Here is a 72,089-nt window from a genome sequence, read left to right as displayed (position 1 = left end):
TAGGGGCTGGTTCTTTATCTTTAATCTGTTGGAGTGGGGCATACCTGTTCACAGTTGTGATATCGTTATATCTGTAACCTTCTTTTGATCCCTTAGACCGTATGTCGTATCCCATGTTATTGGGATGATCATACGGCATCTGTTGGTCGTACTTGTGATCATTCCCATATCGATTTCGTGTTTGAAAATTGTACTTATTACCATTGTGATACCTTTGATAATTATGATTGTGTCTACCATAGTATTCTTGTTCTTGATGTTTATATCGATAGTTAGGATTCCTATAGTAATTCCTACGGTCATTGTTTTCAATTGGTCTATAGTGAGTATTCGTATTTTTTGTTCTATATTGATTTCTCCCCGTGTTGTCTTCACTTTCATGTTCCTGACTATTAGGGGTACCCCGTATATTCATCATAGTGGGGTTCTGGTACTGTTTTATCTGACTATCTTTTCCCAACTTTTTTTGCCACTTATAGACTAAATTGTTCTCATAATATTTTTTCACTTTGAGGTATATTTGCTGTTTTTTAAAATGGACTTTGCTTTCTACTTTCTTTACGACCTTCTGGCACTGGCTGGAAAGTTCTAAATAATCGTCTAAATTTTTGAATGGTTCTAGTTTCAGACCCTGTGTCACTATAAGTGGTTATAACTTCGGAATGCTTTAACATATCCAAGTGATTTTAAAATTGTTTTAAAATTTGGAAAAATTCTTGATTTTCGAACTTCAAAATGTTCTACTTTTTCCATGCATAGTCATAACCGCAAAAAAACATAATAACTAACATTCACTAAATGTCATGGTAACCTGCTGTATGGTCACATGCCAGGGCATCGAAGGGAAGCTGTGCCATTCAGAGCAGATTATGCATTGTCACTTTTTATTGGCTATACAATCTTTATTTTTTTGGCAATTTGGACATAAAAGGGCTTATTTTTTGCGACATGAGATGCACTTTACAAATACTTCATTTTAGTGGGTCATTAGCTTATTGATGAGATTTTATTAACTCTTGAATGTATGGGTGAAAAGAAAACTGTCAATTTTGGTTTACTTTCTTTTCGTATTTTTTGGGGGTCGTACACCGTACACTAAAAATACTATATTATCTTTATTCTATAGGTCACTACGATTACGGTGATACCTCATTTATATAGTTTTTATTTATTTTTACAATTTTACTGGATAAAAACTAATATAGAGGAAATCTCATTTGTTTTTGCATTGCCATCTTTTCGGAGACGTAACTTTAATATTTTTTGCAGAGCTAGTTTAGCGCTTATTTTTTACGTGTTGAGTTGTTCTTTTCAGTGGTACAATTTTTGCGCACATAACTTTTTTTGATCACTTTTTAGAACATTTTTGTGTAGAGATTTTATGATAAATGTACATTTTTGGCGTGTTTTTCGGGTTTTGTTTTTACGGCGTTCACCGAGCGGGTCCAATAATGTTTCTGAGTTATTGTACGGATTGTTACGGACGCGGCGATACCAAATATGTGGGGGGTTTTAGCGATTTTGTGGTTTTTTCACTTTATTGCATGTGTATAGGGAATATTTGTGTTTAGGGGACTTTAACTTTATTTAATTAATTATTTTTATTAAAAAAATATTTTATGTAATGTTTTTAAAAATTTTTATTAACTTTTACAGGTTAGCTTGAACAAGTGATCCACTTCACATTACACAGTGTAATACAGATGTATGCTGTGCATGCTCAGTGTGTTACAGCCAGGTCCTGTCAGAAGGCAGGGACCCGGCACACAGAGGAGGATCGCGCAGCCCTGGGCACCGGCAGTCCCGGGGCTGCGATCGGAGCAGCGGACCCCCCCGGTAAGCTCCGCGGGGGGGGTTCGATTCTTCTAAAATGCCCCTTGCATGCCGCGGTCAGGGGTTAACACCCGCAATCGGAGAAATCTCCGATCGCGGGTGTTAGAGGCAGGTGTCAGCTATAATATATAGCTGACACCTGCAGCTTCTGGCGCCGGCTCCGTTCAGGAGCCGGTGCCAGAAGCATGACGTAATAGTACTGCATTTTGCGGGAACGCACCTCCCGCGATGCAGTACTATTACGCCAAATGTAGGGAAGGGGTTAATTGAATCATTTAATAACCTCAGTTTTTTCATCCGGATGTCTATAATAAATTCCATTATTTATTTTCCCATAGCTTCTGGTCATGTGGGTTGTTGTCTCCATTAAAGGGTAGGTTCCACCTAAGACCCTCAGGGATCATTTTTTCTACCACATATTTTTATAAGGATGCAACATTCCACATGAGTGTAATGTCTTTAGTCAGTAATAATTGCATTTGTTTAAAAATCGTCTCCGAATCATCTGTTTGTTGTATTTCTACGGGGTCATCTAATTTATTCATTTCTTATATCATCTCTTTCTTTGTGTGATCCCTAAATGAGAAAATATCCATTTTGTCTCAATTCTAAAAATAACCAAAAACAGAAAGGCAGTTTTTCCAAAAGAGACCTCTACAGAAAATAAATACCGTAATATCCAATATTCCTTTTGGTCAAATACAGAAGGATTTTGCTAAGTGCCACAATAAGAACCCTAGAGGTACCTCTTTCCTCATTTTAGAACAAATATCTCCAAATTGGAGAGGAGAGGACATAGGTAAAAAGCTCAATCAGCGAGAATCCTTCTGGATCTTCCAATTAAAAACATTACTCCCATTTGGTCTGAATGTTTTAATTTTAAAATATATGTAATTTGGAGAGGTGGCATTAAATTAAAGGGGATTTTATTATGTATAGGTAATTGGAGATGCCTTGTATAGTTGTCTACATTATTATCTTCACCTAAAGTAGTTTTTATGCATGGTGAATTATTGATTATCATTGTTTATATCTTTGATGTATTGAATAATTACTTACTGTATGAAGCTATAAAAAGTAACAGTGTTTGCACGTCGGCCAGCCCCGGAAGAAGCCGCCAGAGGCGAAAGTCAAGTCGGGCAAGCAACGCCGAACGTGCATAAGTGTAATCATTAAAGAAAGTTTTTTAACAGTAAGAAAACTGTGCTGCACTATTTCTTGAGTTTTTTCCATATCGGAACCTTGTGGAGCAAAGCGGAACGAAAGTGGAGCAGTGGAGATCTGCACAGCCACACGCCGTCAGCCGCAAGCCAGGACTTATCCAGGACAACGCTACACCGAGGGATTACGCAGAGAGTTCCCCCTAGTTCTATCTCGTTATGGGAACTATGAAATAGAAAGGTACTGTTCCCATTAACTACCCTATGCATTCGTAAGTGTTTTAAAGGACGTGGATGCGGATGAAAACTCTTTTAGACTCTTTTATCACCCTGTTTTCTTGGTACGCTATTGAATTTCTTATCGCTATTGCCACTCCCCTGCATTTGGTGTGGTAATGTAAGTGGTATATATATGGAAATTTAAGGTTGCGAAATCTATGGCCGTCTTTTTCTTCCAGGTGAGTCTCCTGAACAAACAAAATATCACAACTCTGTTTACTCGTGTCCTGTCATATTTGGGATCTTTTTGGGTTGTTTAGCCCCTTCGCATTCATTGAAAGAATTTTCACTACCATGGTTTGTTAGTGTTTCCTGCTAATCCTAAAACCCTGTGTGGGTAATACCTGTAAACCTTGTAGAATGTGATCGTCTCGTGTCGGGAGTTAATGGTGTAATCGTGCGTGCAGTTAGAGCCTGTTGGAACAAAGAACTTAAACAAACAATTTGGGCTCCAAATTTGTATGCCCATAAACAGTTCTTGCAGCATAATGCTGCTCAATAGGGGAGTGTAAATAACAGTTCAGTTATATAGTTACCAGTCCCGAGATGGTAAAAACGGACTACTCAGGTGTGTTCCGCACCAAGTTTTCATCTGTACTTCTTTGACTGGAACCAAACTATGTGCCAATCTTCTGTGATGGTCGACAGTGTATTTCTCTCACGGGTGAAGGTGTCCAGGATGGAAATGTTCCACTTCTTCAGCAAGGCTGAACCTTCATCCATCGATCTAATTACGGAAGTAATCCCGTTGCGGGAGATCAGAAGCTTTGTAGGAAAACCCCATTTATATGGGATCTGGTGTTTCCTAAGTGTAGAAGTGATCGGTAAGAGTTGTATTCTTAGTAGGAGTGTCGCGGCAGATAAGTCGATGTAGATTGTTATATCTTGGAATGGGTTGGGGAGAGTTCCTTTCTTCCTGGTTTCAGCCATTAGTCGGTCTTTAGTTGTAAAATAATGGACTTGCGCCAGAACATCCCTTGGTATTTCTTCACTTAGGTGTTGCGGCCATGGGAGACTATGTGCACCATCAATTTTCATATCTTGTTCTTTGCAATCAGGAAGCATCGCTTTGATCAATCTTTGTAATATAGGGGGTTAGTTCTGGTTGCATAACAATTTCTGGCATACCCTGGAATTTCACGTTACTCCGGCGAGACCGGTCTTCTAGGTCTGCCAGTTTATCTTGTATTTGTCGGACTTCTTCATCCACCATGTAGTGATCATCTATTAATTGATTATGTGACTTAATCACCTCTCCCATTTTCTCCTCCACATGGTGAATTCTGCCTCCAAGAGTCTGGACCTCTTCCTTAATGGGTGTCAGCATTTTGTTGATATCTGCTTGAAATGCCTGTCTCTATGCACTAAGCATGTTTTGCATGTATGACTCAGTGAGTGTTTTGTTAAAGGCAGGGAGCCTGTCAAAGGCATAACAGGCAACGCTGGAGGCACACTCTGGAGATGAACCCTCGTCGCCGGATCTCCCATGGTCAGAGGACAGCGTAGGCCTCTGCTTCTATGGGCTGCGTTCTGTTGGAGAGTGAAGCGGCGGCCATATTGTCTCATTGGAGAGACTCAGCGCTACAGTCGCCATTCCCGCTTCTGTTTCATCAGACTCTGCATTTTGCTGAGCGGTCGCGGAAGCGGGAGCGGAGCATGATCGCCAACTGTCACTTTCTCCCGGTAAGTGCCGGAGCTTCAGTGATCTCGGGCACGGGCGCGCGGCGCCATCTTGATTTTGTTCCGTCTCGACAGTAAGATAAAAGTCCATTATTTTCTGGGGTTTTCGAGGGGTTCCCCCTCTTCTTGGTTGTGTTCTAGGACTTAGGAGCACTATTCATGCTGTTGTTGTTGGGTCTCTGCTGAGATAAGTCGCTGGTGTTTCACCTTGGTGCCGGAGCTAACACCTCATGCTTCCATGCAGACAGGAAGCCAAACCATGACCCCGAGTGTCTGATTTTGACACAGACCACCAGGATAGTGGATAAATAGGTTGGGTGTCAGGGATTTTGACAAGCATTTAGGACAGGCTTGAAATCATTAAGGGGGGCCTTCTTATAAGACTCTTCGAAGTCTTGGAATAAATTATGCTGCAGTCTCAGAAGAGAAAGAACATCCTCCTGCAGGGAGCTACTGACACGCTAGTGATAGTTCAAGGAAGGGAAAGATGCACAGACAGAAGCTTGCCTTCATGTAAGTGGACAGTTGGTTGTTTGAAGGTTTTGGGATATGTCGGATGATTTCTTAAATGTATAAGTGAGAAAACTTGGTCAGATTTGACGGACGGACCAGGACAGAGTGACAGGAATCCTTCAAAGTGCCCATTAAAGAAATAGACAGGCGATAAGGGACATTTCAAAATTTTTGATGTGGAGAAAATTTTAGAAAAAAGAGATTTTATTATATTTTCCTCCCTGGCGTCTAGGATCCAGACCAGCAACCTGTTAGACTCCACCCCTGTATCTGGTGGTTAAAGAAGATGACACGCCCTACCAATCTTCAGTGGCGGCCATTTTAGAACAGTTTAAGTCCCTGAAGTTAATTGCCCATGACTCTACTCTGTTGGCAGCCATAAAGGCTGGTTCAGGATAATAGTTGTAGAAAATAACTGGTTTTTGTTGCAGTTTGGCAGCTGAGCACCCTTGGAGATTCTTGACAGATGTCTGGAATAAAGGCCGGCTAAGACGATATTTCACTCATTCCAGATTTCTGCTAAGAAACATAGTCAAGGATCGGTACTTTCACAGACCACTGCCAGACTGAGACTGACAACAGTTCCGGAAGTACCAGCCGATAGACCCAAGTGGGCGTGCCTTGACTGCGGGGAGGAGAGACATTACCAAAGTGACTGAAGTGAGTGGCCACATTCTAGGAAACGGAGACACCCCCAACAAGGCGGGACTAGGGGGGTGATAACGGACAAGAACGTCAGTGAGCACTCCCTTCCCAAGACAGAGTTAGCTGCTTTTATTGTAGAATTGATGTGGGACTCCTCCCCTGATAGCACAGTGAAGATTAACCCGTTCCCGGTCAAGAAAAAGACCCAGAAAGAACAGTCGGATACATGTAGGATGGTCCATGACCTCCAAGCTGCCAATTACTGTACTGAAGCCCAGTGGTTCCTAACCCTCACGCCTAACTGGCAACCATCCCCAAAAGTGCCTCATTCTTCACTGTTATAGATTTGGCAAATGTTTTCCTCTCTGTGCCTTTACATGGAGTTTGCAAATACCTATTTGCCTTTACCAGTTTAGTGTTCCAGTATATCTGGTGCAGATTCCCACAAGAGGGGGATGGCCCTACATGGAATAGACTAGCAGACTAGCCCCTTAATGAATAATGTTCTTTTACAGTATGGGGATGACCTACTGTTTCTGTGCCTCTATATTTCAGGATTGCCAGGAAGCATCTATTGACCTTATCTGTTTTATGTTCCACAAGAGTTGCAGAGCTTCCGGAGACAAACTTCAGTACTGCCAGGAGAAAGTGGTCCAGCTAGGCCACTGATTCTGACAGAGGAAAGAAAGCTGGCAGTCCAGAATATGCCCCTGTCCTGAGGCCCCACGCCTCTTCACATGTTTCTAGGACTGACCAGCTCCTTTTCAGATCCAGATAGAGACCTCAGGACGCATAACCTGAAGCCTGGAGACTATGTGCTGGTAAAGAGACACACCAGAGAGAGAGTAGTGCTCCCGATATCCTGCATTTGTCGCTCCCCGCTCAGGTCCGCCGGATTTCACCATCTTCTTCCCGGTTAATTTAAATGCTTGGCTTGCGACACAAATTTAAATGTTAAGTCCCACGCTTAGTCCAAATCCGACGGATCATCCGATGGGTCGCCCCTTGATTTATGTCGCGTGAAAGCCAGAGCCAATGCGCCAAAATCCAATCATGTGCAACACACCCCAGCTCAATCCTCGAAAAGTTGTGAAACCTGACTAAAATGCGGCTGCGGGACCCTTAGTAAATAAGCTCCATAGTTTATGCTAATTGTCCTTGTGTTAGCTCTGTATAAGTCACAACATGGCCTTAATACAGAGAAGCTAGAGAAGATAAGATAGCTATAATGAAGACACAGAAATTTCTAAACAGTTTCACACAAAATGAAGTTTGAATCCTGACATCACTGTACAGAGGTCAACAGCACCCCTGGCTAAGACTAAAATGGCCGCTTGATCCAAGATGGATCTTGTAGAGGGATATATCTTTAACATACCCACACAGGCCTTTCCCATTTTTATCGGGGGCTTGCTTGGTTGCGGCGTCATGAGTTGAGCAGCGTGCGTGGTGCTGCTGCCGTACCTCCCCCCTCAGCCCGGACGCCCCCCAGCATGTCAGGCTTAGCGTTCCTCGGCAGCCCCCAATGTGTCCGATAGCCCTTTGATTATTTCCCCGCTCAGGGGTCGAGAACGGGAGGCTGTGCTGTGGCTCTTGCGGCTCTCATCAGGATTGCTGACAGATTAAGGAGCGGGGGAGAACTCCGGTCCCGGGACACCGAACAAGAGAGAAGACTGCATTGCAGTTCCAGCTGATTCCGTGACAAGTGGTAGAGGCGCGAGTACCCAGCTCGTTCTCTGGAAGGAGAGAGACCTGGGTGTGAAGTGAGCTTCATTTGCAGCTCCCTACGAGGTAGGTGGATTGTAAGGTGTCCGGTTTGATTAGTTATTGATGGTCCGGAAAAAGCCCCACAGGCTGTATGGAGGACTATTAAACTCTTTCCTGGTGGCACCCTTATAAAAGGAACATTGTCTCTTTGGACACAGGATCTCAACATTGGGAGTTAAGAAATCGTATAACTTACTAACCCTCCTGCATTAGGACTTACCTTTCTGCTTAAAGACTTCTGGCTTTCCTCATTAAGCAAACTAATTTTTTTCTCCCTCCTAACTTTTTTAAGTGTCTACTTCGCTTTGCAATCTGGAATCGAGAAAGTGAGAAAATAGGAAGTATATTCTCACCTGCCCATTTAAGTGAAATTAATAACTTGCAATATACCTTTAAGGATCTGCATCAGCATATGTGGAGTATAAAGTGAACATCGTCTTGTTACCATTTTGGATTTCAGTGAGCCAAAAAACAGTACAGCCTACAAACTCTCCTGCCGTAGGCTACACCCCTCCTCCTAAAGTAATTTGCCTTTTCCTTTTGACTAACTGCATTTCTTTCCCTCTAATGGCTCATTAACACAGGGGTTCAAGTGGTCTCGTATAAGGGAGAACTAACGCAACTGAATTTAACATTTGCTAAAATATCGCATACAACCACCATTCAGTCAGGCGCTAGAACTGTGAGACTGATATATCTAGATATGTCAACACTAAAGTTACTGGGTTTTGTAGCCTCTATCTCTGGACTGTGCCCTGGTGGTTTGTTTGCGTTTGTATATCTATCTGCTTACATTGCTGTGTTCAATCACTAAATGGGTTAGACTGCAACTCTTCATTGAATATTCCAGTATAATAACCTTTGTAGTTGGCTAGCACGGGGGCCACCAAGTTGTGGTTTACCTAGAATATCTCTGATATTGACCCTGTTTAAGTATACTCTATACCGGACGTAAGTGATAGATAGATAGGGCAAACTATGGAAAGCCTCTTTGGCTAAAACCAAGGATGCAGGGGATGAAAATGAGGGTGGAGCTAGATCTACTCCATCTCAGATGGAGGAACTCCCCCCTGAATTAAAAGAAACCTTAGCCGAGATTTTGTCAGCAGTAAAGGACACCAAAGTATCGATAGAGGAGTCCAAGATAGCCTTTGATAAAATAAACATACAGATTAGCTCCTTATAGCTAAAAGTCACACGAGTGAGAGAGGAGGTCAATAAGGTTTGGGAAAAAACAAAAGAGTTTGAAAATAGCTGTAACAAGATGGAGACAAGCCTGAAAGAAATGAAGTCGTATATTGAACGAAATAGGAAGGAGAACTGCAGATTACTGGATAAATTGACATGGAAGACAGGGCAAGAAGGGCAAATATAAGAATCATCGGCCTCCCTGAGAACGAAACAGAAAGGGACATGTTGGAACAGATAGAGAAATGACTAGTTGACACATTTGGTACAGAAGGCTTCTCAAATATGTTTGGGGTTGAGAGAGCACACCGAGTTCCCTTTAAAAAATTACCCCTAGGGTCTCCCCCCGGACGGTTCTTTTTAAACTGACTAGCTCTCGGGACAGGGACCTTATATTGAGACAAAGTAGGGACAAGGTAGCCATGTTATTAAAACAAGCTAAAATTTCAGGTATACCCAGACTGTTCGAAAGCCACTCAAATGAAACGTGCAAGCTTCAAAGAAGTTAAAAAAAGGTTAATGGAGGCCAAAGTACAGTATTCTCTGATGTTCCCGACCAAGCTACGTAATGATAAGTCTTGGTTTTTTGAGTCCTCTAAAGAAGTGACAAGCTGGCTTGACCAGCAGGGGTTGTAAAATTATTTATATATCTATCCTGATGCGGGGGCTCTTGGGTAGAGAGAGGGGAGGATAGGCGGGTTTGTGGAGACCTACGGGTGAAAATGACGAAGTGGGTCAAATGGGGGCTAGGGGGTCCACTGGTGGGGGTGAGGGTTGTCTTTTCTTTATTTTTTCCTCTCTCACTTTTTTCTCCCCCTTTTTTCCTCTCCTCTCTCTTCCATTGTGTGTTTTAGGTGACAAATGAGGTACGCATACCAACATGGAACATTAAAGCCTCCAGTGACAGAATAAAATGCCTCCAGGTGTTTGATGTTATTAGTAGACATTTACCTGCAATTGAGACACATCTCACGCCAGGAAAGATCCAGCGCTTCAAAAAAAGGTGGATAGGAAATGAATTCCATGCTTTTGGTAACATATTCTCTAAAGGGTGTATCGGTGCTTATTCATAGAGATATAGATCTTATTGTTAATAGAGCAATGGTGGATAAAGAGGGGAGATTCATTTTTCTGTATGGCCGATTGAATGGACTAAATGTCATATTAGCTTTTGTGTACCTCCCCCCTCCAGCATCATTTGACGTTCTACGTACACTACTGAGCTTTACTGAAGAATTTGGTAATTGTCCCCTAATGGTTATGGGAGAATTCAATATGTTAATGGAGGAGGGTATAGACAGATTAAGAGAGGGACAATATGTATGTGTTGGAAGGGAAAAAAGGGGTAGACTGGCATACTTATGTGAAGATCTAGGCTGGACAGACGTGTGGCGGAAATCGGAGAGTATATTCGTGTATGAGTAAAACTTATCAATCCCTCTCACGAATCGACTTGTGTTTGGCCAACGCCCCTTTCCTTGAGTTAATAAGGAAAATGAAATATGAGAGTATAATGATTTCTGACCACGCCCCACAACTGGTGATACTAAAATCACCAACGAGAAACATGAGAAGGTTTAAACTGAACCCCTATTGGATCACAATCCTGCACCCTAACGTAGAGATTGAGGATGAAATTGATTGGTATTGGGATACTAATGGCCCCTCTGCTAGCTTGGGTGCTGTATGGGACTCTTTGAAGTTACACATAAGGCAATTCTATAAACATAATATCAAATTAGCTAGGACACAGTTTAGGCAGAAAGAGAATCAACTGCATAGGGAACACACTAGTGCAGAGCGGGACTTCATGGACTGCCCATCAGAAGTAAATAAAATTAGGGTTATAGAAACCAGGGACAACTTGCATACTTTCAAGACTGAGAAAGCCCAACATAAGTCCTTCTTTCAAGCGCAAAACCAATTTGCGGAGGGTGGCAAACCAGGAAAGTACTTGGCCAGTAGGATACAGAATTTTGCTGGGAAATCTGCCATAACAACAATTAAGGGAAGCGACGGTAGTATTATCAGGGATTCTAACAAAATCTTAGATAGGCTGAGGTGCTTTTATTTGGAATTATACAAATCCGAACAAAGACCCAACAAAGCATCAGTGGAAGGATATCCTAAAGATGTACGGTTTCCCACAGTGTCATTACAACAAAGAGAAGAACTGGGGGCCCCTACTACCCAACGGGAGCTGGAAAAAGTCCTAGAGTCATTTGATAAGGACACAACCCCAGGCCCCTACGGATTACCATTTAGCTTTTATAAGAAATACAGCTAGATTCTCCTCCCAATATTAACCAGGGTCTTTGAAGAGCTCCTGCATAGCAATAGGGTATCAAATTCAATGGATGAGGCAGGCATTGTATTGATTCTAAAAAAAGATAAGAATCCTCTGGATGCAGCCTCATACCGTCCGATTTCCTTACTTAATACAGATCTAAAAATTCTGGCAAAGTTGCTGGCCCTCAGATTACAAAAAGTGATATCCAAAATAGTTCACAATGACCAAAACGGTTTCATACTCGGCCGGAGGACTTGGGACTATATCCAGGGAATCTTCTCCGCCATTGAACTGGGGGAGGAGGAGCTCCGCTCCCTCCTGTCGATTGATGCAATTAAGGCGTTCGACAGGGTGGAGTGGGGCTTCCTATGGGAGGTTATGTTGAAATTTGGCTATGGGGAAAAATTCACTAACATGGTGAGATGCATGTATAATTCCCCGAAAGCCAGAATTAGAGTTGGGGACAATGAATCAGAGATCTTCCAATTAACCCGAGGCACTAGACAAGGATGCCCCCCCACCCCCGCCCCTGCTGTTTGCTCTATATATGGAGCCACTAGCGATTAATATAAGAAACTCAGCACAGATTAGAGGGTGGGGGATGTGGTGGCCTAGGGGATAAAATCTACCTTTATGCAGACGACGTGGTGCTATACCTTCGTAACTCCCCCAATACTATCCCTAAAACAATCCAGTTGGTGGTAGAATTCGGGACCATTTCGGGTCTCAGGGTAAACTAGAACAAGTCCAACATAATCCCTCTGGACAAAGAAGTAGGGTTAGAAGGGAAGGACACTTCTCATGTGTTGACAGCCTGAGATATTTAGGCATTAAGATATCTCATAATATAGGAGAATTTTATGAACTCAATGTGGTTCCCCTTAATTAAAAACTTGAGGAAAAGAATACAAGGGTGGAGCAGATTGTTCCTGTCCAAAGCGGACAAAATTGGGTTAATCAAAATGATTTTGCTCCCCCAGATCTTGTATGTTCTCTCCCCATCCCCTATCTGGATTGACGCCTCCTTTTTCCAAATGTTAGAGTAAAAATTGAACAAACTAATTTGGGGGAGGAAAAGAGTGAGAGTAAAATGGGATACTTGTATAGATCGATTGGAGAAGGGGGACTAGGACTACCTTTTTTCCAAGGGTATTACCTGGCGGAGCAGATGGGTAGATTAGTGGGTTGGAAAGATAACCCTTTATTTATAAAAATGGTTCCACTAGCAGATGGGAAAGTGGAGAACATTTTAGAATTACTAGAAAGTTCTCTTTTGAAAGAAGAACCCTACAACAACTGGATAGTAGTGATGACATTGGTGAAGGCTTGGAAGAGTTTCAAGGAAACACTGGGTCTTCAAGGATATATATTGGAGACCCCACTGTGGTTTAACACGTTTTTAAGAGACCCAATGACACTCCCAGATAAAACCTTTTGGTGGAGATTAGGGATTAGAAATCTCTCTCAAATTATGATTGACAGCCAAATGATGTCCTTCTCTGCTCGAGCTATGGTTTGAAAATAGGGGACTGGTTGCGTTATAATCAATTATCAAACATAATAAACTGTAAATCCACAATATAGTAAATTTTCTTTAGTAACAAATAAATGTCTTGATCTTTTCCGTAACACAAACGATTGTAATAAAATTATATCCAAAATATATAAACACTTAAGAAATTATTACTCAGCACATATGAAACACAACTCACGTAATAAATGGGAAAAAGTAATAGGGAAGAGGAATGAAAATGAATGGAGTGAAATACACAGGAACACTAAGAAAGGTTCTAGTAATTGGAACCACAAGCTTATACAATTTTTCTTTCTGCACCAACTATATTATACACCATTGGATTTACATAAAATGAGGATTAGGGAGAACTTGAACTGCTGGAAATACCAAGCCGCAGAGGCAGATTTTATCCATTTGGCCTGTCTATGCCCAGGTATTAGAACTTATTGGGAAGAGATCTTTGAGAAGATCCTGGATACTCTTAAGATCTCCTTGGAGCCGACGCTTACCACTGCTATTTTTGGTCTCTTGGACCAGGATTTAGTAAAGAGACAATACGGTAATTTGATTATTAAATTAATGAATATTGCATTAATCTTGGCCATGAGATCAAGATTCGATGGACAATATATTGTAACACGAAAGGACTAATCTATTTTGCACGCTGCCCTTGTCCAAAAATTTACATCGGCATGACGACCAGAGAGCTACGCTCAAGGGTAAGGGAACATGTCAATGACATCTCCAATGCGGCATCGACTGATCTCTCCCAGATTGATAAATTGAAGCCAATACCTCGTCATTTTAAGAAACATCACGCCTGTAATCCTAACCTGTTAAAGGTTTGAGGAATTGATCATGTAAACTTGGATATGAGAGGGTGCGTGTTAAAAAAGAAATTACTACAGGTCGAATCCAAATGGATCTGGACATTAAAAACTGTCCAAAAATTTTGGTTTCTCTGCGTTTCTATAACTTCTTTTACAAATTGGTTCAACCAGCTCTGCTCAGTGCCCACCAAGCTCGAAAAGAATGTTTTCGATCTTTGATGTTTTACTATTGTATTGTTATTTTGGTTTTAACAATTTTATTTGGTATGTTTACGCTCGGGGATTGGCATGAACAGTATCCTGCTGAGGAATTGTATACATGTAAATATCTGTTGCAGCATTCAATATATAATACCTTGTATTTTTAGCCCTATATGTGCCCTCCTGTGTCATAAATGTTTCTGATACATAATCCCCACAATGATTCTGGGGACTTTATAGCGGTATATATTTAGCTCATGTATTCATTACATTACATTGTATTTGACACCTGTACACACACATATATATGTTGATGCAATATGCATGCACAAGTATGTACATACAAATGTGGTTGTTCTTATGGTAATGGAAGGGTATCCAGCATAATCCCTACAGTGCATTACATTCTAACCAAAAAATTACAACATCTTTGAGAGATTTTGTAGGTTCTATGTAGGATCACAGACACAGCCATTTTCAGGTAAAGTATTTTAACACACTGTCACTTTGCACACCCATCACTGCATGGTTTCTTGCACATGGTTTTATTTGCACTGTCTCACCGTACGTATGTATACTTGCACCCATTGAAAGGTTCACGTATTATTTAGGTGTTATTTATGTAGTTATTAATTATAATTATTTTATGGTGTTTCATTTTAGCATATGCATGTTGATCATACACGCACAATACCATGGTTCCACGCATCTCAATTATCCAATACACTAATTCCTTTGCTCCACTTCACACCATTCCCTCACAATTTGCATAAACGCACTTCACCGCATTTCTCCACGATTCATGTATTCATTCATCTCCCTTTTGTTCATCACATTATCCATTTATACACATATATAGTTGATATTAATTTGATAAAGTTGATCATATCCCTGGTGAGATATCGCTGGACTTTTGTATGTTTTAGGATCTCACGGGTGCTATACTGCTAAAAACCCAATTATACAGTGTGTACTGTTAATTTGTCTTTAGTACTTAATAATAGATTGTTTCTGCAAACGATACATTGTATCCTTCTATTCCTCACCTGGTCGCGCTGTCAGCGCTCATTTGGTATTCCCTGTTGTGCGCATGCCCACTCTGCGTCTGTTCTGCGATCTCCGGGCAGGGGGCGTGGCGTTGGTGTCATGTGATGCAGTGTTGTGCACCACCTCGGTGACGTCACCGTCCGGCCCCGCCGGTGATGCGGTCTCATGTGAGCGGCCATGCGCCGGAAACACAGGTTCCCCCACTAAGCTGACAGGCACAGGACGCTCATTGGATGGACAGGATTTATATGCCTAGAGAGTTTGTTGTGCGTTACCCCTTGAGAAAGACTAGCGGGTTGAAACACGCGTTGGGATCTCTTGCTCACCAGGTAACCGTGCATACAGGTATCCAGCTCACAGATGCGTATATACATGCACCTAACTTATACTACTATGGATTTTTTGTTATATCCGCTTCTGTTAGTACTAGTACTTGTGAACTGGATGGGCACATATAATGCTGTTGCAATCTACACATTTTATTGCTTTGCCCTATATGTTAAATTATTGAACTCCTGTATGCCATACCTCCTGGTGTGTACAAACTTCTACCTCTCCTGTTACCCCTGATTTTAAGATGATTTTATTATGGTGTGTTAAAAATTAAGTAATAATGTTGTTTCTTCTTAATTTATTTCCGTTTCCTCATGTGCTTGCTTTGCTATTATACATTAATTTGTATAGCCTGGAAATGGGGTTCCAAGGATCAACCAAAAATGGAAAATTGGTACTATCTTTCTTGCCAAATTTTTTTTTCTCTCTTTTCTCTTTCTGTGCATGTTTGGGTACCAAGCGGACTCTCTGGGGGAGGGTGAGGGAGGGATATTTGGTTTAAAGTATATTTTACATAGGACCAAGATGATAAAAGTTGAAGACACCGTAGAGCAGTTAACGGGAAAATTATACGCTAGATAGGTGATATCCTGAACTGATATTTTACTTACTGTACCTGAAAAATACTGCTTGGTCCGTGTTCCGATGTAAATATCTGTATTGATAAAAAAAAAAATAAATAAAGATTGATTATATAAAATAATAATAAAAATACACATACACAGCCCACCTGTAATGTGCCCACACACAGTCCTCCTTTAACCCCTTAACGACTTGGCCTTTTTTAGTTTTTTCACTTCCATTTTTCACTCCCCACCTTCAAAAATCTATAACTTTTTTATTTTTCCACATAAAGAGCTGTGTTATGGCTTATTTTCTGCGTAACAAATTGCACTTCGTAGTGACGGTATTTAATATTCCATGGTGCGTACTGGGAAGCAGGAAAAAAATTCCAAATGCAGTGAAAATGGTGAAAAAACACATTTGCGACGTTTTCTTGTGGGCTTGGATTTTACAGATTTCACTGTGTGCCCCAAATGACATGTCTACTTTATTCTTTGGGTTGCTATGATTATGTGGATACCAAATTTGTACAGGTTTTATAATGTTTTCATACATTTAAAAAAATTAAAACCTCCTTTTTTTTTTGATTTTGCCGTCTCCTGGCGGCAATAACTTTTTCATACTTTGGTGTACGGAGCTGTGGGTGGTGTCATTTTTTGCGACTTTTGATGGCGTTTTCATTGCTATCATTTTTAGGATTGTGCAACCTTTTGATCACTTTTTATTCATTTTTTTATATTTTCCAAAATGGCAAAAAAAAATAATTTTTGACTTTGGACGCTATTTTCCGTTACGGGGTTAAACGCAGCGAAAAACCGTTATTATATTTTGATACATCGGACATTTTCAGACGCGGCGATACCTAATGTGTTTATGATTTTTACTGTTTATTAATATTAATTAATTAATCAATCAGTTCTAGGGAAAGGGGGGTGATTTGAATTTTTAGGTTTTTTTATTATAATTTTTTTTTTTTAACTTTTTTTTACTTTTACTATTTTTCAGACTCCCTAGGGTACTTTAACCCTAAGTTGTCTGATCGATCCTACCATATACTGCCATACTGCAATATGGCAGTATATGGGGATTTTACTCCTCATTCATTACAATGTGCTGATAGCACATTGTAATGAATGGGTTAAAACGAGACAGCTTCGGGCGGCTGTGAGGCCCGAAGCTGTCATGGCAACGGATCACTGCTCCCCGTGACGTCATCGGGGAGCGATGATCCGTGGCAAGATGGTGGCACCCATGCGGCGCCATCTTTCTGAAGCCTCCGGCAGCATTGCCGGCGGCGATCGTAGTGAAAGCACCCGCGATCGGTGCTAGCCCTCACCATGCACCCGGACCCGGCGCACACCGTACTAGTACGGCGCGCGTCGGGAAGGGGTTAATGTCTCCTACATGTACACTCACCGGCCACTTTATTAGGTACACCATGCTAGTAACGGGTTGGACCCCCCTTTTGCCTTCAGAACTGCCTCAATTCTTCGTGGCATAGATTCAACAAGGTACTGGAAGCATTTCTCAGAGATTTTGGTCCATATTGACATGATGGCATCACACAGTTGCCGGAGATTTGTCGGCTGCACATCCATGATGCGAATCTCCCGTTCTACCACATCCCAAAGATGCTCTATTGGATTGAGATCTGGTGACTGTGGAGGCCATTTGAGTACAGTGAACTCATTGTCATGTTCAAGAAACCAGTCTGAGATGATTCCAGCTTTATGACATGGCGCATTATCCTGCTGAAAGTAGCCATCAGATGTTGGGTACATTGTGGTCATAAAGGGATGGACATGGTCAGCAACAATGCTCAATTGGTACCAAGGGGCCCACAGAGTGCCAAGAAAATATTCCCCACACCATGACACCACCAGCCTGAACCGTTGATACAAGGCAGGATGGATCCATGCTTTCATGTTGTTGACGCCAAATTCTGACCCTACCATCCGAATGTCGCAGCAGAAATCGAGACTCATCAGACCAGGCAACGTTTTTCCAATCTTCTACTGTCCAATTTCGATGAGCTTGTGCAAATTGTAGCCTCAGTTTCCTGTTCTTAGCTGAAAGGAGTGGCACCCGGTGTGGTCTTCTGCTGCTGTAGCCCATCTGCCTCAAAGTTCGACGTACTGTGCGTTCAGAGATGCTCTTTTGCCTACCTTGGTTGTAACGGATGGCGATTTGAGTCACTGTTGCCTTTCTATCAGCTCGAACCAGTCTGCCCATTCTCCTCTGACCTCTGGCATCAACAAGGCATTTCCGCCCACAGAACTGCCGCTCACTGGATGTTTTTTCTTTTTCGGACCATTCTCTGTAAACCCTAGAGATGGTTGTGCGTGAAAATCCCAGTAGATCAGCAGTTTCTGAAATACTCAGACCAGCCCTTCTGGCACCAAAAACCATGCCACGTTCAAAGGCACTCAAATCACCTTTCTTCCCCATACTGATGCTCGGTTTGAACTGCAGGAGATTGTCTTGACCATGTCTACATGCCTAAATGCACCGAGTTGCTGCCATGTGATTGGCTGATTAGAAATTAAGTGTTAACGAGCAGTTGGACAGGTGTACCTAATAAAGTGGCCGGTGAGTGTATACCGCTATGTTCTCCTTCTCACCTCACCTCTACAGATCTGTGAACTGCTTCCCCCTGCAGGTTAGGTGACATCATCACAGGTCCTGCAAGAGAAAGCAATGTGTACCGTGCAGTTTCTCATCTATGTGCTGATCGGAATGAGAGAGGAGAGGATGTCCCGGGAGATCTGGGGCTCTGGCCAAAACACTATGGTGAAGAGGGGAGTAAATATGTCATATAACTTGTATGGTGAGCAGGGGTTGCAGTGTGTGTGTGTGGGGGGGGAGAGGGGGGGTTTGCTGTCACTAGGATTTGATAGACACCTCCTCTATCTTGTAGCTCCGTGTATATATAGTCAAATACCTCTATATGTACCCCTTGCTACAAGAGGCAGGAGATGTCAATCAAATCCTAGTAAGAGCACCCTGCTGTGTGACGTGCACGATGTGGAGCGGGCGCATACACTATTAATAGTGAAGTGGCCCAGAAGATCCGCCACCCCCATTCCCCCCACAGAATCCGTAGCCTGTGTCCAACGCAATCTTGAGGTAAAAATGACTTCCCTGATGACAGGTTCCCTTTAATCATTATATTTTTACCATTTTGTCTGTCATAATAATGAGAACCCTTTCAGACCTGTCTAATTGTCACAGATTTTTCAAAAATAATAAGTGCAGAACATCCTCCCAACCTCTTTTCCCATTACAACCTGTTTTCTTATTTTGTTGGATTGCTTGTAAACCTGTATACATGTTGGATCCTCATACTTGAGTTGTAAATCAAATATCCATCAGAAATTTGTCTTTGTTGTTATGGACATTATTTTTCAATTAAAATGTAATAAAAATAATTGCATACTTAAATTGTGCAAAACAGCTGCAAGATCCTCCCCAATGAAACTCTGCTTAGCATGTTCTATAGTGAGGATGCTAAAACGGAGTTTCCGTAAGTAGCTCCTACAGCCAACCTCATTGTAGCCAGTGCAGTAGTGGATTGTATTGTCCTAATGATAGGAAATCCATTGAGGGCAGACACACCAAAGACGTTCTGCCGCTAGAGCCTCCTCACTATTGAATGGTCTACAATGGGGTTGCTAGAGTGAGGAGGAACTCCATTCTAGACGCAACCGGCAGAGCCTTCCTCTAACAACTCCATTGTATCAGTGTGACCGATGAACTGACTAGAGCAGAGCTCTCCTCCAATTACTCCATTCTAACCAAAAAACTAGCAAAAAAAAAGTCTCGGGCTGAGTAACAAGGGAAAATCACGTATAAAATAGAAAACGGATACTAAGGAGGAGGAGACAGAAGAGCACATGGTGTTAAACTACCACTAGGGAACTATGGCAGCAGCTTCCTAGTTTGCTAGGGAACTAATATTTCTAGCATGTGCATAACAGAGGCATATGCACAAGTAAACCAGACAGACAGCAGTATGATTTATATACATTTTGCAGTTTATGTACATAACTAGTATCGATGACTCTAGAGACTTATAGCACCCCTCCCCCGTATCCGTATAGTGGTATCTTCCTCAGTAGATGGTTCCAGAATCTGGGGACGCCTCTCTTAGTCGCGCATGCGCATCACATCACCGTTAATAGTAGGAGTGGAGGACGGTTAGGTGCTTTCAGTTGTTAGGCTAGCGTCGCTATCATGTCTGCTCTAGGCACTCTCGCTTTTGATGAATATGGACGTCCATTTATTATCATCAAAGATCAAGATCGCAAATCCCGCCTGTCTGGTTTGGATGCGCTCAAGGTAGAGATTTAATTGTTTAAGCTGTCTTCCGCTGGCGTGCGTGCGCGTGACGAGGCCGCGGCCCTTTTATCGCTAGGCCGGTAGCTTGATGTGTGTTGCCACATGTGTGTGTAGCCGTCGATTGAAATAGTTGCCTAGTTAATGGGTGTAATTGATTTTTAAGCATAAATTTTGCCCGACCGTGTGCTTTTCCTTAAATGGTTAAAAACTGCAGTATTGTATGATCACATAGCCCAGCAGCTTGAGCAGCCGAATCTGCTGTTATCCGGTCGTGCGTTGCAGTTGTGAGCTCTGCTTTTTCCTGCCCTCTCTCACGCACGAGGCTGTTACCCAGGTTTAATGTTCCATGCATCCACCTACCTGCCTACGCCTTAAAACATAGAAACTACCTCTTATGTTCACATAAAAGAAATAAAAACTAAGTTCTGGATTGTATGCTATCGTTTGTAGTAACTTGGTGACAAGTCACAAACTACCTGGGCCTTAATAGATGTTAGTAAGTAGTGCCATATATAACCCCAGAGTTAAAAATAAAATATATATTTTGTAAGGAGGAGATGAGATTTTTGCATTAACACCTTAATGACCTTGTCCTTTTTATATCATGAAAGGGGTTGATTTGAATTTTAATTTTATTTTTTAGACCCCCCCTCAGGTACTTTAACCCTAAGTTGTTTGATCCTATCATATACTGCCATACTACATTATGGCAATATATGGGTATTTTCCTCCTCATTCATTACAATGTGCAAATCACACATTGTAATGAATGGGTTAAAACTAGACCACGTCAGGTCTTCGGAAGACCCGAGGCTGTCAAGGTGACCGATTGTCGCTACCTGATGATGTCACAGGGAGCGACGATCGTCACCAAGATGGGGGCCCCCGTGTGCCTCCATCTTTTTGAAGCCGCCAGCAGCTTTGCCGACAGTGATCGATGGGATAACACCCGCTAGCACTGATCGCACGTGTTATCGGTAAGTCTCTGCCACAATATGCAGCAAAGACTTAACAGCTATGGAGAGGACTCAGCCTGTGAGCACTCTCTGTGCACCTGTTGTTGAGACATGTCAGAGACATTGTTTTGTTTTTATATCTAATGTAAATGTTAGACTAGATGTGGTTATTGTAGGGAGTTTTACAAGCCAGATACCTGCAAATGTCTGAGATCCTTGCCTTGATAGATTTGTTGCCACCATGATGTCACACTGATAGCCTGGAGCTTTTGTGGACACACTTTGTGGATTGTCAAGTCGAAATTCTGCACATAAATCTGAAAATATGCACTTTTTTAGTTTTTGAGCCGGATTTAATGTCCTTTCTATCAAAAATTACATCATTATGCCCTGTGAGGCAGAATTTCAATCTACCATAGACTACAATGAAATAGCCACATAAAAAAATGCACACAAGAAAAGTGACACGATTATTGTTTTTTTTCTCCATCAATAAACATTTTTACAGCTGCATTGCAAATATGCCTTTCTGCTTTTTCTAAGTATTTGCATTACAATATAATTTTGTGTTATAACCAGGGTCGGGACGAGGCCTTTTGGCTCCCTAGTAACCAAAATTGCGCCCCTATGAAAAACAGCAAATATACAGCAGAATTAGCGCCTATCCTGAGGAAAGCAATGAAATCCCCCCCCCCCCCCCTTTCCAATTAAAAATCATAATTTAATGTACAAGGCCAACTGCTATGGGATCATCTACAACAGTGGTTCTCAACCTCTCTAATGCTGTGACCCCCACAATACAGTTCCTCATGCTGTGGTGACCCCAAACCATGCAACTCGCAGTAAAAACGCATTAAAATTGCGTCTCCGATGGCTTTAGGCGACCCCCGGTTTTGGTCGTTCGACCCCCGCTGGGGTCCCGACCCACAGGTTGAGAACCACTGATCTACAATAAGGCCTACCAGCAGTAAATATGGTGGGGATTGAAAAATAAATCCTTCCAGTGAAAATACCTGCAATACCTACCTAAAAATATAAATATATACGTGCAATGAGTGTAGCAAACACAATATTTACCGAAAATTAATTTACTACACACATATACCAGCATTAAATGTACTGCACATCTGGGCTGCACTCGGTGTCAGATATCACTTGCTGTTAGGCTGCAGCTTTTTCTTTCTGTATCTGTGTTGGCCTGATGCATCCCGCTCTTCTTCCCATAGTCTCCTTATTGACATCAATCTTTTTCCTTCTGGTGGAGAACGTCTGGGAAACTTCTCCAGGCCATGACTTGTCTCTGCAGATTTTGCCACCCTGGTGACTGTGGCCTCCAGAGAACATCTCCACAATACATCCCTAAAAAAAAAATCAGTGTCAATATAATGTCCTCTAGATCACAGCTAAGTGCTACGGTACTCAAAATTACCAATATGTACCCTCTTCATATACAGATAATACTGTCGCTTCTCAATATATTATAATGCATACTACCATGTAGTTTCCCCGCAGTCATTCATATTTAACATCCACAAATCCTAATGAATTTAGATGGCACTGCACTCCCAGTGTATATCTAGTCGCCCACACAAGGCCCCAGTATATACATAGTCCCCATGTATGCCCCCAGTATATGTGCAATGCAGAAAAAAAAATTGTATACTCTCCTACCTACAGCACCTACCTAATTATTTAATATACTGCACCCCCTTGTGAACTATTTTATATATTGGCCCAATGAATAAATTATTTGGGTCAATTAATTATTAAATATACTGGGCCACCTCTCCATTAATTATTGAATATGCTCCCCCATTAATTAATACACTGCCCCTCATAAATAATTTCCTATGCTGGCCACGACCATTAGTGATTTCCTATGCTGGCCACGACCATTAGTGATTTCCTATGCTGGCCACGACCATTAGTGATTTCCTATGCTGGCCACGACCATTAGTGATTTCCTATGCTGGCCACGACCATTAGTGATTTCCTATGCTGGCCACGACCATTAGTGATTTCCTATGCTGGCCACGACCATTAGTGATTTCCTATGCTGGCCACGACCATTAGTGATTTCCTATGCTGGCCACGACCATTAGTGATTTCCTATGCTGGCCACGACCATTAGTGATTTCCTATGCTGGCCACGACCATTAGTGATTTCCTATGCTGGCCACGACCATTAGTGATTTCCTATGCTGGCCACGACCATTAGTGATTTCCTATGCTGGCCACGACCATTAGTGATTTCCTATGCTGGCCACGACCATTAGTGATTTCCTATGCTGGCCACGACCATTAGTGATTTCCTATGCTGGCCACGACCATTAGTGATTTCCTATGCTGGCCACGACCATTAGTGATTTCCTATGCTGGCCACGACCATTAGTGATTTCCTATGCTGGCCACGACCATTAGTGATTTCCTATGCTGGCCACGACCATTAGTGATTTCTTTATTTATTTTTTCCATTCATTAGTGTATGAGGTTATACCGTATTACAGTAATTCTTTTAGACACGTCTAATCAATATCCCCCATTGCTCCTTCTAAAGTTAACTTTTAAAATTATGCTAGTGAGCCTGAAAGGCTCTGTGGTTGTCCCTAGAGGGGCTCTGGTAACAATCCCCAATAGAACTTATGACTCTTCTGAGCATAATTTTTAAAGTTGATTTTGCAAGGGAGGCAACCATAGTTAAGAAATATAGGAAGATAAATTCATTATGAAATAGTTGATGTAAAATATATGAAAGGAAATCGGTAGTTAAAATCAAGCATGGATTAACCAGGGACACTTGCTTATAGATCCAGGCACTGTGGTAATCAATCATTTGCATAATTAAAAAAAAAACTTTTTCTTTTTTTTTTAAACTGGGGCTTAAGAAGCTTAAAGTGCAGATTCTGCCATAGGGACCAGTGTGCTTGATTTACAAACCTTCATCCTGGTGTAGATGTCCTTGAACACCTTACCAACATGTGACATCTTCTCTACGTCATATGGCGGCTCCCACTGTATAAAGAGGCCTCACGGGTTAAGCCCTCAGCATACAAGGTGGGCTTTTGCTGCATATTGCAGTAAACACCCACTGGTACACCTATGGGCAGTGCTGGCACGGGTGTTGTGCGTTGGCGCTGCCATATAAGATTTAATCACCGCCTCCCTGTGAAGACTTCAAGTGATGGTGATTTATTACGATATTACTATGATAGCCTTTGGTCATACAAAGACCAGAGGCTGTCTGATTTTAACCCATGTATTACAATGTGCAATTTGCATAATGTAATAGATGATCTGTAAAATCCTCATACTGCAAAAACAGAAAGGTTCCAGGTCGTTAAGGGGTTAATAAGGTGCCACCTCACTCGCATGAGACCCCTGACTTAAAAAAAAAAATTCCTGGGGTTAAAACGTCATTGTCTAAAAATATGGTAGGTAAAGAAAAAAGTGTAAAACATGTATTTTTAACATAATTTTGTTTAATTTTATATTTCAGTCTCACATTATGGCTGCTAAAGCTGTTGCCAACACTCTTAGAACTTCATTGGGACCCAATGGTAAGAAAATGTTTATTTCTTTGTCTAAAACCAATTTGGAAAAGCAATTTTTAAGGCAACAAAAATCCTTACATTAGCAGCTCCCATATTGTTTTTGAATGTTCTTTGTTAATGTTTGTTTTTTGTTTTTTTTTACCTGTCACCAGGGATGTTATTTTTACTAAAGACATGTTGCTGGAGCCCATTACAGCTGCCTTCCAAATCTGCTTTCTCTAAGCATTTGTATTACAATATCATTGTGTGTGATCTTTTGATTTGCACCCTGACACAATCCTCTGCTAAGTCCCAGGGGTTGGCTCTGGTTTAGATGCATTTCAAATAAACATATGACTTGTCTGTGCTGCTCACTCCTTAGCGCTCAGCCACCACCACTGTGCTCCTGTACAGCTCCCTCATGTCAGCTCAACACCCTGTGAGATGTGTGAAGGAGGGAGGATCTGTACAGGAGCACAAAAGAGGGGGCTGAGAGCTTGGGAGTAAGCAGCACTGACAAGTCACATGTTTTTTGAAATGCATCCAAATCAAAGCCAACCCCTAGGTGTAAATACAGGATTCTGTCAGGGTGCAAGATAAGTAAAAACAACAATTTTATATTTTAATGCAGAAAGGCATATTTGGGCTGCTGTGGGCTTCTGCAGCCTCTCTTTAGTGAAAATGAGGTCCCTGGTGACAGGTTCCCCTTAAATTGCAGTGGTTTAACCCCTTTCCACCCAAGCAAGTCCACAGCCCTACCCCTTCTCCAAATCTCTTCTCCAAATCTGTAATCACCTTATGTGATTTAATGTTTTAACCTAGCGAACTGAATTTGAAACGGTTGTGTGGAAGAACAGCCTGGGGTCTTATAAAGATCTTCACAATGACGTCACAGGGAGTGACGTTTAGTCAAGATGGTAGCATCTATGTGCCACTGGCGGCAATCAAAGGGTTAATGGATCAGATTTACCTGCAATATGCAGCAAACACCCAGTTTGTATGGAGACAGCACAGCTCAACTGTGTTGTAATATGTTCACGCCCCCCTAATCTTTATTCACCCCTCTGTCCCGCCCACTTATAGCAAATAGCTACCGGATGTCCGAAATAAGTGGACGGGGCGAATGGTTGAATATAGATTAAGGGGTGTGCATAGTATATTTTACTAATTACGATTTTCATGCATTTGACCGCTCCAGAGCTAAAGAAAACTTTCTGGAGCAGGTATTGTGCAGTGTGATGAGGACAGTCTACTATCAGTAGATCTGATGGTAGATGTTCTTTAAAGTACCCTAGGGAGTCTGGGGAAAAAAGTGAAGGGGCCACTCCCCCATTGCTGTTACACTACTGGAATGTATATACATTTTTTTGCAGTCCTGCTGCTAACACGCAAAGGTAATGTTGCACAGCGCTTCACGGTTGCTAAGTAACAATGCCTGAAGCTTTTTATGGTTTAAACTGCAGACAAAGAAATGTTTTTATGCTTTATGAACCAAACATACCCTGAGAATGCTGTAGCTACTCTGATGCAGAAACATATCTTGTTTAATCCATGAACTGAGTGGTTTTGCTCAGGGTCCCAGGGCACCTGGGAAAGCTGGGTGCCCTGGCTGCCATGCATGCACACACAGAGGCTGGGGGATGGTGCAGTGATTGATTAGTGCTGCCTGTCACTAAAAACATAGTGATTAGGTAATCTAAGCTTATTTTTTGCAGGAAAAGGCTGAAGCAGTGCATGATTAGGGTGAGGAGAGTGCCAGGGCAGCCACAGGAGCTCATTATCAGCCACAGAACCTCATTATCATATTTTGTTTTTGGTTTTGTTTTAGCAACACCACTCAGTTCAGGGATTGTAAAAGATATGTTTCTGCATTGGTGTAGCTAAAGTTTTCTCAAGGTTTGTTTGGTTCATAATGCATAAAAGCAATGAAGATGTTTTCTGCAGTTGTGGCATTTATTCATATTGCTTTATTTTAATGGGAATTATATCCTCCCAAGAAAAAAAGGGGAGGTCTCATTTGGAGCACAAAAAGAAAACCATAAGAATCAAGCGTGGTATACTACAGGCACTAACGTGTAGAACCAGACTATGGTAAACATAACCATGGCATCTTTCCTTCTAAAAGCAACTTTTAAAATTATGCTAATGAGGCTGAATGGCTCCTGTTACCAGATCCCCTCTGTGCTGAAGATTCGTTGTTAGTGCGCCCCCGCCCTGCTGCCTCATTGGCATAATTTCATAAATTTGTTTTCGAAGGAAGGAAGCTTTGGATAACAAATATAATAAGAATACCAGTCATTGGTGCCTAGAGAGTTGGTGTCCCTGGTTTATCATGCTTGATTTTGATGGTAGATTACACTTATCTTGGGGTTAAGGTAGCATTAATCTGGTAAATCTTACTGCGTTTTTTTGTTCTGTTTTCTTCTCCAGCAAATGCAGCTTGTCATGTTAGTTGTTATCTTGATACTTTAATTCCAGGGCTTGATAAGATGATGGTGGATCAAGATGGGCAAGTTACTATAACTAATGATGGGGCTACTATCCTTGGTATGATGGATGTTGATCATCAGATTGCAAAACTGATGGTTGAACTGTCCAAATCTCAAGATGATGAAATTGGTGATGGGACAACAGGAGTTGTTGGTAAGTTAATATATTGACTTAATTGCACAGAGGCTCATTAACTCCTCTCGGACCGCCTGTTGACTTTAGTCTGAAGTGACGTCTTAAGACGTTGCTGCAGTTTTCTACTGCTCCCACACTAACCTTAATGAGTGGTGAATATGTATGTGTATATGTTTTGTGTTTACGATTGTGTGAGAGGTTAATGATTCTTTGTATAGCGCCTACAGATAAGGCAGCAATGCACAAAGCATGCATGTATATATGTGTAGGCATGTATGTGTGTTAGTTTTACAATGAAAGAATGGGGAGGGTAAACTGTTTAATAATATAGAAAAGCTTGCAGAGGATATGAGGGATCAGTTGGAACACAGTAATGAAAAAAGTTTTACATGTAGATACTTGTGAAATGATATGCATCATGTTTTTTAAATTTCTTTAGTACTTGCTGGAGCATTATTGGAACAAGCTGAACAACTGTTGGATCGTGGTATCCATCCCATTCGTATTGCTGATGGGTATGAACAAGCTGCTAGAATTGCCATTGAAAATCTGGATAAGATCGGTGACAGTTTTCCAGTTGATCCTGAAAATGTGGAACCACTTGTGCAAACTGCCATGACCACATTGGGATCGAAAGTGTAAGGTTTAAAAGTAAAAAATGTATGACTTGGGATTTTTGGGTTTTTCATTGGTGCAATTTACAAGTTAAGTACTTGGAGAAATGAGAAATGTGCCATTAATGTATAAGCTGTGCAATGCTGAATTATTAGGTATATTTAGATAAGACAAAGGACTTCTCAATAGACCCACTACATTGGTTTTGGTGCTGTCTACTTGCTGCCTATATATTCATCTGGAATATATTCATCCATGTAGGCAGAGGGAGAGAACAGTGCAAAGGCTGCTCTCTGGGAGATCGGATGAAGCACAATGTCAGGGCATCATCCTATCAGCATTACAGCGGTCAGGAGGGTCTGGCAGTGCTGGATTCCCCTGTCCTTGGGTCTATATAATGGAGGCACTTTTTAGCAAGATTTTCTTCTTGCTCAAAACTGCATCTTACAGTAAATAAAATACGGTAACTTTAGTATTTTGTCGGTGACAGCTGTTTTACACTTTTTTTTTTCCCTTTATATACATGCATACATACATGATTAGTTGTTCTCATTCGTTTTACCATTTTTAACAAGGTTCAATTTGGCGAAGATTTCGGCTATAGTCTCCGCTGGTCTTCTGGTAAAAAATGTGGCACGCTTGCTCGCCCTGTCCTCCACCCTCCAAACTGTCTCAGATGGGAAGCTATGTTGTTGTGTCTTCACCACTGATGAAGGCATAAAATCCCCCCTCAAGCTATGTTAGCTCTTGGCTCTGTTTGCACCTATTGTATACAGGCAAGAAATTAACAATCTACATCTATTTCTTAATGTAGGATTAACCGTTGTCACAGACAGATGGCAGAAATTGCTGTGAATGCTATTCTTACTGTTGCCGATATGGAACGCAAGGATGTGGATTTTGAGTTGATTAAAGTGGAGGGTAAAGTTGGAGGAAAACTTGAGGACACAAAACTGATAAAAGGTGTCATCATAGACAAAGACTTCAGTCACCCACAAATGCCTAAGGTAAGTAAATTTGCATTGACACCTGTGTTTTATGACTATTTTTTTAATTTCTAAGTAAACACTTTTTGGTGGGCTTAGTTTTAACATAGTTGCTGGTTCTATAGAGCATGTGTGGGAAATTCTTTCAGTATGCCATTCTCAATTAGGGGAGCTTCACATGGAGTGATTGCTCATGGAACCCATTTTGGCTAATGGACAGATTGGGTCTAATTTTCCTGGCTTCATTGATTTGTCACTGTGAAAGAAAAAAAAAATGTACTTGCCCACATCGGTGCTCCCGTTGTCCTGTCGCTGCTGGCCAGTAGGAAGTTAGCGGAGCAGAGCTGCCTTGTCCCTGTAAACGGGGATGGTGGTGCAGGATATCGGGAGCACCGAGGGAAGTATAGGGGTTTTTTTTCAATACACACTCACACTCTTACTCGTGGGTTATTAAAATCCCCAGCTAAACTACAAAAAAAAAAATATGCGGCACTCGGCAATTTTCGTCGGCTTTTGAGATGTATGGAGCAGAACTCGTGGAGCAACGAGGAGTCCGACTGAGGTATTTGGAACCCCGTTGGACCCCTCTTTTTTGTGATCTGTGGGGGTTTCATCACTGAGACCCTCACAATCAGCAAGTCGAGCTATATCCTGTGACTAGGACCTTGATTTTGTGGGGAAACACCTTTAACCTTGGTTATTGCAGCAGTATGTGGGGTGATGCAACACTTCAGTATTTTCAGATATTTAACCCGAAATTGGACGTAGGACTTGTATATTATAGCAGACACCCGCCGTTAACTTCTGCGGTCAGAGTCTTCTGATCGAGGGTCTTAACCCTTTACACGCTGCAGTCGCGCGGTGTTCAAGGATCTTTTGCACAAGTTGGGGCCTCTTCGACGCTTACCGGGGAAGGGGGGGGTTCCGTGGCTCGGATCGCAGACCCCGGGGTCTTCCAGTGCCCTGGGACTGCGCGCTCCACTCCGGGAGTCAGGTCCTGCCTCCTAGCAGGACCCCGCTGTAACCCACTGAGCATGTTGCATAACACAGTGTAATACAACAGTAATTAGAGAATTGATTGTTCGAGCCAACCTGTTAAAAAATTTAAGGGCACTAAGGGGTTAAATATAATTTTCTGACAAAAATCACTGTCTGATTGCATTGTGTGCTACTTTTTTTTTTTTTTCTCCAGGAGGTTAAAGATGCTAAAATTGCTATCCTTACCTGTCCATTTGAACCGCCTAAACCCAAGACTAAACATAAGCTTGATGTGACATCCGTTGAAGACTATAAAGCACTTCAAACATATGAAAAAGCTAAATTTCTTGAGATGATTAAGCAAGTATGTTCACACTGTACAATGGAAAAAATAAAACATTTACTTAGACTTTTAATTGGTCTTTAACTAGTCTGGAACTATGTTTGGGGTGTATGGTTTGGGGGATTGTGTGCATTATGTGGTTTTCAAGACTTTTTTTGGCTTTTTTTTTTTTCTTCATAACATACTCCATTGCAGTAAAATAATTTTTTGATATAGCTAGTACATCTATAAAGGGTGACCTGAAAATCAAGATGGTGCCCAATTAGTAGGGACAGAAACTTTACTGCAGGAAAGGAAGGTCTCAAACTTCAAGGATTGCTTCAACCACTGGATATTGCAGTGTCCCATTTCACATGCTAGACTACACTGCCAAGGACTAGACTCTGAGGGTGCGGTCACACGTCGCGTTTACCGACGTTAAAAAACGCATTGGAATAGCTGGAGAGTGATTTGCCTAATTAAACACCTCTTGACACTTGTGTTTACAAAACGCATGCGTTAACCGCGATGTTAACGCATGTGTTAACAATGCGTTAACGGTTGCGTTTTGTAAACACAGGTGTTAGCAGCTGTTTAATTGGGCAAATCACTCTCCAGCTATTGCAATGCGTTTTTAAACGCATGCGGTAAACGCGACGTGTGACAGCACCCTGAAGCTTTATATTGATAAATTATTCAAGGAGTCCCTGTATAATTGCAGTGCCAAACTTGACTACATTTCTGTGCCGATTCTGACCTAGGCAATGCGGTTGGTCCATGAAACGGGACACTCTACAACAGGTCAGAACAACAGTCTGAGTTCACCATAATTCTCATTGCAATAGGTCAGGGGCATGGGCATTAAAGTTTTTTCTTCTGTGTTTTTTTGTTTTTTTGCACAGACCATGTTTTGAAACTTGTTTCGGTGACTTGTAAAATTTGCTTGCAGATTAAACATACTGGTGCAAATCTTTCCATTTGTCAGTGGGGCTTTGATGATGAAGCAAATCATCTTTTACTTCAAAATGATCTGCCTGCAGTCCGTTGGGTTGGTGGGCCTGAAATAGAGGTGAGAAGTCTAAAATTGTGTTCCTCTTTAAACATGTAAAAATTTCAGTTGTAGAGGCCCTTGCAATTTTTTCTAATCTGATATTTTTGGAGCTGGTTGACATCTGTTTGATACACCACTGAAGAGATAGCATTGCTAACATACCAACAACTTCATTATGTCCCTGGGTTGCAGGTTTTACTTGATCAACCGCAACGTGTAAACAATTGTTTATATACTACTTTAGCTTAAACAAAACTTAACATACCATGACACCCTATTTTGTATTTTGTGTCTTGCTTTTGTAGGACCTATATGTCCAATGGAAGAGACTTATTACTTGTCCACTATGAAATCACATGAAAAAAAAATTATGCAGGTCCTTAATATCCAAACTAAAAGTTTTATCTTTGATTGCAGACACCTTATGATCCATCTAGTTCTGCGATCTGATATTGTGGTTAGATTATCAGGGTACAGGTTTATATACACTTTTTTTTACCTTCTGAATATTGTACTAGTATCTGAATCAGAAAGATGCGACAGATCAGAGATGATGATATCCATGAGATGCCTATTACACACAATGACTTTCTGTAGCTTTTGCTACATGTCTGCTACACACGCACACACTATCAGATCTGATTGTGCCTGCCTCCCCCCTCTCCGGATATAGAACTTAACTGCCTATAACGTGTAGTTCTCCTCACACTGTGTACATGCTGGCAGGAAGTCAGTGTCTGTGTATCAATGAGAGCTCCGTCCTTCAATGCAAGCGGAGGGGCCTCTGCAGAGGGAGCAGAGTGAAATCTCAGCTCCACAGCAATCACACAGAAAACTGATAGTCAGAAGACACAGGGTCAGAAACCACGGTCAACTGAAATTGTTGCACCAGGCCTAATAGAGATATGTTGGACTTATATCTTTGAAATTATGTATTTTTGTTAATAACATTGTGTTATTTTGTTATCCTGAGTACTTTTAAAGGGAACCTCCCACTACGAATCTACCTATAAAGGTAGATCGGGTGGTAGGTGCATCTACAGGACGTGAGGATAGCCCTTTTAAGCTCCAGCTAAGGAACAAGGGCGTGCAGCTAAGAGGAGCTGCGCGCCGAAGATTTCGGGTAGGAGGTACAAAGCGGCTACTCAAGCGTGGAGTAGCCCCACCGTGTAGCCTCAGCTCTGGCTTCTCCACGCACCAGTATCTACTTTACAAAATTTACATATTATGATAATAAAAGTTATCAAAAAAGTGCAGGGACGTGAGGATTAGCCCTTAAAATGGCCATCCTCATGCCCTATAGATCCACCTACCACCCGATCTACCTTTTTATAGGTAGATTTGCGGTGGTAGGTTCCCTTTAAGAATTTACCCAAGGATCAATTGTTGTTTACTCACATCATCCGTTTTAGTCAAACTGATTATTGTAAAATAGAATTCATGATATCTTTGTTTTAAATGTATTATCCTTTTACTTTTTAAGTTAATTGCTATTGCTACTGGAGGTCGTATTGTACCCCGATTCTGTGAGCTCACTCCTGAGAAACTTGGCTTTGCTGGCATAGTTCGTGAAATTTCTTTTGGAACAACAAAGGATCGAATGCTGGTTATAGAAAAATGTAAAAACTCAAGAGCAGTAACAATTTTCATCAGAGGGGGGAATAAGATGGTAAGTAGTTAACCCCATAACGACTTGGCCATGTTGCACTTTGCTTCAGGAGGCTAAAACCTATTTTTGAAAGGAACTTATGTAGTTAATGACTTTATAAGGGTAATATGATGGAAATCCACCACAAATTACACCAGTTTATAAACTGCACTCCTCAAAATATTCAAAACAACCTTTGGGAAGTTTAACCCTATTAGCATTTCGTGCAAGTGAAAAATAAATGGAAGTGAAATTACAGAAATGTAATTTTATTTAATATATTCATTGAACACTAAAATTTGCATATCCATAATGGATTAAAAAGGAAAAGAAGTTTTACAAGTTTAGAGCAATTCCTTCTGAATATGCCAATACCACATTTGGTCACTTTACACTGTTGTACGGGCACACGGTGACACTTGGAACTGAAAGGGCGTTTCATTTCTGGGGGGATGAGGAGCCCAACTAGTGACACCATTTTGTAAAGTAACCCCTTGAAAAATTTAGCAGGGTGCAATATGTGTATTTGCCTCAACAATGTGTTTGATTCAGTTATGCCCCAAAAAAGTTACTTTTACCCCTAATTTTGTTTATAAACCACAAAGAATATAAGATGAAACAACTCCAAAGAATGTTTAAAACTATTTCTCCTGAGTGAATAAGTACCCCACATGTGCATGTAAATTGTCCCTCTGTTGTGTGTCTACAACAGAGGGATATTTGCCTTTTAGAAGCCAAATTTAGTGAGCACAGATGGTTTCCAAATATGATGTGCGATGGATGCTCAAGATGGAAATTCAATTATTTATGAAAATATATAGTGCACAGTTTGTGCCACTGAAATGTCAGGTCTGGCAGCAGACTTAAGGAATTCAACATCTAATCCAGAGATGCTGGGGCCCTGTCTGTCCTTGTTCTAATATCCCCAAATCGCCACATCTGGCATGACCTGCACATTGGAACGGCCAGCGTTTTGTACCATATCTTCGTTATCCGTAGGGCGCTAGCTTCAGCATCTGATCTGACAGATCAAACCCACCCATGTATTTATTGTAAGCCAGGATGCTGTCTGGCTTGGGGGCAGCGGTGGTGGTACCTCATACATGGGTGAGGGTGCTGGAGTCCCCATGAATTGTGGTCCGAACAAGGACATTGATTTTGTCCTTCTACTTGATCAAAAAGTGGCGGCCTAACAAGGGATCCAGGAGACCTCTCTGGTTTATGTGTACAGTGCCACACGCTACAGAACCTCTGGAACTGAGGTACTGGAATAGGGGAATGCTGGTATAAAAGTTATACACCTACAGGTGGTAACCCTTCGACTGATTTGTGCACCCACTGCTGGAGATCTGAGCTTTCTGCCACCAGACCTGGCCCCCTGTCCTAGATGGCAACAATTATGGTTGTGTGTTGCTCCCATTAACCCCAGTGATGCCCATTGTGACGAATTTTGCTGCTATTGGCTGGTCTTCATTGATCAGTCAATAGTGGCGAACATGAACTGCATATATAAGCCAATACTACAGTTAGAAAATGTATTTGACAAAAAAAAGGGCTCATTCAGATGGGTACATCAGCTGCAAAAAATGCAGATGGGATGTCAGTGTTCACTCCATGTTGTAAAGGTTTTCTGTTTTTTGTTTTGTTCTTGTCTGTACGCCATACTTCGTTCTTTAACCCCTTAGCGCGCCGTAGCTGTACTGCGCAGCTTCCGACGATTAGCGCTCAGCGCAGTACAGCTACGGCGCAGAGCCGATGCCGGTTCAGCGCTGCATAGCAGCCGAACCGGCATCGTTAGCCGCGGGATTTCAGCGGTAATTTACCGCTGACATCCCCGGCTAACACCCGCAGTCGGAGTGGGCTCCGATCGCGGGTGTTTAACCCGTTAAATGCCGCGGTCAACGCGACCGCGGCATTTAACTTGCCTTCTGGGGGTCTTTACCCCACGATGGGCCCCCCCCCCCCCCCCCCCGCACCGTTTTCGGGGGGGGGGGGGGGGGAAATCGCTGTTTTGGCTCCTCTGGGGTCCGATCGGGACCCCAGAGAAGCCTGGAGGGTTTACCTTTAAGATATAGTATCACCGCGTCTGTAACAATCCGTAGAATAAAACTAAATCACTATTGAACCCATATGATGAACGCCGTAAAAAAACGTCAAAAACCCGCCAAAAATTATGATTTTTACCTATTATATCCCACTAAAAATGCAATAAAAAGTGATCAACAAAACATATGTACTCCAGAATGATATTGTTGCAAAGAACAACATGTCCCGCAAAAAACAAGCCATCAACCAGCTCTGTAGCCAAAAACGTAACAATGTTATGCCACTTGGAAGACAGCGATGCAAAAATGATAGATTTTTCCCCACATTAGGGTTTTATTTGGCAAATTTAGTAAAACATAAGAAAAAATATTCATGTCTGGTATCCTCGTAATCGTATCCCATAGAATAAAGATAACAGAATTATTAGGATATACGGTGAACACGGAAAAAAAAAAAATCCAGTACAGAATTGATGCTTTTCTACTCATGACCTCAAAAAAAGTTCCTAAATTTTCAACAATAGGTGATACCAACCCCAAAATGGTAACACTGGAAAAAGCATCTTGTCCCGCAAAAAAAATGCCGTCACATGGCCCCAATAACGGAAAAGCGAACATTTTATAGCCTTCAAAAGGGGGCAACCAGAAAACTGAAATCCTGGCAGCTGCAGGTTGCTCCTTCCCTTCTGCGCCTCGCTGTGCCCCCATAACACAAGTAATGTCCACATGTGGGGGGTCGCTGCACTCAGGGGAAATTGTAGAACAAATTATATGGTGCGTTTTCTCTTTTTATCTTTTGGAAATGTGTAAATTTTAGGGCTAAATGAACGTATAACCGACAAAATTTGACCATTCTAAATTTCACCGCCATTTTGATTCAATTACTATGAAGATCTCAAGGGGTTAACAATCTTTGTAAGTACTGTTTCTGATAGTTTGTGGGGTGCAGATATGAAAATGGGTTGGTTATATAGGGGGTTTTGTTGCTAAATATGTAAAATTTGATTTCAAACAGCATTTATCCCCAAAATAGTCAATTCCGAAAATACGGAAAATCGCTATTCGATTTGTAGGCCGCGTGACGTCAAAATAAATTATCCAAACATTTCAAAAATTATGAAAATGAAAAGTAGACAAATGGGAAATGTTATTCTGCAAGTTATTTAGGTGGTAAATCTATCTGCCTGAAAACGCGGTGATTTTGAATTTCGAAAATGGCAAATTTTTCTAAAAATTCATAATTTTTTTCTTTTTTTTTGTAAATAAACGCAAAACTTATCAGCCAAAATTTACCACTAAAATGAAGTACAACATGTGGGGAAAAAACAATCTCAGAATCGCTTTGATAAGTAAGTGTTCAAAAGTTATTACCACAGGAAGAGACACTGGTCAAATTTCAAAAAAAAGTTGCGAGCCTTAACCTGCAAACAGGCTGCGTCCTTAAGGGGTTAAGATGTTCAGACTGTGAGCAAAACAAGTGAACAAACCCATAGGAAACAATGGGTCCATTTGCCATCCCCAAAAAAGGATGGCATATTGTCATCAAAAACCCCAAATTATACGATTTTCGTATACTATTTAATATTAACATTACTTGGACAAGCTGCAAAATACTGGTTGACCGTTGCTGAATGCATGTATTTCAATAGAAATACATATGCGTTTGGACTGAGCCCTGCTCCCAGATGTTTGCATTGCATTTATAAGTGCAATGTAAATGCCCATATGACCGCACCATAAACTTGCAGATTTTTTTGAAAGTATCATATTGAGTAATTTTCTGGGTATCGTATAGCACTCAGAATTCTGGTATTGGTGCATCCTTAGTGGGAACCCTCCTGATTAAAATCTCCTAATATAAGGATCAGGAAGTTTTCGTGTTTTGTTTCTCATTAATCAGCTTGGATTTCACTTTCCTGTGTTTGCAGATGGTGGGACATATGCAGGCCGTCCCCGGGTTACGAACAGTATAGGTTCCATAGGTTTGTTCTGAAGTTGAATTTGTATGCAAGTCGAAACTGTATATTTTATAATGGTGGCTCCAGAGCCCTTTATTTGCACCAGTGACAATTGGAGTTAAAACATTTTTTTGCTGTAATGGGACCAAGGATTATCCATAAAGCTTCATTAGACACCTTTCAGCTGATCACTGCAGCTTGGAACTAAAATAAAGCATCCAGAGAGCTTCACCAAAGGTCACAGTGGGCAGGAGGGGGGGGGGGGGCGTTTTTAAATAGGGATCGCCTGTAAGTCGGGTGTCCTTAAGTAGGGGACCGCCTGTATATATTTTGTCATTTATGTACAACCTGACATTTGACATTCAATCCCCCCGCCCCCCTTTCATTCCTATTTCCTGCAGCCTTCTCTAGATCTCTCCTAATTACTTTATAACCTGTTATGTATATTGGAGTTATTAAGCCTGTAGTGTAGCCATGTCTTTGCGAAAGCCAGCAGATCACAATTCATTTAATCCCTGTCATATCTGCACTGTACATTCAGTTTGTCCATTTAGCTGTGTATGTCATAGGCATTCCCCGTAACAAATTAGGGGAATGGTGTGGTTTGTGTTTTTTTTCCTTTAATCTCTGAATCTCCTTTGAGATCTCTTACCCCTTTTTTACCCCCTGCTCCCGAATAACAATGTCTGCCGATAAAGGGTCACCTAAAATTAGCTGCTAGGGAAGCACTGTACCTTAATTTTAGACTTTTTTTCTAACATGCAAAAAAGCTCTTATGACTCGTGTCTGGTATCTGTGACTCTTCTCTCTCAGGCTGGCAGTGAGCCACGTCCCATTATTTTGACAGCTGTGTTCTTCAGATCACTGTTCAACCTCCTTCTACATAGTGACTTTCTGCTAATATTCAACTACAGACCTATAAAGATCTATGTACAGATGGGTATTTATTTATTTTTTTTTTTAACACCGTGCCTTGTTACATTTATGACATATGACCAGTGTGACATCATCGCAGGTCCTTCAGCCTTCTAAGAATGGCAAACTATGTACGTGACCACATGAAATCACAGCAGCCTTCATGGAGGATGGAGAGGAGTAGAAGTCCATGGAGGCTGTTGTGACTTCATGTGGTCAGATACATGAATGGGATACAGCTTGCTATTATTAACCCCTTAACAACCTAGCCCTTTTTTGTTTTTTCATTTCCATTTTTCACTCCCCCCACCTTCACCTCTGACAAATTGCACTTCATAGTGATGGTATTGAATATTCCATGCCGATTACTGGGAAGCGGAAAAAATTCCAAATGCATTGAAAATGGTGAAAACCGCATTTGTGCCGCTTTCTTGTACAGGGAAAAATGAAAGAGTTATGTATTTTTGAAGGTGGAAAGTGAGAAAAGAGAGAAAAAAACCCAGCATCCGTAAGGAGTTAACAAAATATCAGTACCGCCAAAGGTCTAATGCTTGTAAACATATGTGAATTATCAAATTCAGTGTTCCATACTGCAAACGGTTAATGTTTCCTTCAACTCCCCATGAACTCCGCCCGCTGAGACGTCCGAAGCAGGACCCTAGGGAGATGCGGTTCATTACCGCTTCTCCCTTCTGCGCTCCTCACAGCATAGTGCTAAAGTAGTGCAATGCAAAGAGGAGCAGAGCCGGTGCTGCTGCCGGGTCTAAAGGGTTAACCAGAGCTGCTGGGTCTAATTAGACCCAGTCCAGCTCTGATCGGAATCCCCAGTGACAGGTGTTCACTCTCCCTGTAACTGGGGCTCTTATAGATGCCTAAGAGGAAAACTTGTAAGAGGAAAAAAGTGAAAACGTATTATACCGTATATACTCGGGTATAAGCCGACCAGACTATAAACCGAGACCCCTAATTTTACCACCAAAAACTGGGAAAACCTATTGACTCGAGTATAAGCCGAGAGTGCGAAATGCATTGATCAGAGGCCGGCCCCCTAGTAGTATGCAGCCAGCCCGGCCGGCCCCCTAGTAGTATGCAGCCAGCCCGGCAGGAAATAAAGTGCTTAGTGCATATCCTCTATTACTATATCATCCCATGCCTTTAAAGTGTAACCGTCATTTCAAATAACTTTTGATATGTTGTAGGGCAGGTAATTGTAAACCATTCTTGAAGCTCTCTGCTGTCCCTGCCGTGACCAGCGCCTGAGGCAGGCTATTCCACAGATTGACAGTTCTAATAGTAAAAAAGCCCTGTCGCCTCCGGTGATTAAACCTTGATTTCTCCAAACGGAGACAGTGCCCCCTAGTCTTTTGATTTGATTTAATCTGAAACAACTTACCACCATATTTTTTTATGGACCATTCATATATTTATATAAATTAATCATGTCCCCTCGTAGTCGTCTCTTTTCCAGACTAAATAAATCTAGTTGTTTTAATCTTTCCTCATAACTAAGACCCTCCATACCCCTTATCATTTTTGTGGCTCTTCGTTGAACCTTCTCCAGCTCCAGGGCATCCTTTTTATGGACCGCTGCCCAGAACTGGACATCATATTCCAGGTGAGGCCGAACCAATGCCTTGTATAGTGGTAATATTACATCCCTATCACGAGAGTCCATACCACTTTTGATACATGACAAGATCCTACTAGCTTTAGAGGCAGCTGCTTGACATTGCATGCTGTTATTCAATTTATGATCTACTAGTACCCCCAGGTCCTTCTCAACAAGGGACTCTCCCAGATTTACTCCCCCAACTACATATTTTGCCTTTGGATTATAGGCCCCCAGGTGCATAACCTTACATTTATCCACATTAAACCTCATTTGCCAAGAATTCTCTTGTATTCTGCAAACTTCCCGTAGATGGCAGTGACTGCTCAGATAGCTGTTACTATGGTCATTCCGTCTTCAGAAAGAACTAGGGGCAGGAGACGCACCCCCATCCCCCTCCCTGTACACAGCTGATTACCTCATGGCTCAGTGCTGCAGAAGTCATGTGCAGGGAGAAGCCCTCACTAATGTAGTAACCAAACACCTGAACTGCAGCCCCTCCCCCTTCACCTCACACAAGGAAGTGGCAGGATACAATCTCCAAGTCCAGGAAATACTTTCTGGATACCACCATACATTAAAATGGCTTGTGCTTAAGAAGCTAACAGACAGAACTGGCTACCTGAAAAACTAAAACTTTCACCCCAAATGCACAACAATCCATTCTATACAGTCAGGCTATACATGGAAAAACACCTCCTGGAAGCTACAGTCTGACTTTCTAGTTAGGCTTGCTACCAAAAGTGACATTCAAATAAGCAAAACAGCAGCCATCAGCAGAAAACGCAGACAAAGCTGCACCCACCGGATCGCATCGGCGTTTCTATGGAAACGCTTGTGATCGGGAACGAGCTTCCGGTGTTTTGCCAGACAAAGGGGGGGGTGTAGCACCAGCCTAAGGGTTTTCTCCCCCCACGATCAAAAAAAAAAAAAAATATATATATATATTTTTATTATTATTCATTTTAATCCCACAAAAATGCTATAAAAAGTGTTAAAAAAACATTTGTACTCCAGATCCGGTGTCAAAGTACTTAATGCCCCGCAAAAAACAAGCCATCAACCAGTTCCATAGCCCCCACCCCCAAAAAAAAAAGTTATGCCACCTGTAAGACGGGGATGCAAAAATTATAATTTTTTTTTTTTTACTAAATTTGCTAAATATAACCTAATGTGGGGAAAAAATTTAAGTGTGGTATCCCTGTAATTGTATTGCCCCACAAAATAAAAAAAATAATTGCAAATAGTCAATTTTGGTGGAACACTCCAAAATACCCTAATATGCTTGAATAGGGCGAGTCCCTATCGGTACTGCAGCTAAGACACCACAAATTGTCCGATCTCAGATACCAAAATGAACGTTACTTGCCACACAAATATACATATAAACAAGCAGATGTGGCTACAATAATTCATAAATATAAGTAATGGAACATTTTTTAACTGTACATCAAACAGAAGCTGAATGACACCACACAGCAGTTGGGCCTATGCCACTCAGCCTAATAAAAGGTACATAAGGCAAATCTATGCCTACCTAGGATATTGACAAACTTATTCATCTCTTAATGTTAAGAGGAAAGCATTCATCTATATGAAAAACAGATCCACTGATTAAAGTAAACCACAGCACATTTTAGGTAGAGAAAATGGAGCTATCTCACCAGATCCTGTAGTGTGCCTGGTCAGTCAAGTACAGACGATGGAGTAGCCTGGGAATCTGTTGCCCCGATGTCTAGTGCATCCCTATTTGAACTGTACCTATCACCCTAACAAGGGTGGTCCCACACTTGCCCTGGTCACTGTGCTGTCCCTATATATCCATAGGGCACAGGAGTTCCATCTCGTCCCAATGCATTTCCCCCCACTTTCTTAGGGAATACAATGAAAAACAAAAAAGGAAATAATTTCCGGAGCCTGAATGTCCAAAATATAAATTTACACTAATGGAGAAAAAATATAGTTACGAGTACTAGATTTTCAAAAGATGGTACTGTATAGTTATTGGCACAGCCATTCTCATCACAGCAGGCAGGCATAACAGAGTCCCATTGAAGCCCTTTGGTGCCACAGTATCCAGGCGAAAGATTCACCTTGTTTAACATTGCAGGAGCTTTTTATCACAGTTTCCCCCTCATGTGGGTGTCTTAACGCTTGTGAAGCAGTGGAAATGCAGAACCTTGGCATCTCCTACATGCAGACAGTTCACATGTCTCGCTGTAGGGGTATCATGATAGTTTCTAATGTCTGAGAGGTGAGCTCCTATTCTCAGACGAGACTCCCTGATTGTCTTACCCACATATTCAATGCCACATATTCCACCGCTCTGTAAATCACCGCCTCTGATTTATAGTTAATGTCGTGATGCTCATGTTTTCATTTGTTACATTAGAGGTGAATGTCTTGCCAGTTTTAATGAAGGGCCAGGCTATGCAGCCATTACATCGGTACATACCCTTGGTGGTGTGCAAATCCAACCAGGTACTGTGTCTATTTGGAATAGTGACTGTGGGCAAGGCGATCTCTTAGGGCTTGTCACTTTCTATATGGTCCTATCACATTTTGGGTGTCCAGATCCATGCATAGTGTGTCCCAGTGTTTTGTTACTATTTGTTGTATTGCTTGTGCCCCATTGTAAAAGGTGGTGATGAGTCTAATTTGTCCATGGCTCTTTGTGTCTAGAAGGTCAATACGATTTTGTGCCAAAGCCAAACTATACGAGTTTTGAAGAACCTAGTGTGGGTTCTACCGATGTAGGGAGGATTGGCAGTGGCCCTTAATCAGTTTGACCCGGCCGGGTAAGCCGTGAGGGCCGCAATGCTAGTTTGCGGTGCAATTCACACCCTAGGCTTATACTCGAGTCGGTTTTTCCAGTTTTTTTTGTTGTAAAATTAGGGGCCTCAGCTTATACTTTTGAGTGTAGGTAAGTGTTTAACAAATCATGTGTAGTATCTCTTATATTGGCCATAGCAAAGATTGAACTTCCCCAGAAAACCTAAAAACTGTTGTAGCCAGACAAATAATGATGTGGACATCCACACCTTTAAGAAATAATCCATTGCTGAATTTGAATTTTCAGGACAAGTCACAGGAGTTTTTGACACTTCCAGATCTGTGGGTAATGTAGTTTCTTTATAGATGGTCTTCCAGGCAGGGTGGCTTTTGATTCTCCAGATAGTCTAGTATTTCAGTGTGCTTCACTACAGGGAGCAATGTGTATAAAGCCAATGTCTGTCTTGCTTTCAACAACTCCTCAACTGCAGTTGACTAAAAATGTGTTGTGTTGTTTTGTTTTTTTTATGTTAATATCAATTTCACAATCTAATCTAACTTATTCTAATTGACATTTACAGATTATTGAAGAAGCCAAACGTTCACTTCACGATGCACTATGTGTCATTCGTAACTTGGTACGTGACAGCCGCATAGTTTATGGTGGTGGAGCTGCAGAAATATCCTGCGCTTTAGCAGTAAGCCAGGCAGCTGACAAGGTAATGATTCAAAGCAGAGTCCTTTTTTTTTTTTTTTTTTTTTTTTTTTTTTTTTAATACAAAAATTGCATGATAAAACCAACAAACCTGCTAAACAGATATCATTGTCTGACCAATCCATGTTGAAGCAACCAAAGCATTCGGTAAACCATTCACTGCACATGGTAGTTTGGCTGTCTGTTGCTTGCAGCTCAGCCTTATGGTAACCTGGATTTGTGGCCAACAGCCATGACCATGGTGGCCTTGGAAAAAGAGGCACAATCTAGAAAGACTGTAAACGGTTTTCTTGAAACTATTCCATTAGAAAGTCCAAAAGGTCCTATAGGGCAGCATCATAGAAAGATGATTTGTGCTCCAGCTATTTTAAAATTCAAATAAAAGCAGAAATGTACTACATGAGGTGAACTCTCTCACCACCTTTCTGGAATGGGTATAGAAGGTAGACCTCACCATGCGTTTTTCTTATATAAATGGCCTCCTTGTTATTTAGTGTTGTGACCAAATTCCCTCCATGTTCTCCGGTACCTCCTGATCTAGGTTCTAAGTGGAATTGAAGTAAACTGCACAATCTCAATAAAGATTAAAACTTAATTTGATGTACTCCAGAAATTAGCTATAAAAAGTGTGCATAATTGTCACATCACAGCATCCTGTTTGCTAAATCACATTGCCCGACATGGAGTTGCGCCTTGCTGGCTTTTTCTACGGCATGGTGTTCAGTGGTCCACATATTTGTGCAAGTAAGTTTTCCATTGTGAGGAAAAGATTGCCTCCTAGCTATGTGGAAAGGCAAGCCAATTAAACTCAAGTGTGACTTTTTTTTTCAAAGTCTGACATAATGCTACATCCTGGAAAAAGTAATCCCCCAGTGGAGCATCCCTGACAGGAGTCTTTTATTGGCAAAGCACTGTAAGGAGTGCTCTTACTTCCCAATTCCCACAGATTTATATTTTTTGTTAAATAATCAATTGCAGATATATATTCATCCAAAAAAAACCATTTTAACCCAATAACGACTTGTGACGTAGTATGTTAAATGGTCATTAATTGGTTATGGGGAGGGCCCACGGACTAAGTCCTCTCCATACATCCACCGGTAACGCCTTCAATAGATGCTGGCACCGTTGCAATGTGTTAACCTGTAAACTGCCGCTGGCAAGTTGTTAATACAATGTCATTGGAGCACAACAATCCATTCCCTTGACAACCTGGAGTCTTTAGAAGACTCATGTCAAATGACTGTGCACAGTGTGCTAAATATACTTCATACATATACTGCTGTGCTGTAATTATTACAATAAATTGAAGGTTCGATCAGACCCCCTAGATTACAGTACGATAGGGAGTTTAATATTGGTAAAAAAAAATTGTAATTCAGGAGGGAGAAGAGAAAAGAAAGTCCAATAGCTGGCACTGCTCACACCAAAATTAGCAAACTCATTCTGCAGACCAAAGACAGAAGACTGGCCATTAGGGAAGTCTAAGCAGTCCAGGGTGCACGTCCAATATGTAAAAAAAAAATTGCCTCCCCTTCCCTAGAATGGATACAAAAATAAACAATCATAAACATGTTGGGTCGAAACTGCATTCCAAATTTTGAGAAGATATGGGGCAAGTGGATGGACACACCAGGTTTGCGCTCTGTCTCGCGCGCGCTCGCTAGCTCTGTCGGTCTAGTGCGCACAAAAACGCACAAATAAGTGCATAAGTAGTGAATAACATTCAGATTGCGTAATTCTTGCACCCAATTCACACAACTGTTTATGGCTGCTGGAAAATTGCCGTGCAAGTATCGTATAGCTGCCATAGATGTGAAAACCTATAAATTTAGGTTCTAATTCAGAAGTTTTCTATCTTCTCAAAGGCTCAATTAAATATAAATGTTGATGCAAACTTGTAGACGCCTTCTGATTTTGGCTCTATGCCAGAAGTAAAAAACTGCAAAATACTGGTACGAAATTAGTAGACAAAGAACTGATTTGGTCACTTCAAACACACACCGCCTTTCTTATTTATCTTAGTCAGCAGGTGTTGGGCAAAAGCATTTTTACATGAACTCTGCGATCCTTATGGGCTAAATACTACTTTTATGTGGCAATATGTGAACTGATTGGGAAAACATGTTTAATGTTTTTGTGTTCTGTTCATCTGTTTTACTTTGAAATGTTTTTGGATTACCATGTTAAAGAAAATACCATCTGATTTTATGCATTATAAACCAAACATACCTTTACAATACTGTAGCTACACGGATGCAGGCACATATCTTGTTAAAACCCTGAGATGAGTGGTTTTGCTTAAAAAAACAATTTGATAAAATTATGATAGCTCCTTTGCCTGGCTCAGTGCTTCTCCTCACATTAGTTATGAACTGCACCAGAGAATGATGTAATAACTGTTATCCATAAGAGGCAGAAGTAATCAATCACCAGTAACCAGTTGCTGTGTATGGACTATTTAGAAAGCTTAGTGAATTGTACATTGATGTGTTAATCAATGGCAGGCTGTAAAAAAAAAATAATAAAAATAAACCTGCACTTAAAAATATTTTTCTCTTCTATTTTGTGTGTAGTGTCCATCTTTGGAGCAGTATGCAATGCGAGCTTTTGCTGATGCTTTGGAAACTATCCCAATGTCACTTGCAGAGAACAGTGGTATGAACCCCATTCAAACTATGACTGAAGTACGCGCAAAACAGCTGAAAGAGAACAACCCTGCACTTGGCATTGACTGTCTGCACAAAGGCACTAATGGTGAGCTTTTACTTAAATGTAGAAATGGTGGTCATTACTCTGTCTGCCCTCTAGACTTACAACTAGTGGACAGGGCCGGGACAAGGCACTTTGGTGCCCTAGGCAGAAAAGACAATGGCACCCTCCCCCTTCAAGATGAGGTTATTGACTTCAAATACTGTAAGTGTGTTTTGACTCCTTGCCGATGCACATTACATAGTACACAGCACACCGTCCATCACACAAAACGCATCACAATGCACACTGCACACAAAACCACGTATATTACACGCATCAGACGTTACACATAATACACATGGGGTTGCACGGTTCATCGAAATTTCAGCACTTATAAGATACTTACTTTCGAAGCCAGAACAATTCTCCGGCACACGTGCACCTGCGCAACTTGGCACGGGGAAACAGGCCGTGCTAAGTTGCGCAGGCGCTCGTGTGCCGGAGAGCTCGGTGACGTCACCAGCTCTCCTGCACATCAGAATCCAGCGCACACATGGTGCGCCGAGCCCAAGTGCGGTGCGCCGAGTTATAAGTTAATAGAACTTATAATTCTAAGATGGGGGCTTGGTTCCCTTAACAAAAATATGCTCTGGCACCAGCTCACTTTTAAGTGGTAGGTTTCCTTTAAGAACAAACCGATGGACCCCATCTTGTACGTAACCCGGGGACCGCATGTAAATATAAATAACTATATAATTTTTTTTTTATATATCTAATTTACATCTGAGCCTATATTTGTTGCATATCTTTTGATTCTTACCATAGCGTGCTTTCTATTACTGGAAAATGTATATCTTGGTAAATCTAAAACTTCTATAAATATTTGTTTTCTATTTTACCAGACATGAAACTGCAGCATGTTATAGAAACACTGATTGGTAAAAAACAGCAACTTTCTTTAGCAACTCAGGTTGTTAAGATGATTTTGAAGATTGATGATATACGAAGACCTGGCGAGACTGAGGAATAAAAACTCTTGGGGAGAAATCTATTTCCACTCATCCGTATGCATATGTTATTTATTAACACTTTTTCCACATGGTGTGAGACTTCTATCTTGACAATAAATTCTTACCCTTGCTGTTTCACTTTGGTTTTAAAACTCGTCATTTGTTTACCTCTCTAATTAAGCAAAATAAATCACTGTCTGAAAACCTCTATTCTCTAAAAATGTGTTGAAAATATTAGTAGAAACTTTTAGGGACCGGTCTAACTTGGACCTAAAGTCCTTTTTTTTTTTTTTTTTTTTTTTTCCCGCTGTGTCCCCCATGACGGCCCCACCTGGTGGATGCCCCTTGACCTCTGCAGGGACAGGAAGAAGAGATGAGAAATTTTCCCTCCCCGCATCCTCCCGCCAGTGTTCTTCCTGTCCCTGCTAAGGCAGGACAAGAGAGGTGCCCTCTCTCCTCCAGGAGGGGGGGGGGGGGACGAAGTTTTACCTTCGGGTAGATCGTCTGGCTAATTCCCGGCGGGCTGGGGTGCTCGGTCGGCTCCGGCCCTCCCTGTCACTGCCGTCCGGTCCGTTCTACCTGGCCGCCGCACCGCGAGCTTAGGCTGTACGCGCGACGGCCGAAGAAACTACAAGGAAGTAGCGGATAACAGGACCGCAAAGCACTCCTGGGAACGGGAGTACGGCGTGGCCTCTCCAGGGGGATGGGCTCCCCATTAAGGTATTTAAAGCAGCTGGAGCGGGCTGGTCATGCTGATCTCAGGTCTAAGATCTGTGTGTGACGCTGTGTAACCTGTGTTCCTGTGGAAATCTTTCCTGTATGATTCCCCGGCTCTTGGATGGCTGATGAGGCAGACCTAACCTTCCTGCATCCTCCGGTTCCTGTAAGTGGGGTCATTTGTGCAGGAATGGGCTTTTACTGTGTGTAAAGGTAGCTCCACTTGCCTTTCAGGAGAAAGACCAGAGGTCTAGGGTTAAAGGCAAGGAGGATAAGACAAGCAAGTCTGAAAAACCCGAAAAAAGTAGACTTAAGAAGTGTAACATGTGCTCTCACTCTGTCTGACTCATACAAAAAAACAATTTGCAAGTCATGCATCGACAATTTTATGAGAGCGGAAAAAACGTCCTCCTTGGATGAGTTAAAGGGGTTTATTGAGGAGAAAATAAGTTCATCAGTGGCGGCCGCTACATCCAGACCCCCACCGAGTAAGAAACCCAGAATCGAACCGGATTCTTCTCTATCTGAGGAGGGAAACGATTCTGAAACCCCTTCATGCTCGTATATAGAAGGGGATGATCCTACGGACTCACAAAAAGCAGAGGATACACTTCATCTGTTTCAGTTTGAGGAACTTGATGGTCTTCTAAGGGCAATAAGACAGACCCTGGAGATTGAGGAGGTTCTTCCTCCCAGGTCCAAGGAGGAGGAATTATTTGGCGATCTGAAGGCTAAGCGTCAGAGGGTGTTTCCTTTGAAAGAAACCAGCTCCTTTAAAGTGTCAGAGGAATGGCGAGAACCAGAGAAGAGAATCGTTGTATCCAAAATCTTCAAGAAGAGGCTTATGTTTGAACCTGAGGAGTCCAAAGTGTGGGACACTTGCCCAAAAATGTATGTGCAGGTCACGAAAATTGTGAAAAAAACCGACCTCCCCTTCGAGGACTCTAAAGGACTCGAGGACAACTAAAGGACCCAATGGACAGGAAGCCGGACTCTCTGTTAAGGAAGGCCTGGGAACTTCTATGCTCAGTCTGAAGACAAATCTGGCTTCCACATCAGTGGCAAGGAACCTGTTGTATTGGTTGAACGAGCTGGAGTTCCACATCAAGGAAGGAACACCAAGGTCAACAATCTTGGAAAATTTCCCACTGCTGAAATCAGCAACAGCTTTCCAGGCAGATTCAGCGGCAGAGGGAATCCGTTTCTCCTCCAAAGAGGGGGCGCTAACTGGACCAGAACTGGATGCTATACTTGAGAGAGCTTCAGATAAAAAGGGCTTTCCTGAAAGATCGACACCCAAGAAACAGCCCTTTCGGGACGTCAGAAGGATTCGTACAAGGATAAAGGGAAATGGGGACGCTGGAGCTACCCGAAAGGAGGTAAAGGAAGAGGGTTTCTCTTCTCCTCCCCAACAGATCCAGGTAGAAGTAAAAAACAATGATGCCATGTTAGGGGGAAGATTGCTAAGGTTCAGAGAAAAATGGACAGAGATCACTTCAAATCCCTGGGTCTTAGATATTTTGCTACATGGTTACAATATTGAGTTCTGCAAGCTTCCTCCTACAAAATACATGCCACCTTCTAAATCTATGTCACTTACATCCCACAGCCTAATATGGCAAGAAGTATCTTCCCTGTTGTCTTCTGGTGTTATTGTACCTGTTCCACAAGATCAGGAAAAATCTGGCTTCTACTCTTCTCTCTTTTTGGTGAAGAAACCGAATGGCACAAACCGGCTGATTATCAACCTTGGGGGTCTCAACAAGTTTATCATCTACCGAAAATTCAGGATGGAGTCTGTAAGATCAGCCACTCACATTATTCACAAAAATGCATTAATCTGCACTATAGACTTAAAAGATGCATACTATCACAACCCTGTACATCCTTTCTCTCAGAGATTTCTAAGGTTTTCTGTTCTGTCTCCAGAGGGTTCTACTCTGCACTTTCAGTTTTGCGCACTCCCCTTTGGAATATCTTCTGCACCAAGAACCTTTACAAAGGTGATGGCAGAGGTTGTGGCGTCTCTCAGGCTACAGGATGTACTGATCGTCCCGTACCTAGACGACTTGCTTATCATTGGTCAAGACAGAGAGAGCTTACTCTTTTCAAGAGATCTCACCCTAAAGACCTTAGAGAAGTTGGGATGGATAGTAAATTATCAGAAGTCAGAGCTCTTACCAGCTACAGTGAGAAAATTCCTGGGTGTAAACTTGAACTCAGTTTACCAAATGTCGTTCCTTCCACAGGACAAGGGAGACCACATCAAAGATAAAGTAACGAAGTTCAGGAAGAGATCGGTGATCTCCATCAGAGAAGCCATGAAGGTCTTCGTATCTCTGACAGCCTGCATATCCTCAGTGGCCTGGTGTCAGGCTCACTCCAGAGTTCTCCAGGGGTGCATCCTAAGATCCTGGAACAGAAAACAAGAGGATCTGGACAGGAAAATACCGATTCCTCCTGCTGTCAAGAAGGACTTGTTGTGGTGGATGGAAGACGGGAATCTGAGGAGAGGAATATTCTGGTCAAACGATCCTTACATTCCAATCCAAACAGATGCGAGTCAGACAGGCTCGGGAGCGGTAATGCCTCAGCATTTCTCTCAAGGTACATGGACAGAGGAGGTCGCAAGGAAGTCCTCAAACTTCCAGGAGCTACAAGCTGTATGGGAAGCTCTCGGCCCAAACACTCCTCTCTTAGCTCACCACCACCTACTCATATTGTCGGACAACACGACAACAGTCTCCTATATAAAAAGACAGGGGGGAACCAGGTCCCCTCTTTTGAGCGCCCTAGCTCAACAAATATTTTTGTGGGCAGATCATCATACCCTGTCAATATTGGCCACTCATGTTAAGGGCACAGAGAACTCAAGGGCGGATTTTTTAAGCAGAAGAAAGATTTTCCCAAACGAGTGGAGTCTCTAGGAAGAGGTCTTCAAAGAACTGGTATCCCTGTGTGGTCATCCTCAAGTAGATTTGTTCGCAACAAGGGAAAACACCAAGTGCCATCATTATTTTTCTCTACAAAAAGGGGAGAGCAGGCAACAGCTGGATGCGTTGTCTCACTCCTGGGACAATCTACTAGCCTACGCCCCCCCCCCCAAATTCCCCTGATCGCCAGGGTCCTGGGAAAGATATTCCAGGAAAACACCAGGACGATTTTCATTTGCCCAAACTGGCCGAAGAAAAGCTGGTATCCACTCCTGAAAAGGATGTCACCACAAAGCCCAGTCATTCTTCCTCTGTCAAGGGACTTACTGCATCAGGGTCCAATCTGTCACCCAGATCCGGGAAGGTTACAGCTGTCTGCCTGGATCCTGAATCCAGCTACCTAAGATCTCAAGGACTTTCGTCTGAGGTTATCAAGACCCTGAAGGCAAGTAAGAAACCAGTCACTTTTGCTATCTACCATAAAATATGGAAGAGGTTCTGTTCCTTCTGTAAGGACAGTCCACCTTCCCAGTCTAACCCTAATGTTTTACAGGTACTCGAGTTTCTCCAGAGGGGTCTGGAAATGGGGTTGTCTACCAGCACCCTGAAGGTCCAGGTGTCGGCGCTTAGTGCTTTCTTCGACCAACCCCTCATAGAACACAGGTGGGTCAAAAGGTTTATTAAAGCGACCTCTAGATTGAAGTCCAAGACTGTTAAGAAATCGACAGCATGGGACTTAACATTAGTGTTGAATGCCTTAATGAAAGAACCATTTGAACCTATTGACTCCTACAGTATAAGAGACTTAACGTTTAAGACGGTATTCCTGATAGCCATCACTTCTGCCAGAAGGTTAGGTGAACTTCAGGCTATATCTATTAGAGAACCCTACATGAAAATTCTAGACGATAGAATTGTACTGATGTTGGATCCAAATTTCCCCCTCAGGAATCGCGGTGAGAGGGGGGAATGGGAGTCCCAGGTAACCCCAGGTGGCTGCACAAAATCCCCCGCCGAGGCTTACCGGAGGGTGGACACGGGGTGCGTATGGTGAAGGCTGCAAAGTGCAGTGCAGACTGGGTGCGACTGACTCCGGCGTGCGCAGGAGTGGAGACGGCTGAGCGCAGGATTTCGACTCTTCCCCGCAGCGGTCTTCAGGAAAATGGTGCCGACTCCACTTCCGGCGGGGACCGGAAGTGGCGCTCCGTTCAGTGTCCCACGTGGGAGTGACGTCACGAGCGGGAGATTTGCAAAGGGAGATCCCACAAAGGAGTCCTGTGTGTTGTTCTAACACTCACAGCCAGCCACAGGAGCCACTCCAGTTGTTGGAAGAAACTGAGTTGTACCCTCTCCACTGGATAAGATGAGTTCTAATGAAGGTGGTAGAGAAACGGTGGACACCGCTACGGTAAAGTTTGGGTAGAGGGATAGTCCGCTGATTAGTGAGTGCGGCCTTACCATGCCTTTAAACTGGTTCTGATGATGTCTTATGTGATTTTTTGTTTTAGAGGGAAGAATCGCACAGGGGAAAAGCCACGAATCGTGCATGTAGAATCTGTGGAGATAATCTGCCTGACTCATATTTAAAAACCCAATTGTGACCAATGTGTTCAGCGCCTGTTAGCACAGGATCAGTCAGCCTTGTTTGAGTCCTTGCGTATGCTAATCCAGCAGGAGGTGCATAGTTCTGTGCAGGAAATGAGGAGATCCCTCAGGTCTGAGAATTCCCCAGGCACTTCCAGGCATTTTGAAGATTCTGGCCCTAGTCCGGAACAGTCATCTGAGGCAGAAGAGGAGGACAGGTCAGGCAGACCCCTGTTCCCTATTGAAGACATTGATCATCTTATTAAATTAGTAAGAGCGACCATGGAATTGGAGGAAGAAAAGGAGGAGCGCTCCGTATCGGACGTCATGTTCCAGGGTCTAGGAGAAAGGAAGAAAAAGTTTTTTTCCTATCCATGAGAATATTTCCTCCCTTATCCAGGCAGAATGGCGAAAGGCGGACAAAAAGGTTTTTGTCCCTAGGGCAATGAAGAGGAAATATCCTTTTCCAGAAAATGAGACGGAGATCTGGGACAAGGCACCGAAGGTAGATGTTGCTGTTTCTAAAGTCTCTAGGAAGAGTGCGCTTCCGGTGGAGGATTCAGGTGTGCTTAAGGATCCCATGGATAAGAAGGCAGATGGCTTTCTAAGGCGCTCCTGGGAGGCTGCAGCGGGCGCATTTAAACCTAACATCGCTGCCACATGCGTCTCTAGATCTTTATTTGTTTGGCTTTCCCAGCTGGAGGAGAAAATTTAAGACCAGTGCTTCTAGGTCACATCTTATTTCAGAGGTTACCACTGCGCAGAAGGCCTCAGCCTTCTTAGCTGATGCCTCGGTGGACGCCTTACAGTTGTCAGCAAGATCGGCGGCTTTATCCAATTCAGCCAGATGGGCCTTGTGGCTGAAAAACTGGGCAGGTGACCTTCCATCTAAGAGCCATTTATGTAGTATCCCTTGTGAGGGGGAGTTCTTATTTGGATCTGCTCTAGATAACATCTTGGAGAAGGCAGCAGACAGAAAAACGGGATTTCCTAGTACAAGACCTCAGGAAAGGAAATTTTTTCGCCCCTCAAGGCGGTTTAGATCTCCCCAGAGATCCGGAGACAAAGGAGGGATGGCGATCCTCAAGAAAATCTAGGGCAGTGGTGGCGAACCTATGGCACGGGTGCCAAAGGCGGCACTCAGAGCCCTTTTGGTGGGCACCCAGGCTATCGCCCCAGCACACCAGACAAGACTCAAAGAATCTTCCTGCAGTTCCAAGCAACTTAAAAGATGCAGCTTTCAGTCATATTTTGATACTAAATTCACTACAGGCAGTCCCCGGGTTACATACAAGATAGGGTCTGGAGGTTTGTTCTTAAGTTGAATTTGTATGTAAGTCGAAACTGTATATTTTATAATGGAAGTTCTAGACAATTTTTTTTCTTTTGCCCCAGTGACAATTGGAGTTTAAAAATTTTTGCTGTAATTGGACCAAGAATTATCAATAAAGCTTCATTACAGACATCTTACAGCTGATCATTGCAGTCTGGGACTATAGTAAAGCATCCAGAGAGCTTCACCAGAGGTCACAGTGGGCAGAGGGGTCCGTCTGTAACTATGGGTTGTCTGTAAGTCGGGTGTCCTTAAGTAGGGGACCGCCTGTACTTAGAACTGTAGGAAGAGGGAGAATGAATAGACAGGGCTGAATTATCTTTGGAGGACCTCCTGGCCCCATGATTTTCTCTGTACAGAGGGACACTGGAAAGAAGCTAAAATGATGAAAATTTTCCATCTTTGTACTGTGGTGCTGTCCTCAGGAGGCCAATATGATTGAAAGTTGTTGAACAGGGAGCAACAAGTTATTGCTTTAATTTTTGGTTGGCACCACGCAATAAATAAGGGGGGTTTTGGGTTGCTTTTTGGGCACTTGGCTGCTCTAAGGTTCGCCATCACTGATCTAGGGGCTTCATGTTCTCCCGACATAAGGATTCCAGTAAACGCCCCAGTCAACAATAACGCCTGGGGTCCAGTGGGGGGGAAGACTCTCCCTGTTCAAGGAGGAGTGGAGAAAGATCACAGGGAGCATATGGATCATGGGGATCATACAAGATGGTCTAAAGTTACCTTTTCTATCCCCTCCCCCGCAGTGTTTCAGGATAACATCAGTGCCCGGAAGAGCAGCAAAACAGGCTCTGGAAGCAGAGGTGAAATCCTTATTAGAGAAAGAGGTGCTCAGGTAAGAGCCACTTCAAGATCAGGGGACAGGATTCTATTCAACCCTGTTCCTTATAAAGAAGCCGGATGGCTCCCTCCGTACCATTCTAAATCTAAAACCACTGAATTGCTATCTGCGGGTGGACAAATTCAAGATGGAGTCCATAAAGTCAACCATAAACCTACTCTTTCAGGATTGTTATATGGCTTCCATAGACCTAGCAGATGCATATTACCACATCCCTATTCATCCAGACAGTCAGAAGTTCCTGAGAGTGGCGGTAATAATGAATGGCAAGATAGAGCACCTCCAGTTCAGAGCTCTACCCTTTGGAGTGGCTATAGCTCCGAGAGTCTTCACGAAACTGATATCAGAAGTAGGAGCCTACATACGGAAACATCAGGGCACTTTCGTGCCATATCTCGACGACTTCTTGCTGATTGCAGGTTCGACAGAAAAGTTAGAGATCCAGATAAAGGTGGTACTGAAGATTCTACATCGTCTAGGTTGGATGGTGAATCTGAAAAAATCCTCCCTTACTCCTGCCAGGTCAAAGATATTTCTAGGCATCAGATTGAATTCCATTCAGCAGAGATCTTTCCTTCCACAGGACAAAGTGGTGAAGATAGTAACCTCGGTGGAGAAGTTGTACAGACAGCCATCTCCTACCATAAGGGAGATTATGAGGACTCTGGGTCTCTTCACAGCAGCAAGACCCTTACAGCTCTTCATGTTGGGGAACTGGAAGGGGGACCAGTCCTCCCTGGACCACAGGATTACACTTCCCCAGCAGATCCTGGATTCCCTGGGATGGTGGCTAAGAAAAGAGAACCTCCAGACAGGCAAACCTTGGAGAGAGGAGAATCCCCTATCTATGATCACAGATGCAAGTTCCTCGGGATAGGGAGCCCAGGTCAAGGACCTCCTATTCCAGGGGTCCTATTCCAGGGGTCATGGAACGAAGAGTCCAGGCGGAGGTCCTCAAATCACAGAGAATTAGAAGCCATCCTACAGGCGATCAGACAAGCTTTACCGGTGATTCGGGGGACAGACTTGAAGATTGCCTCAATGTCACGGCGGTGGCATTTGTGAATCGCCAGGGAGGTACCAGAAGCGGGTCCTTAATGAGCCTCTCAAATCAGATCTTCGGGCTAGCAGAGACCAATCTGAAATCAATATTGGCAGTACACATAAGGGGCAGGGGCAATCTGGAGGCAGACTTCCTGAGCCGTCATCTCTTACGACAGGGGAAATGGTCCCTGAATCGCAAAGTGTTCTCCAAGATAACCAGACTCTGGGGTCAACCAGAGGTAGATTTATACGCCACAAGAAGGAACAGACAGGTCAAGCTTTTCTGCTCCCTAGACTCGAGAGATCGACCGTTGAGTCTGGATGCTTTCTCAATAAAGTGGAACTTCAGCCTCTCCTATGCATTTCCACCTCTGTCTGTCCTCCCGAGAGTTCTGAAGAAGATGAGGCAAGATCAGGCCAGAGTCATTCTTATAGCCCCCTTCTGGCCCAGGAGAGCATGGTTCTCAATACTGAGGAAACTATCGATATCAGACCCTTGGATCCTCCCAAAGAATCACGATCTCCTCTCCCAGGGCCAGTATTCCACCTGCAGATTGCGAACCTCCATCTGACGGCCTGGAATTTGAGAGGCACATCTTGAGCGAGAAAGGCCTCGGACAAGGTAATTACAACCCTGCAAAAGAGTAGGAAATTAGTTACCTCTAAAATTTATTTCAGGGTTTGGAGAGTATTCTCAGATTTTTGTAGTCCAGAGAAAATAGACTTAGCTCATCCAAATATAGCTAAGATACTAGACTTTCTGCAAGCAGGATTAGATAAGGGCCTAAAACCAGCCACACTCAAAGTACAGATTTCTGCCCTTGGCTCTCTGTTTGAGGCTCCCTTAGCCTCTCATCCCTGGATATCTCGGTTCATAAAAGCAGCATCTCGTATGACCCAATTTAGGAGATGTACGGTGCCCCCTTGGGACCTCACTCTGGTCTTAAATTATCTAATAAAAGACCCTTTTGAGCCCCTAGAGGCTTGTTCACTAAAGTGGTTGACTATTAAAGTAGTGTTTTTGGTAGCAAGGTGGGAGAAATATTGTCTCTGTCCTGTAGAGCGCCTTTCCTTAACCCCTTAAGGACGCAGCCATTTTACAGCTTAAGGCTCAGTCCCATTTTTTAGATTCTGACCTGCGTCTCTTTATATGGTTATAACATTTGAACACTGTTACTTATCAAAGCGATTCTGAGATTTTTTTTTTCCCCACATGTTGTACTTCATTTTAGTGGTAAATTTTGGCTGATAGGTTTTGCGTTTATTTACAAAAAAAGTAAAAAAATGATCAATTTTTAGAAAAATTTGCCATTTTCGAAATTCAAAATCACAGCGTTTTCAGGCAGATCGCTTTACCACCTAAATAACTTGCAGAATAACATTTCCCATTTGTCTACTTTACATTTTCATAATTTTTGAAATGTTTGGATAATTTATTTTGACGTCACGCGGCCTACAAATCGAATAGCGATTTTCCGTATTTTCAGAATTGACTATTTTGGGGATAAATACTGTTTGAAATTAAATTTTACATATTTAGCATCAAAAACCCCCTATATAACCAACCCATTTACAAATCTGCACCCCTCAAACTATCAGAAACAGCATTTACAAAGATTAACCCCTTGAGATCTTCATAGTAATTGAATCAAAATGGCGGTGAAATTTAGAATGGTCAAATTTTGTCGGTTATACGTTCATTTAGCCCTAAAATTTACACATTTCCAAAAGATAAAAAGAGAAAACGCACCATAAAATTTGTTCTACAATTTCTCCTGAGTGCAGCGACCCCCCCACATGTGGACATTACTTGTGTTATCGGGGCACAGCGAGGCGCAGAAGGGAAGGAGCACCCTGCAGCTGCCAGGATTTTAGTTTTCTGGTTGCCCCCTTTTGAAGGCTATAAAATGTTCGCTTTTCCGTTATTTGGGTCATGTGACGGCATTTTTTTTGCGGGATGAGATGCTTTTTCCAGTGTTACCATTTTGGGGTTGGTATCGCCTATTGTTGAAAATTTAGGAACTTTTTTTGAGGTCATGAGTAGAAAAGCATCAATTCTGTACTGGATTTTTTACTTTTTTTTTTTTTGTGTTCACCGTATAGCCTAATAATCATGTTATCTTTATTCTATGGGTCGATACGATTACGGGGATACCAGACATGAATATTTTTTCTTATGTTTTACTAAATTTGCCAAATAAAACCCTAATGTGAGGAAAAATCTATCATTTTTGCATCGCCGTCTTCCAAGTGGCATAACATTGTTACGTTTTTGGCTACAGAGATGGTTGATGGCTTGTTATTTGCGGGACATGTTGTTCTTTGCAACAGTATCATTCTGGAGTACATATGTTTTGTTGATCACTTTTTATTGCATTTTTAGTGGGATATAATAGGTAAAAATCATAATTTTTGGCGGGTTTTTAACGTTTTTTCCCTTACGTCCCCATGACGGCCCACCTGGAGGATGACCCCTTGACCTCTGTGGGGACAGGAAGCAGAGAAGTTAAAAGGCCCCACCCCGGCATCCGTACTCCAGTGTCTTCCTGTCCCTACACAGGGCAGGGAGCAGAGATTACAGGGCTTCCGGTCGCACCGGAAGTGACGTTTGGGGGCTCGGCGGCGCCAAAATTTAAGGTTTGGTCGCAGGTAGTCACTCTGACTCTGAGGTCTAGATCGCCTACCACTACGCCGATAAGGTACTGTACACTAGGGTGATGTGTTAATGTACTTGATACTGCATATATTGTACTGCTGTATGTGAATAAGCCCCCCTTACCTATGATTATAGGACCCATGGAAGTATCTATCTTTTCTAGCGAGGTCCTGGCCATGGAATCTTCTGTATCAGATCCCCTGTCTACAGGCCCTGTGAGTGTCTTATAGATTAAAGGGGCAGGGGCTCTATTCATATATATGTTATATCCCCTGTAAATACTAAGCTGTCACTTATGTCTTGGCAGGTGCCGAAAGAGAAAGTGAGGAGCAAAGATCCCTCTAAAGATGGGAAGAAATCAGCCTGTCGTAAATGCAACATGTGCAATACAAGGCTTAATTCTAATTATAAAAAACCAGTATGCAAGGAATGTTTGGATAACCTTCTAAAAGAAGAGCGAACAGGCTTTAGGGAAGAGATGCGTGCTTTCATTAAAGGAGAAGTCCAGTCTTATGTAGCCTCACTTAGCCTTCCTGGGCCCCCCCCCAAAAGGGCCCTAATATGTGCCTCAGAATCAGACCCTGACTCAGAGGATAATTCCTCCTTTAAGGATTCTCTAGAATTGGAGCCGTCCACTTCTCTATCCGCTTCAAAAATGGAATCCAGATATCTGTTTTCCTCTGACGACTTAGACCAATTGCTTAAAGCCATTCGTGATACTCTAAAAATTGAAGAAGTGGAAGAAGCTAGATCCATTCAGGATGAGCTGTTTGGCATCCTTAGATCCCAGAAAAAGAGTGTTCCCCATCAACGATACTCTCAAACAACTCATTCAGGAAGAGTGGAGAGATCCTGAAAAGAGGATTTCTGTGTCTAAGGAATTCAGGAATCGTCTATTATTTGACGAAAGTGATACTAAATTCTGGAATTCACCTCCCAAGGTTGATGTCCAGGTAACAATTAACAAAGCGCACTGACCTGCCCTTTGAAGACTCTATCCAGCTAAAAGAACCTATGGATAGGAAAGCTGACTGTTTACTTTAAAAAGCCACTACCTCGGTTGCCCGTACAATGTACTTCTGGCTATCTGAGCTGGAAAATCACATTAGGGAAGGCACTCCCAGAGAACTCCTGTTAGAGACTCTTCCATCTTTAAAGTCGGCTACTGCCTTTATTGCCGATGCATCTGGTGAATCCGTCAGGTTCTCGGCAAAAGAAGGAGCATTGTCCATTGCAACTAGAAGAGCGCTATGGCTAAGGCAATGGTGCGGGGATTTCAGGTCAAAGTCCAAACTTTGCAGCATTCCATTTGAGGGAGAATTTGTGTTTGGTCCTGAACTTGATTCTATTCTGGAGAAGGCGGCGGACAAAAAGAAAGGGTTTCCTGAGGTTAAAAAACCACCCAGAAAACAGCCCTTTCAGGACTTTAGAGATCGAAAAAATTCATACAGAGGCAAAGGCAAGCAAGGGCGCTGGAGCCATCCGAAAGGAGGTAGAGGCTTCCTCCTCAGCTCCAGTAATTCAACCTCATTTGGGAGACCATGACGCCAGAGTGGGAGGAAGGTTACTAGGGTTCCTTGCACGATGGTCCCAGATCACATCCAACCCTTGGATTCTGGACATAATAAAGCAAGGGTACAAGCTAGAATTAACATCTCTTCCTCCCCACAAGTTTATCCTGACCAGGCTGGAGTCTCAAAAGTCGACTGCTTTAATTTTTCAGGAAGTACAGAAACTCATTCAGATGGACGTAATTACACCTGTTCCAGAAGAAAAGTGGAAGGGCGGTCACTACTCCCCCTAGTTTCTCATTCAAAAGCCAAATGGATCCCACAGGATGATTTGCAACCTCAAAGGTTTGAACCAGCATCTCTTGTACAGGAAGTTCAAGTAGCCAGCCAGTCATCTCCTGGGGGGACAACACGTGAAAGTCCTATCGGACAACTCAACGACAATAGCCTACCTACAGCATCAAGGGGGTACAAGATCTCCAGACCTTTCAGACCTCTCGAGCTAAATATTCTCATGGGCAGAATCGAACATCAAGTCTCTATCAGCAGTTCATCTGAGAGGGAAGGACAACAAGGTGGCAGATTTTCTGAGCAGGAAAAAACTAGACCACAACGAATGGTGTCTGAATCAACAAGTATTCCAGCTTCTAACCCAGATGTGGGGCATACCTGTAGTGGATCTGTTTGCCACCAGAGAAAATACGAAAGCGGATCTTTTCTACTCTCTGTTATTCAGAGACCACCTCGAAGTTAGATGCATTCAGCCACAAGTGGGATGCTCCTCTGGCATATGCCTTTCCTCCTCTGCCTATAATTGCAAGAGTTCTTCGGAAAATTCAAAGAGACGAATCCAAGGTCATTCTCATTGTTCCTTTCTGGCCCAAAAAGAGCTGGTCTCCGCTCCTAAAGAAGATGGCTCTAGCAGAACCTCTAATGCTACCTATTCAGGAAGATCTCCTCCATCAAGGGCCACTTTTTCATCCAAAGCCACAGGATCTCAAGCTCTCGGCCTGGATCCTGAAAGGAGCTTTTTGAGGGCAAAAGGCATTTCGGACAAGGTAATCTCTACTCTACAATCCAGTAGAAAACCAGTTACCTCAGCTATATACCTGAAGATATGGAAGAAGTTTATTTCTTTCTGTGGTCCAGCAGTTCCCAATCAATCTTCTCCTAATATCTTACAGATCTTAGATTTCCTGCAAGCCGGGCTCGACATGGGCCTTAAAACTAGTACCCTTAAAGTCCAGATCGCAGCACTAAGTGTGTTCTTTGATTCATCCCTGGCTGACCATAGATGGATAAAGAGGTTTGTAAAAGCGACTGTCCGAATCAGGCCCTCAGTGAAACCTTCAGTGGCTCCCTGGGACTTATCCTTAGTGTTAATTTTCTTACTGGACCTCAGTTTGAACCAATTGAATCTGTAAGCCTTAGAAACCTTACCTTGAAAACTGCCTTCTTAATTGCAATTACTACTGCAAGAAGGATTGGCGAGATTCAGGCTCTGTCTATAAATGAACCTTATTGTTTAATTTCAGATGATAGGATCATTTTAACGCTTGACCCAAACTTTGTCCCCAAGGTTTGCACAGCTTTCTACCGCAATCAGGAAGTGGTCCTACCTTCATTTTGCCAGAAACCAAGAGCCGCTAAGGAAATCGCCTGGCATTCCCTGGATGTAAGAAGAACAGTACTCAGATACATAGAAGTCTCTAAGAGCTGGCGGAAAGACTCTAATATTCTAATCCAATTCCAAGGAAAAAACAAAGGGAGAAAGGCCTCAAGAGCGTCCTTATCCAGATGGATAAAAACCGTCATCAAAGAGGCTTATGAGTCTCTGAATATGGCTGCGCCAGATACCATAAAAGCCCATTCCACAAGAGCGATGGCTACCTCCTGGGCTGAAAGAAGAGGAGCCACAATTGAGCATTTTTAGTGGGATATAATAGGTAAAAATCATAATTTTTGGTGGGTTTTTAACGTTTTTTTTTTTACGGCGTTCATCATATGGGTTCAATAGTTATTTAGTTTTATTCTATGGATTGTTACGGACGCGATGATACTATATATGTGGGGTTTGTGTTATGATTTAGACTTTTTTGAGCGTTATATGTCTCTTTATATGTTTTGGGGCTTATGGGCATTTTTAGTGATTTATAAAGTAATTTTTTATTGAAAAACATTTTTTTTTACATTTTTTTACATGATCCACCATGGGATATGAACAAGCAATCAGATGATGTAACTAATGTATTGCATGGTATTATCAGTGCCAGCCTATGCAGATGCATAGGCTGACACTTTGCCTTTAAGATGACGTCACAGACGCCATCTTAAAGGTAAACCCTCCAGGCTTCTCTGGGGTCCCGATCGGACCCCAGAGGTGCCAAAACAGCGATCGCCCCCCCCCCCCCCCCGAAAAAGGTGCGGGGGGGGGGGGGCGATCGTGGGGTAAAGACCCCCAGAAGGCATGTTAAATGCCGCGGTCACGCTGACCGCGGCATTTAACGGGTTAAACACCCGCGATCGGAGCCCACTCCGAACGCGGGTGTTAGCCAGGGATGTCAGCGGTAAATTACCGCTGAAATCCCGCGGCTAACGATGCCGGTTCGGCTGCTGTGCAGCGCTGAACCGGCATCGGCTCTGCGCCGTAGCTGTACTGCGCTGATCGCTAATCGTCGGAAGCTGCGCAGTACAGCTACGGTGCGGAGCGCTAAGGGGTTAAGGTACTAGATGACAGGGTAGTTCTGACAACAGACCCGGCCTTTTAACCAAAGGTAGTCTATAGGTTCCATAGATCCCAGGAGATCAGGCTCCCATCCTTCTTTAGTAACCCTTCTACGGATAGGGAAAAAGAATTTAACAAGTTAGATGTTAAAAGGGCCATTGAAGTCTATTTAGACAGGACTAGAGATTGGAGAATATCTGATAGTCTTTTTGGAGGCAAGAATAGGGGGCAAATGGCCTCAGCTGTAGTTATAGCCAGGTGGATCAGGCAAGCTATTAGCTCTGCTTATGTAGCAGCAGGACAGCCGATACCAGAGGGTCTACAAGCCTATTCTACCAGAGCAGTCTCTTCCTCATGGGCAGAGAGGTATCGGTTAATCAGATTTGTCGGGCTGCCACTTGTTCTTCTCATCACACTTTCTATAGGCACTATAGGCTGAGCGTAGTAGGTGCACAGGAGCTTTCTTTTTGGCGAAGAGTTCTTTCTTCGGTAATCCCTCCCTAAATTTTTTTCGTCTATGCTATTCTCTGGTTGGGTGCTGTCGTGGTGAGAGGGGGAAACCGGTAATTACTCACCGGTAATTGTGTTTCCTTAAACCACGACAGCACCCTGGTTATTCCCCCCCCCCTTGTAAAATTGTTTTCAAAATTCACACTTGGTTGTTAATGTTATGTGTGCGTCAGAGGTGTGAGATACTCTCATTGAAAGATATGCTGAATGATACCGTGGTCAGAAATAATCAAAACATTAAGTCCCATGCAGTCTCTGTAATCCACTGAAGGAGATGGGGCGTACCGCACAATTTAAGGTCTGGATTTCCTGTCCCTGGAGGCGGATCCCTCTCTCTGGTTGGGTGCTGTCGTGGTTCAAGGAAACACAATTACCGGTGAGTAATTACCGGTTTTTGTTCCCAAGGTGGTTTCTGACTTACACAGGAATCAGGAGATTATCCTGCCCTCCTTCTGTGAAAACCCTTCTTCGGCTAGAGAACAAGAGTGGAATTCTTTGGATGTAAGACGTTCAGTCATAAAGTACTTCAAAACTACTGAGCCCTGGCGTATTGACTCTAAACTTTTTATCCAATTTCAGGGGAAAACAAGGGGAGGAAGGCGTCTAAAGCAACTATTGCAAGATGGCTGAAACTGGCGATCGCTTCATGCTACGACCTACAGAAAATACCAGTACCACCAGGAATCGGAGCACACTCGACCAGGGCTATGTCCACATCCTGGGCGGAGAGAAGAGGAGCGTCACTGGATCAGATTTGCAAGGCCGCAACCTGGTCGTCATCTTCTACGTTCTCTAAACATTACAGACTGGACTAATTTTGTAAGTCTCCAGGTGGGGCCGTCATGGGGGACGAAGCGGAAATTATGAATTAGATTACTCACCGGTAATTCTATTTCCGTTAGTCCACCATGACGGCCTATATATTCCCACCCTGTTGGAAATTTCATTTCTGTGTTTTCTTTTCAGATAAGTTGTATGTGGTGCAAACATACTAATAAATCTGGTTGTATCTTCCTTAGCACGGTTATTTTGTAATCACTGGCGGGAGGATGCAGGGAGGGAACATTTAACCTCTCTTCTTCCTGTCCCTGCAGAGGTCAAGGGGCATCCTCCAGATGGGGCCGTCATGGTGGACTAACGGAAATAGAATTACCGGTGAGTAATCGAATTCATCATTTTTAAGCCTTTGTGTGTGGTGGCAGAACGCATCATTGCATTTCTGACTGCTCTGATACACATAAAGAGAAGGAAGAGGAGCCCCGTGGAGCGTTGGAGGGTAAGTATAATTTTTTTTTTTTTTAATTTTGTTTTTTAAGCAGAGTTGGGCTTTTTCAGCATTGTTTGTGCTGAAAAACTTGTCTTATACAAAAGCATAGATGGGTAGGTGTAGGCTTTTTTTTTTTCATAAAAATGTGGAAAATTCCACCCAAAATGTTAAACCTAACAACCTAGAAAAGTGAGGGGATGCGTGAAACTCTATGCTAACATAAAGCAGTCATTTGGGAAATGTTAGCAATGCCACCCAAATAACTCCATAACTATCGGTCTAAAAATCTGAACATTTTTAAACAAAAGATATCCTCAAAAATTTTCAACTAACTTGAAGTACAATTTGTGATGAGAAAACAAAACTATCTCAAAATACCCTGGATATGTTAAAAGGTTCTGGAGTTAAAACTTCATATAATGACACAGCACAGTTTTAAAAAAAAAAAATGTGCACCTGTGTGACCATGGTCAGATTTCTGTCCACTAGAAGTAAACATAGAAGCTTTCTATAGAATGACAGCAAGCAGAGATCTAGAAAACCTTGAGGCGTTGGTACAGAAAGTATATTGGAAAAATCTTTTCATTATACCAACAATAAAATTTATTTGAAATGGGAATACCCCTTTAACTTAAAGTATGTTTCGGTCATCTCTCATTAATAATGACTTGTCGAACCATAAACCAACCCCTCAAAATAACATTGACATCTGGGTACTGAATTCTGGTCGCCTTGAACGTCTGTGACGGTGCTTTACCCCATTAGTGTTGTCGCATGGACTATAGAGAGGATATCCTGGAGAGGACTGTGAGGTCACCCGGGGGCGACTCGGTTGCCATGACAGCTGCTGGTCTTGCGAAGACCTGAGGCTGTCTGGTTTCAGCCTATTCATTACAATGTACAGTGCATACAGTAGTATGGCAGTATATGGTAGTATCAATAAGACAACCTAGGGTTAAAGTACCAAAAGGGGGTTGGAAAAATTGTAAAAAACAATTTAAAAAGTTTTTAAAATTAAATTGTGGGCGGCTTGGATGGTGAGCAGAATGGTCGCATAGAGAGATGGCTCCGCTACCAGCTAAGATTAAGTGACTACACACTATACCTCCAGGAACTGCAAGTCTTCGGGTCTTGTGCAAAAAGAGACATGACAAAATGGCGGAGAAACTGCCTGTGGCCCTGCAAGCTGACGGCAGCCACGGCTGCACCAAACAGAGATGGCGCCGATAGTCTTCACACGCGGACATCGCAATCACTATCAGGATGAAGATCCTGCTCCACGCCCTCTCCCCGAGGAGAGAGGGGAACATGTTCCAAACTCCTGGGATGTAGAAACTCAGCCGGGAATTGGTATACTCAGCAGCAACTCGGATACATGGCCCTCTTTACTCTCCCCTAAAGGCCGGAACCCGGCAAAACGGCAGCCTAGGCTATCAACGGCTAGTGCAGACCTCACATGGCATAGTTCAGCAAGAGAAGACCTGTTTGAACTTCTCCCTGTATCTGACAAGGGGTTGACAGAAGCTGCCATGAAAAATATGCTAACTGTGTGTTGGCAATCCCTTGAGGGGTACATATCGAATATGTTCAAACCGGTGAAAGCAGCAGTGAAACAGAAAAAAGTCATGTGGAGGCACATTATGACCTGGAGGAAGAATTTTAAAGTGGTCCAAGCTAAATTTGTGGATCTGGAGGACCGGACCGCTCGTGATGTAACATCAAATTCCGTGGTATACCTGAGATCATACCAGAATGTAAACTGACCCAATACCTGCAATGTCTGATCAAAACCCTTCTTCTGGACTGTTAAGAACAAAAACAATGCACTGGCCTAATCACTTGGAGGAAACCATCCCACGCAATGTGCTCGCGAGAATTCACTTCTACACGATTAAAGAGCGACTTATGGATTATAACACGAAAAAAGGGGTTACTTCCTGCACCTTATACTGGAGTTAAGCTTTATGTGCACTTGTCGGCGACCACTCTATGATTTATGAAGCGGCTTTCCCAGATCACAGCCACCCGACGCAAACGCCAAATCCAATATAAATAGGATTTCCCCGTTAAATTGGCCAATTTTGCTGACAAGAAGCCCAGAAGGGTGCAAACGTCTCCTGCAAAACTAGAGAATTCCCCCAAAAGAATTAACAAGACTGGTCGGCTCAGCCCCTACGAGGATGGTGAAAGACTGGCATGTAGCAGGGTCTAAGGACAAACGACACAAATGAGAGCTGAGGAGCAAGTTCTATATGACCGTCTGATCTTCATACCTTACAGACTGGTATCCTTTGTCTGACCTGTATATATACCCCCGTAGAGCAGACTATTCTTGACTAACTGCAAGTTCATGCGCAGGTCAATGGTACACCTGCAAAGTTTGTTATGTTTTCACTTACGTCCCCGTGACTGCCCCACCTGGAGGATGTCCCTTGACCTCTGTGGGGATAGGAAGCACAGAAGTTAAAATGCCCCACCCTGGCACACTCCAATGTCTTCCTGTCTCTACACAGGGCAGGGAGCAGAGATGTCTCTCCTGATGTTCTTCCTCCGGGTGGGACAGTGTGGGGGGGGGGGGGGAGGGGGCATAATGCAGATGCCGGTATCTACGCTTACCCTGCCAGTCATGGACCACTCTTCGACGCGTCGCGCGTCCTCCCTGGTGCCGACATGGGACTGATTGTCTGGCTCTACCCCCGACTCCGAGTAGCTCCAGGGAAATTCGGCTTCATGGCTCCGGTCACGTGCTCAGATTCTTTGGACAACAACTTCCTGTCACACCGGAAGTGATGCGCCGCGACTCTGTCTGAGGGTGGTAAGTTCAAAGGTCTTGGGCGCAGGTAGTCACTCACATGATTCACTCATCGCTCATGACGATAAGGTACTGTGCACCATTATCTTGCTTCAGACGCTTGAATTGTATATACAGTGGTAGAAAGCCTTTTATTTATATATATATATATATATATATATATATATATATATATATATATATGTATATATGTGTGTGTGTGTGTGTGTGTATATATATATATATGTGTGTGTGTATATATATATATATATATATGTATATATATATATATGTGTGTGTGTGTGTGTATATATATATATATGTATGTATATATATATGTGTGTGTGTGTATATATATGTATGTATATGTTATGCATTTGACCGCGCCAATTAACATGCCTTCCGAGGGTTTTTCCCCCACGAACGTCAGTATTGTAGAGTATTATCATGAACAAGTAATCAGATGTCCCAAAGTGGAAATGGTAAAGTAAAAAGTTTTTCAGTAAAAAATAAAGCAATTAATCAATAAAAAATGGCCATAATCCCCATAACATATAGAGAGACCTAGAACGCAAAAAAGTCTAAATCGTAACACAAACCCCACATTTATAGTATCACCGCGTCCGTAACAACCCGCAGAATAAAAGTAAATAATTATTGACCCCACAGGATTAACACCGTTAAAAAAAAAAAAAAAAAACTGTTAAAAACCCGCCTAAAATGATTTTTACCTATTGAATCCCACAATAAATGCAATAAAAAGTGAAAAAAAACGTATGTACTCCAGAATAATACTGTTGCAAAGTACATGTCCCGCAAAAAGTAAGCCATAATAATAATAATAATTCTTTATTTATATAGCGCACACAGATTATGCAGCGCTGCACAAAGCATGACAAATCACTCCCTGTCCCCATGGGGCTCACAATCTAAACAACCTAACAGTATGTTTTGGAGTGTGGGAGGAAACCGGAGTACCCTGAGGAAACCCACACAAACACAGAGAGAACATACAAACTCTTTGCAGATGTTGACCTGGGTGGGATTCAACCAGCTCCATAGCCAAAAAAGTAAGTGTCATGCATCTCGGAAGAAGGCAATGCAAAATAGATTTTTCCTCACATTAGTGTTTTATTTGGCAAATTTAGTAAAACGTAAGAAAAAATATTTAAGTATGGTATCCCCGTAATCAACCCATAGAATAAAGATAACATGATTATTAGGCCATATGGTAAACGTCAAAAAAAAGTAAAAAAATACAGTACAGAATTGATGCCAGTAATGACAGTATTCCTGTCCTCAAATAAAAAAAGTTCCTAAATTTTCAACAATGGGGAATACCAACCCCAAAATGGTAACACTGGATTAAGCATCTCATCACGCAAAAAAATGAAATCACATGGCTCCAATAACGAAAAAGCTAAAATTTTATAGGCTACAAAAGGGGCCGATGAGGAAACTAAAATCCTGCCAGCTGCAGGGCCCTCCTTCCCTTCTGCGCCTAGCTGTGCTCCCATAAAACAAGTAACGGCCACATGTGTTGGGGGGGGGGGGGTCTCTGTACTCAGGAGAAATCGCATAACAAATTGTAAGGTGGGTTCTTTCTTATCTTTTGGAAATGTGTAAATTTTTGGACTAAATGAATGTAAAACAAAATTTGACCATTCTTAATTTTACCTGCATTTTGATTCAATTAGGATGAAGTTCTCAAGGGGATAACAATATTCCTAAAAGCTGTTTCTGATAGGTTGAGGGATATAGATTTGAAAATGGGTTAGTTATATAGGGGAGTTTAAATGTTAAATATGTAAAATTTCATTCAAAACCATATTTATCCCCAAAATAGTCAATTCTGAAAATATGGAAAAGCGATATTCGATTTGTAAGCCGCATGACATCAAAATAAATTGTGCAGACGTTTCAAAATTGATGAAAATGTATAGTAGACACATGGGAAATGTTATTCAGCAACTTATTTAGGTGGTAAATCTATCTGCCTGAAAACACAATGATTTTTAAAATGGCAAATTTTGGAAAAAAAATTCCACATTGTTTTTCTTTTTTTGTAAAACGCAAAACTCGTCAGCCAAAATTTACTACTAAAATAAAGTACAACATGTGGGGAAAAAACAATCTCAGAATCTCTTTGATAAGTAAGTGTTCAAAAGTTATAACCATATAAACTGGCTGCGTCCTTAAGGATGCAGCGATTTTACAGCTTAAGGCTCCGTCCCATTTTTTTGGATTCTGACTTGTCGCTTTATATGGTTATAAGTTTTGAACACTGTTACTTAACAAAGTGATTCTGAGACTGTTTGTTAGTTTTTGGTGGTAAAATTAGGGGTCTCTGCTTATACTCGAGTATATACACGGTACAACATGTGGGGGAGAAAAAAAACAAAGAAAACATATTGACTCGAGTATAAGCCAAGGGTGGGAAATGCATTGGTCACAGACCCTCCCAGTATATAGCCAGCAATCCCCCTGTAGTCTACAGCCTGCCCCCAGTAGTTATACAGCCAGCCCAGCCTGCCCCTAGTAGTTATACAGCATGCTCCCAGTAGGTATCCAGCCAGCCCAGCATGCGCTCCCAGTAGGTATACAGCCAGCCCAGCACGCGCTCCCAGTAGGTATACAGCCAGCCCAGCACGCGCTCCCAGTAGGTATACAGCCAGCCCAGCACGCGCTCCCAGTAGGTATACAGCCAGCCCAGCACGCGCTCCCAGTATTTATACAGCCAGCCCAGCACGCGCTCCCAGTAGTTATACAGCCAGCCCAGCACGCGCTCCCAGTAGGTATACAGCCAGCCCAGCACGCGCTCCCAGTAGTTATACAGCCAGCCCAGCACGCACTCCCAGTAGTTATACAGCCAGCCCAGCACGCGCTCCCAGTAGTTATACAGCCAGCCCAGCACCCGCTCCCAGTAGTTATACAGCCAGCCCAGCACCCGCTCCCAGTAGTTATACAGCCAGCCCAGCACGCGCTCCCAGTAGTTATACAGCCAGCCCAGCACGCGCTCCCAGTAGTTATACAGCCAGCCCAGCACGCGCTCCCAGTAGTTATACAGCCAGCCCAGCACGCGCTCCCAGTAGTTATACAGCCAGCCCAGCACGCGCTCCCAGTAGTTATACAGCCAGCCCAGCACGCGCTCCCAGTAGTTATACAGCCAGCCCAGCACGCGCTCCCAGTAGTTATACAGCCAGCCCAGCACGCGCTCCCAGTAGTTATACAGCCAGCCCAGCACGCGCTCCCAGTAGTTATACAGCCAGCCCAGCACGCGCTCCCAGTAGTTATACAGCCAGCCCAGCACGCGCTCCCAGTAGTTATACAGCCAGCCCAGCACGCGCTCCCAGTAGTTATACAGCCAGCCCAGCACGCGCTCCCAGTAGTTATACAGCCAGCCCAGCACGCGCTCCCAGTAGGTATACAGCCAGCCCAGCACGCGCTCCCAGTAGGTATACAGCCAGCCCAGCACGCGCTCCCAGTAGGTATACAGCCAGCCCAGCACGCGCTCCCAGTAGGTATACAGCCAGCCCAGCACGCGCTCCCAGTAGGTATACAGCCAGCCCAGCACGCGCTCCCAGTAGGTATACAGCCAGCCCATAAAAAAAAAAAAAAACTTGTATACTCGCTCTCATGTGGCCCCAATGTCAGCGCGGCTCCTCTTATGTCTTCCGCGCCTGTCTTCTTTCTTCTGTTTCTGGCCGCAGGGTGCAGCCATACTATGCAGCGCATAGTATGACGTCAGCAGCGGCGCGTCATAGTATGCGCCTGCCGTCCGGGAAGAAACATGGTAGTGCCCTGCAGCCTGATACAGAAGAAAGAATACAGAAGAGGAGCCATGCTGCACACCGGGGCCACCGGAGGTTGAATATATACCTTTTTTGGGTTTGTTTTTTTTTTTTTTTTTTTAGTACTGGGCTCGTGTATAAGCCGGGTTGAGGATTTTCAGCACATTTTTTTGTGCTGCAAAACTCGGCTTATACACATATATATACGGTACTTCTTTTTAGTGTTAAAAGTTTTTTGTATTTTTTTTTATTTACAAAAAAGAAAAAAATTATGAATTCTTTGAAAAATTTGCCATTGTTCAAAATTCTAAATCATTGCGTTTTCAGGCAGATAGATTTACCACCTAAATAAGTTGCTGAATAACATTTCCCATATGTCTACTTTAAATTTTCATCATTTTTGATATGTCTGGATAATTTATTTTGTCACGCTGCTTACAAATCGAACATCGGTTTTCCGTATTTTCAGAATTGACCATTTTGGGGATAAATACAGTTGTTAAATATGTAAAATTTCATTTTACATCAAAAAAACCCTATATAACAACCCATTTTCAAATCTGCACCCCTCAAACTATGAAACGGCTTTTAGGAAGATTGTTTACCCCTTGAGATCTTCATAGTAATTACATCAAAATGGAGGTGAAATTTAGAATGGTCAAACTGTGTCAGCTATACACTCATTTAGCCCTAAAATTTACACATTTCCAAAAGATAGAGAAAATCCACCATACAACTTGTTCTGCAATTTCTCCCGAGTACAGACACACTACCCCCCCCCCCCTTAAATGCGCCCGTTAATTGTTTCATGGGCGCACAGCGAGGCGGGAAAGGGAAGGTGCGCCCTGCAGCTGCCAGGATTTTAGTTTGCTCATTGGCCCCTTTTTGTAGGCTATAAAATTTTAATTTTTTTCGTTATTGGGGCCATGTGATGGCATTTTTTTTGCGGGATGAGATGCTTTTTCCAGTTTTACCATTTTGGGGTTGGTATCCCCTATTGTTGAAAATTTAGGAACTTATTTTGAGGGCAGGAGTAGAAAAGCATCAATTCTGTACAGGATTTTTTACTCTTTTTTTTTTTCGTGTTCACCGTGTAGCCTAATAATCATGTTATCTTTATTCTATGGGTCAGTACGATTACGGGGATACCAGACACGAATATTTTTTCTTACAATTTACTAAATTTGCCAAATAAAACCTAATGTGGCGAAAAATCTATCATTTTTGCATTGCCGTCTTCCAAGTGGCATAACATTGTTAAGTTTTTGACTACAGAGCTGCTTGATGACTTGTTTTTTGGCTTGTTGTACTTTGCACCAGTATCATTCTGGAGTACATATGTTTTTTGATCACTTTTTATTGCATTTTTTGTGGGATTCAATAGGTAAAAATCATAATTTTTGCCGGATTTTTAAGTTCTTTTTTAACAGGGTGCATCGTGCGGGTTCAATAATTATTTACTTTCATTCTATGGGTTGTTACAGACGCGGTGATACTATATATGTGGGGTTTGTGTTATCATTTAGACTCTTTTTTTTTTTTTTTTTTGTGCTATATGTCTCTTTATATCTTATGGGGTTATGGGCATTTTTATTGATTTTATTGCTTTGTTTTTTTTATAGAATAAGATTTATTTTTCACTTTTTTACAATTTCCACCACGGGACATGAAGAAGCAATCATCTGTTTGCTTGTTCATGATAATAATCTGTTATACTGATGTATTGCAGGGTATTAGCAGTGTCAGCCTATGCACATGCATAGG

The 72,089-nt window shown here is 42.5% G+C and overlaps 1 protein-coding gene across 2 annotated transcripts; it reads left to right on the top strand.

Moving 5' to 3' along the window:
* Positions 1-19,994: 19,994 nt before the first annotated feature.
* On the top strand, positions 19,995-46,751 carry CCT5 (chaperonin containing TCP1 subunit 5). Of its 2 annotated transcripts, none has more exons than XM_072152990.1 (11): positions 19,995-20,184; positions 24,637-24,697; positions 27,149-27,313; positions 27,735-27,933; positions 28,725-28,917; positions 30,089-30,238; positions 31,146-31,265; positions 32,731-32,916; positions 42,776-42,913; positions 45,486-45,666; positions 46,506-46,751. In XM_072152990.1, the coding sequence occupies exons 1-11, from the start codon at positions 20,080-20,082 to the stop codon at positions 46,631-46,633; spliced, it is 1,626 nt and encodes a 541-aa protein (XP_072009091.1). In that variant the 5' UTR covers positions 19,995-20,079; the 3' UTR covers positions 46,634-46,751. The 2 variants fall into 2 exon arrangements, with proteins under 2 accessions (XP_072009091.1, XP_072009090.1); XM_072152989.1 differs by lacking the exon at positions 19,995-20,184 and adding an exon at positions 22,533-22,555.
* Positions 46,752-72,089: the final 25,338 nt, after the last annotated feature.

This window comes from Engystomops pustulosus, chromosome 5 (assembly GCF_040894005.1).
Source record: "Engystomops pustulosus chromosome 5, aEngPut4.maternal, whole genome shotgun sequence".
In the NCBI taxonomy this organism is placed as follows: domain Eukaryota; kingdom Metazoa; phylum Chordata; class Amphibia; order Anura; family Leptodactylidae; genus Engystomops; species Engystomops pustulosus.
Note: the sequence above shows the minus strand (reverse complement) of the source record. Positions and strands in the feature narration are given on the sequence as shown.

What these genes read in the sequence shown, in the direction of transcription:
- CCT5 (XM_072152990.1), top strand. Translation starts at nt 20,080, where the DNA reads ATGTCTGCTCTAGGCACTCTCGCTTTTGATGAATATGGACGTCCATTT. An exon ending in TCAGAGGGGGGAATAAGATG is followed by an intron (nt 32,917 to 42,775) that starts GTAAGTAGTTAA and finishes TGACATTTACAG; the next exon opens with ATTATTGAAGAAGCCAAACG. An exon ending in TCTGCACAAAGGCACTAATG is followed by an intron (nt 45,667 to 46,505) that starts GTGAGCTTTTAC and finishes CTATTTTACCAG; the next exon opens with ACATGAAACTGCAGCATGTT.